General features: G+C 34.6%; 8 protein-coding genes across 14 annotated transcripts; 5 read left to right on the top strand and 3 right to left on the bottom strand.

The window, feature by feature from the left end:
- LOC18602572 (probable aldo-keto reductase 2) lies at window positions 4,072–21,773 on the bottom strand. Of its 4 annotated transcripts, none has more exons than XM_007034043.2 (5): window positions 21,031–21,773; window positions 20,749–20,921; window positions 20,551–20,653; window positions 19,833–19,843; window positions 4,084–4,682 (listed from the first exon to the last, which is right to left on the bottom strand). In XM_007034043.2, exons 1-5 carry the CDS (start codon window positions 21,448–21,450, stop codon window positions 4,355–4,357), a joined length of 1,035 nt encoding a protein of 344 aa, XP_007034105.2. In that variant the 5' UTR covers window positions 21,451–21,773; the 3' UTR covers window positions 4,084–4,354. The 4 variants fall into 4 exon arrangements, with proteins under 4 accessions (XP_007034108.2, XP_007034105.2, XP_007034107.2 ...); XM_007034045.2 differs by lacking the exons at window positions 19,833–19,843; window positions 20,551–20,653; window positions 20,749–20,921; window positions 21,031–21,773 and adding exons at window positions 7,932–7,942; window positions 8,675–8,777; window positions 8,863–9,035; window positions 9,148–9,814; XM_007034046.2 differs by lacking the exons at window positions 19,833–19,843; window positions 20,551–20,653; window positions 20,749–20,921; window positions 21,031–21,773 and adding exons at window positions 5,907–6,009; window positions 6,088–6,260; window positions 6,381–7,064 and having other exon boundaries at window positions 4,072–4,693.
- On the bottom strand, window positions 30,531–32,997 carry LOC18602567 (probable aldo-keto reductase 2). Its single transcript, XM_018119240.1, has 4 exons — window positions 32,382–32,997; window positions 32,100–32,272; window positions 31,904–32,006; window positions 30,531–31,178 (listed from the first exon to the last, which is right to left on the bottom strand). Exons 1-4 carry the CDS (start codon window positions 32,799–32,801, stop codon window positions 30,840–30,842), a joined length of 1,035 nt encoding a protein of 344 aa, XP_017974729.1. The 5' UTR covers window positions 32,802–32,997; the 3' UTR covers window positions 30,531–30,839.
- LOC18602566 (auxin-induced protein PCNT115) lies at window positions 33,289–35,812 on the bottom strand. Its single transcript, XM_018119244.1, has 4 exons — window positions 35,282–35,812; window positions 35,017–35,189; window positions 34,842–34,944; window positions 33,289–33,837 (listed from the first exon to the last, which is right to left on the bottom strand). The coding sequence occupies exons 1-4, from the start codon at window positions 35,699–35,701 to the stop codon at window positions 33,499–33,501; spliced, it is 1,035 nt and encodes a 344-aa protein (XP_017974733.1). The 5' UTR covers window positions 35,702–35,812; the 3' UTR covers window positions 33,289–33,498.
- On the top strand, window positions 40,996–41,740 carry LOC18602565. Its single transcript, XM_018119242.1, has one exon. The coding sequence runs from the start codon at window positions 40,996–40,998 to the stop codon at window positions 41,698–41,700; it is 705 nt and encodes a 234-aa protein (XP_017974731.1). The 3' UTR covers window positions 41,701–41,740.
- Window positions 42,428–46,724, top strand: LOC18602564. Its single transcript, XM_007034038.2, has 3 exons — window positions 42,428–43,053; window positions 43,835–44,582; window positions 46,438–46,724. Exons 1-2 carry the CDS (start codon window positions 42,998–43,000, stop codon window positions 44,412–44,414), a joined length of 636 nt encoding a protein of 211 aa, XP_007034100.1. The 5' UTR covers window positions 42,428–42,997; the 3' UTR covers window positions 44,415–44,582; window positions 46,438–46,724.
- Window positions 47,007–48,920, top strand: LOC18602563 (protein ROOT PRIMORDIUM DEFECTIVE 1). Its single transcript, XM_007034037.2, has one exon. It carries the CDS (start codon window positions 47,389–47,391, stop codon window positions 48,853–48,855), a length of 1,467 nt encoding a protein of 488 aa, XP_007034099.2. The 5' UTR covers window positions 47,007–47,388; the 3' UTR covers window positions 48,856–48,920.
- LOC18602562 (fanconi-associated nuclease 1 homolog) lies at window positions 49,614–59,291 on the top strand. 4 transcript variants are annotated; one of them, XM_007034035.2, is made up of 15 exons: window positions 49,614–49,943; window positions 50,042–50,195; window positions 50,471–50,976; window positions 51,090–51,194; window positions 52,074–52,338; window positions 52,424–52,486; window positions 53,533–53,607; window positions 53,700–53,818; window positions 55,177–55,247; window positions 55,346–55,433; window positions 55,527–55,667; window positions 55,744–55,970; window positions 56,566–56,839; window positions 56,958–57,191; window positions 57,654–58,567. In XM_007034035.2, the coding sequence occupies exons 1-15, from the start codon at window positions 49,851–49,853 to the stop codon at window positions 57,675–57,677; spliced, it is 2,439 nt and encodes an 812-aa protein (XP_007034097.2). In that variant the 5' UTR covers window positions 49,614–49,850; the 3' UTR covers window positions 57,678–58,567. The 4 variants fall into 4 exon arrangements, with proteins under 4 accessions (XP_007034097.2, XP_007034096.2, XP_007034094.2 ...); XM_007034034.2 differs by lacking the exon at window positions 57,654–58,567 and adding an exon at window positions 58,668–59,291 and having other exon boundaries at window positions 49,615–49,943; XM_007034032.2 differs by lacking the exon at window positions 57,654–58,567 and adding an exon at window positions 58,574–59,291 and having other exon boundaries at window positions 49,618–49,943.
- LOC18602561 (uncharacterized WD repeat-containing protein C2A9.03) lies at window positions 60,290–67,067 on the top strand. The gene is made up of 10 exons (XM_007034030.2): window positions 60,290–60,511; window positions 61,010–61,143; window positions 61,253–61,420; window positions 61,515–61,601; window positions 63,471–63,605; window positions 63,740–63,850; window positions 65,158–65,249; window positions 65,335–65,440; window positions 65,732–65,818; window positions 66,440–67,067. The coding sequence occupies exons 2-10, from the start codon at window positions 61,027–61,029 to the stop codon at window positions 66,851–66,853; spliced, it is 1,317 nt and encodes a 438-aa protein (XP_007034092.2). The 5' UTR covers window positions 60,290–60,511; window positions 61,010–61,026; the 3' UTR covers window positions 66,854–67,067.

The following is a 70,400-nucleotide window of genomic DNA, read 5'->3' as shown; positions in this document are numbered from 1 at the left end:
CAGGATGCTTTAAGGAGTAGTTAAAGACTCTAATGGCATGTTTGGTCAAGAGAATGGCTTAGTCATTCCCTCTCTATTCTTCAAAAAATTTTCCTTTCATTTGGTTTGTTTTTTTACTTAGAATGGTTATTCTTCAAAACTTTACAAAATCTTGGAATGGCTATTACATCTCTCCATGACATTAGCTATTCCATACCCATGAGAATAGAGTCCAAAAAAAATTTTGGATTGAAATGTCTTTACTTTCAAAAATTACAATCCTATACCTACAAAATTAATATTTTAAGTTTAAAAATAAAAAATTATTAATATTTTAATCATTATAATTTTTTTTTTTGGTAAATAAGAGCTGGATGACCCAATTTTGTGCCTCAAAGTAGAAGGATCATACATATCATTCTAAACAAGGAACACAATTCTTTAGGAGGATTTATCAATCTTGTGACGCCTAGAGGACAACTTTGGGCCAAATTGGCCAAGAAATTTGCACATTGATTCCCCTCACGACAAATATGTCTAACCTCTGTAACCCACCCCTTTTGAATCAAGGAAATACAATCTTGAATTAATAGGCCATAAGGATGAGAAGATCCAACCCCTCCAGTAAGAAACTGAACAACAACTAACACATCAACTTCCAAGCCCAATGGACTAATTTGTAAACTCCTTACTAATAGTAGACCCTCCCGAATGACCCAGAATTCAGCTGTCAAACTATCAGTACTTCCAATATGGAGAATAAAGCCTCTCACCCATTCACCATTGGAGTTACGGATCAACCCGTTGCAGAAGCATGTTTTAAGCCAGCTTTATAAGCTCCATCTGTATTTAATAAAAAGCTGCCCAAAGCAGGCGGCCGCCACTTAATCCACTTCGGTGTCTTGTATGGTGCTTGCTTAGAACCCAAAACTTCCATAATTTCTTTAGATGCCATTCGAGCCTTTCTCCAAACAGTTTCTGGGCATTCTGCAAAACTGTCAAAAACCTATCTATTCCGACTTTCCCAAATTTCCCACAATGTCACCACAAATTGGGACCACTATGTACAATCATCCATAAATTTAATCTGCAACATACAATTAAGCCGCAACCAACTCTCCAAATCATAATTGAAAAAGTTATGCAAATCACCTATTGGTTACAGCCAGTAGTCCCACATTTTCCTCGCAAAGGAACAATCCCGGAACAAGTGTAGAGCAAATTCATCTGCCAATTGGCACCAATCACAAAAAGCTGAATCAACCATTCCTTTCTTCATATGCAACACATTATAATGTTTAAATTATTAAATTAAAATATGAATTAAAAAATAGAAAATATAAGTAGAGAAAAAAAATAAAAAATAAAAAATGATACTAATACTTTAATAATAAATTATTAAATTATTAGAATTCTAAAGTTTTAAAGTTTTAATGAAAATAAAAATTAAATGATTAAAAAAGAAAATTTTGCTTAATTTTGTTGGCACAAAGAGTATTTTTGTTTTTGATGAAAATAAATCTTATTATAATATAATAAAGAGTTTAAAAAATTAATTAAAATATTAATATTTTAATCATAATAATATTTAAATTATAAATAAAATATTAATATTTAAAATTATTAATAAAATATTAATATTTAAAATTATTAATAAATAATTATATATTATAATAAAAAGTATTATTATCTTTTTATCATTTATTCTTTTATTATTGTAAAATTATTTTTATCAATCAAACATTGTAATAAGTTATAATAGCAATTCTCATCTTATCTTATTATGTCAATTAAACTATATAATAACATTTTCAATATATTCTTATCGTATTCTATTTTCACAAAATTTCTATTTGATTCTATTTCGTGAAGCAAACGTAATATAAAAAATTTATTGTGTGATATTCTTTGGAAAGGATTTTAACTTTGTCGAAATTATGGTAATTAAGCATGCTTTGCACTTTTTTTTTCCTTGTCCCTTTTGCAACTACAAAGAAACTTCTCATCTAATATGACTCCAAGGTAGCCCTCTCCTGGGTCCTCCAAGGATGTCACTTTCCAGTATACCATTAGAGAAGGGAATTCATTTGCTGATTGTCTAGCAAAATATAGTGTGGATAAATACACTATGTTCTTTGCATGGTGGTAGCCTACTTCTTGACCAGCTTCTGGTTTTCTGCATGACACTGTCTGGATAGGATTATGTTATGGCTGCTGCACACTTGACTGTTAAAATGTTGAGGTTTTATTTAGGGGTATTTTTAAAAATAATATTTATAAATAAGATGTTTTTAAAAATAACTCTTTTTATAATTTTAACTATTTTTAATCAAGTTAGATAAAATAACCTTTAATAAAATTACATGTCATGGTTAGGTTATTACACGTCGTATATAAAAACATGTGACACGTCATGGTTAAGTTGTTAGATACCATGTACAAAAATATGTGATACATCATGTTAAGTTGTTATACGCCATGGTTAGATTGTTACACGTCATGTACAAAAACATGTGATATGTCATGGCTAGATTGTTACACGTTATGTACAAAAACATGTAAAACAATATGGTTAAGTTGTTATACGCCATTGTTAGGTTGTTACACGCCATGTACAAAAACATGTGACACGCCATGGTTAGGTTGTTGTACGTCATGTACAAAAATATGTGGCACGCCACGTTGAAAAAAAATTGTTGTTCAAAACACAAATTTCTTATCTAAAACACCTATTTTAACTAAAAAAAAATTTTGCTTTGAAAACTTACATTTATAAATTTCAAAATTTTGAATATATTGGTGTCTAGGTCCCGAATTGATCTAACTAAAAGCTATTTCAAACATCTATTATCATTTTTACCATTTTAGTTTTACCCAAAATACCTAAAAATCAAATTCCCCAAATAACCATCCACCCAAGCACATCAAAACCATCACTTGGTGTCTTGAAAGCGTAAGAAAGAGAAATATGAAAATATGAGAGAGAGAAATTAGAGCATAGCAAACGAATGCCGAAGAGAGAAATCGATAAAATTAAAGAGATGAGATGGTTAGAGAGAAAAATCAGAAGCACAAATGAAGAGAAATTATGATGAATGGTTTAATTTATTTGAAATAGTTTTAAAGATATTTTTATCAAATTATAATTAAATATGACTAAAAGCAAGAAAGGTTATTCTTCATAATCTCATACCCTATTTATGGCTTTCCCACTGTCCATGCTCCATAGTCCTTCCATTCCTAATGAATCAATGTATCTGCTTTTGTTAGAACTTCTCTTTGGAGAGGTTAAGGTTGTGAATGGTGTCAAGGCCAACACATAGGGATGTCAACGGGTACTCTATTATAGGGTACCCGTTGATATTCGATCTGGTTACACTGAGTTAAGGTGCCCAATAAATGGATTTGAAACAAGTTCGGGTAGTGATTTTACTACCCGAATCGGATTCGGGTAGGGTGAGGGTATCACACTTTGGATACCCGTTACCCGTTTACAATACCTTGTATTTATTTATTTTTTATTATTTAAATAGTTGAATAAAATTGTTGCGTTAGGACTTGAACCCAGGCAGGAAAGCACTCACCGTCTCCACCATTTGAACAAGCAATTTTCTTTGTTATATATTGTCAAAATAATATATTTAAAATATAGTTAGTTAAATAACTAATGTGATGATATGAATATATATAAATAAAAAATTATTAGATTATTAATTATGTTTAAATAATATGAATATCATATCATATCATATTACAAAGGAATATAATTTTATTTTTATTTTTATTAATTTAATTAATAGTTACTTTTATGAAATACGTAAATAAATATTATTGTATATGTATACAAATTCGAGTAATTGGATATTTATGAAAAAAAATTTAATAATTTTTTAATTTAATCGAGTTTTTAAACGAGTTAGGGTAATTATAAAGTAGTAAAAATGTAATAGGGTTAAAGTTAAGGTAGTAATTTTTAAAATTATTCAAATAATTAATAGAGTTAGGATAATTAATTTTGTATAGAGTTAAGGTTCGGATATCTCAAAATTATAGGATACCCGACCCGTTGACATCCCTACCAACACATTGCCAAAACATAAAAGCTAGAGAAAAGGGCTTTAGAATAAAAGCACATCAACATGTGCTCGTCCCACAAATTTTTGTTTAATTACCTTGGAACGGACAATCTCAACCATGACAAACTTAGACTACCCAGTTTGCAATCCATCACCGGAAGACCTATTGATACTTCTGACACAACATTTATTCTCTCAGCACCAAGTAGAGACTTATTGTGATTTTAAAACACATCCCCAAGGTGTTACATTAAGTCCGTAACTCATTATGAAGATTGCATCGATATGATAGCATGCCCTCATTCAGGTTTCCATGAAGACAAGGGAGGAGTTTGAGATTCAGGGTAGGTAGCGGCAGTTCCACCATATCTGTCTCCCTTCACGGCATCTGCTGAAGCAATGGATTCTAGCTCAAACATCTCTTCAGGTGTTAATTTCAAGGACAAAGCTCCTATGTTCTGATTGAAGTTTTTCATTTTAGTGGTTCCAGGAATGGGACAGACATCATTCCCTTGATGATGGACCCAGGCCAACGCAAGCTGTGATGGGGTGCACCCCTTCTTTGCTGCTATCTCATTAACTCGCTCATAGAGGCGTTTGTTATGCTCCAGATTTTCAGGTTGGAACCTTGGTAGAAACTGTGACAATTGAAAATTCATTCAATTGATTGTGTCATAAAACATAAAGAGTAATCAGCACCAAACCAGTATTTTCTGTAAATAATAAAGATTCATGATTCAAGAAATTTCAGCTAGTGTTTGCCAACTCATGCCATCATTAGTTCTCAAAATGGACCTCATTTTGCTTAATTGCCCAACTACAGAGAGGATCTTTTATCCTCAAATATAATTTAAATATAGGCTAAATGCCTATTTGAAACAGATTTCACAGGGGTATAATTTTTAAAACAAACAATCACCATGCAGTTCCCTAAGTGCATTCCTGTACTCCAGAGTCCAGTCATTAACTTCAGTTGTTGAAATTAGGAGGACTGAAGCTCATTACCTAATTTATAAATCAACTGGGAAATCTGATAGAAAACTTCCAATCACATGTAGCAGATGTCTCTTCTATGACACAGATATCAGTCGAAGTAAACAGATATCCTCTACAAACTTGCCTTAAGTTTGTCTTATTTTAAAGATGCATTAGAAGATTGTTAACTGTTGCGATAGTAAAAACTTCACCTTAGTAATGGTTATTAACTAATGGATCACAAGAGAGGCCTGCATAACTCAAGGGGAGGAGCCAAATAGAGGCAAACTAGAATATAAACGTATGGTTAGCCCTCTGTTATTAAGAAGAACGTAGGCATTTTGAAAAATATATTCTTAATGGGATTTGAAGCTTAACACGCCTGCATAATACTTCACTAGATAGTTACCCTATATACATAAGACTTCACTACATAATGGTAATGGAATATGACAGAAAAGAGGAAAAAGTTATGGACATACTAAAATTTCAGTCCTTAACTGGTACACCCTGACCGAAGTACACAGTTGGACTGATGAAGAATGTACCACTTACTTAATAGACCCAATTCACATGAGATATCACTAAATTAGAAAGAAAAAGCTCGCTAGCATTAAGGCACTTGGAGACTAAAATTGGGAGGTCTTCTTCACAAAGTAGACCAACCAAGATGGAAATGTTGCAGAACAAATTAAGCTTCAAGAAAATTTAGCTGACAGATATAAAAACTCGGGTCATGTCTATCGATGTGGATGTTCTTTGATTCACATACCATACTTGATAAAATCTATCATACCATAAAATTTGATATGGCTAAAAGTAACAGGTAATTATTTCTTATGAACAATTATCCAATTGTGAAAAATAGCTACAAACCTTCCTGTAGTCATCATCAGAAAGAGTTTCTACCAGTTTAGGCCCTGATGATAAGAATCCTCTCCCCAGAGGACTGTAGGCAACAATCCCAATCCCAAGGTCCCTGCGAGATGAAAAGGAATGAGACACTAGAATTTACAATTTCAAATGATTTAAATTATTACTCTTATCCATGGCTAACCTGCATGTAGGAACTATTTCTTCCTCAACATCTCTAGCCCACAAGGACCATTCTAACTGCACAGCAGTTATTGGATGAACAGCATGTGCCCGCCTAATAGTCGAAGCAGAAGCCTCAGATAACCCTATGTATTTTACTTTACCTTCTTCAACTAGTTTCTTAAGTTCTCCCATCTGGGCAAAAAATTAAAAAAACACAAGGAACTATTCATAAAAAGACCAAGATGCCTCATTCCTTAACTAGGTCATAACAAAGAAAAAAAGCAGGGGACAAAATTCAAAACAAAAACAAACCGTGACTTCAATGGGAACCCTGGTGTCGATCCGATGCTGATAATAAAGATCAACACAATCCACACCAAGACGCTTCAAGCTACCTTCACAGGCCGCCCTCACGTACGCGGGGTCACCACGGATTTGCCTTGCGCCTTGAGAATAGTTTATACCAAACTTGGTAGCCAATTCAACTCTGTCTCTGAAACCATGTTTCAGTGCCTTGCCAAGGAGGATTTCATTGGTATGGGGACCGTAATTATCAGACGTATCAAGAAAGGTTACCCCAGAGTTGAAAGCATGGTGGATGAGAGCAATCATGTCAGATTCAGGCTTCGGAGGACCATAGAAAGCTGACATGCTCATGCAGCCAAGGCCCTGAGCAGACACTTCCAGGCCTTGAGAACCCAACTTGATCCTCCCAACTTTTGCAGTCGCCATGTGTCACTGGTGAGAATGAATAGCTAAGCTAGCTGAAGCGGTTGCACAGTGGCAGGAGGTGTGTTGTTGATGAAGTTGCGGTTCAGTGTCAACTGTTAGAGTAGTACTTAATAGTAGGTGGTGACATTAAGAGCAGGAAAACGTTGGAACCGATAGTTCCATGTGGATTCTGCAACAATGTTTTTCATTTTTTTTTATTTATATTGATTTGTGTTCTTTTAGAAACTATGCGGATTATAAAATGGGGGGAATTTGGGGAAAAGGGGTAATGAATCTCCAATATATTATACTTTGCTGCCTCCATAAAAAAGTATGGATTTGTTTGGTGACTGTTTTTATGACAAAGCAAAATTATATGATATATACTTTTCCCAAAAAAAGATATAAGGCAAGACCAATATAAAGATTAAAAATAAACCAATAATTAAAATATAATATAAAAAACATCTATAATCTTAATTTTTTATTATTTTAAATATATTTTTTCTTTTTTCTTTCAAAAAATAAGATGTACAACAAATGTAATAACCAAACAATAATATATTGCATTAAAATGATTGACAAACTTATAGGAGAATGGCTAAAAAGCAAGCACAATAATATTATATATATATATATATACATATAATATAAAATGTATTGAAACATTTGCTTAATTACCTTAGAATAGACAATCTCAACCATGACAAACTTAGATAGCTACCACATACCAAGTTTGCAATCTATGATTATAATTCTAACGGAACATTTATTCTCGAAATACAAAGTAGAAACACTCGTCAATCAATATGGTAGCATAAGCCTCATTCAGGTTTCCATGAAGACAAGGGAGGAGTCTCAGAGTCATGGTAAGTAGAGATACCTTCACCATATCTATCTCCCTTCACGGTATCTACTGAAGCAATGGATTCTAGCTCAGCCATCTCTTCAGCTGTTAATTTCACGGACAAAGCTCCAATGTTCTGATTGAAGTTTTCGATTTTGGTGGTTCCGGGAATGGGACAGACATCATTCCCTTGGTGATGGACCCAAGCCAACGCAAGCTGTGATGGGGTGCACCCCTTCTTCACTGCTATCTCGTTAACTCGCTCATACAGGCGTTTGTTATGCGCCAGATTTTCAGGTTGGAACCTTGGTTGTGACTGTCACAATTCAATATTCATTTCAAATGATTGTGTCATAAAAGATAAAGACAATCAGCCACAGACCATCAATTTCTGTAAGTAATACAAGTTCGTCGATTCAAAACATTTAATCAATGGATCACATGACACACTTGCATAACCCAAGGGAAAGGGGCATTTTAGAGGCAAACTACGACATAAAGGTATAGTTAGCCCTCTGTTATTATGAAGAAGCTAAAGAAGGTTACTACCCAACATGTTTTTGCATTTTGAAAATAAGTTTTGAAAGAGAAGGGGAACAGGTTATGAACATACTCAAATTTGGATTCTTAACTAGTCTACCCTTACCCAAGTGCACAGTTGGAGAATATACACTTAGACAGTACACACCGACATGTAAATAAACCCAATTCACATGAAAGTCCCACTAAATTAGAAAGAACAAGATTGCTGGCCTTGAGGCACCCAAGACTAAAATCGGGAGGTCTTTACGAAGTTGGCTAACAAAAAGGGGAATGTTGCAGTACAACTTACACACTTAAAAAAATCTGGCTGTCAGATATAAAAGAATTCTTGTTACGTCTGTAGACTTCTAAACTTTCTTGTGCAAGTATTGATGTGGATTTTCTCTGATTCACATATCATGATCAAAAAAATCTATCATACCATAAAATTTTGATATGCCAAAAAGTAACAAATAATTAGTACTTGTTATGAACGTATATCCAATTGTGAAGAATAGCTACAAACCTTTCTGAAGTCATCATTGGACAAAGTTTCCACAATTTTAGGCCCTGATGAAAAGAATCCTCTCCCCAGAGGACTGTAAGCAACAATCCCAATTCCAAGTTCTCTAAGAAATTAAAAGGAATCACATTAGAATAAGGTTTCTAAATCACTAATTTTTAAAAAATTTGTCAGTCTTGTGGATAAGTAACCTGCAAGTAGGAATGATGTGGGCCTCAACATCTCTAGACCACAAAGACCACTCCAACTGCACAGCAGTTATTGGGTGAACAGCATGCGCCCTCCTAATTGTCGAAGCAGAAGCCTCAGATAGACCTATGTACTTTACTTTACCTTCTTCAACTAGCTTCTTAAGTTCACCCATCTGAGTAAAAAAAGAAAAGCAACAATCAATAAAACGATGAAGAATTCTCATTTCTTAACTAGATCATGACAAAGTAAAAAGCAGGGGACCGAAAGCCCAAACAAAAACAAACCGTGAATTCAATGGGAACTCTGGTATCAATCCGATGCTGATAGTAAAGATCAACACAAACCACACCAAGACGCTTCAAGCTACCTTCACAGGCCGCCCTCACGTAAGCAGGGTCACCACGGATTTCGTTCTTGCCTTCACTGTAGTCTAAACCAAACTTAGTTGCCAATTCAACTTTGTCTCTGAAACCATCTTTCAAGGCCTTGCCAAGGAGAATTTCATTGGTGTGGGGACCATAAACATCAGAGGTGTCAAGAAGGGTAACCCCAGAGTTGATTGCATGGTGGATGAGAGCGATCATGTCAGCTTCAGGCTTCGGAGGGCCATAGAAAGCTGACATCCCCATGCAGCCCAGGCCTTGAGCTGACACTTCCAGGCCTTGAGATCCCAACTTGATCCTCCCAACTCTTGCAGTTGCCATGTTTTACTGGTGAGAGTGAATAGCTAGCTAAAGTTGCTGCAGACAGCGGTCAGTGTTGTGTCGAGGAAGTCGCGGTTCAGTGTTATCTGTTGAAGTAGTCAGCGGAAAGGGCAAGGAATCCACAACAGTATACTTTGCTCCCTGATTAAGAATATGGATTTGTTTGGTTATTGTTTTTATGACAATGGAAAAGGAAATGATAAAAGGCAGATCAATAATGATCAATAGTTTTGTTCATACATTCGTTTCAAGTGGTCCTTGTGGTGTGTCGCCTTTTGTGCAGAGATTTTTTTGTAATTGTATAGTTCCTTTCTCACACCAGTTTCTATGCCATCAAAATCTTGGGCTGACAAGGCTAAAGACTTACAATGGCATCAAGTGGGTGATGGGTGGATATAATTTTGCGTTTTAAAAAAGAAAATAATAATCAATAATGCATTTAAAAAAATGATTAAAAATAAACAAATAATTAAAATATAATATCCATTTTGATATAATTATTTGGTTAAAAGATTTATTCAACGTTTGTAATTTTTTAATTTTATTCAATTTAATCTTTATACTCAAAATCGAAATAATTTAGGATTTTAATTTTGAAAATTACATCAATTTAGTCTATTTTTCTAATAACATCTAATTTTACCGTTAAATGATGATATCAGTGCTGACATAATTACTGATGTCAGCGTTAATGTGTCACATTTTGATGACATGACGTTAAAATAATGACGTCGCATGTCACGTGGTATTATATTATGACGTGGTAGTGTTGACGTGGTACTGATATGTTGACATGTTAATATCACGTGGTAGATTAAAAAAATTTTTTAAAAAATTTTACTAAGTCATAGAGATTAAATTGAATAAAAATATATAGCATAAGGACTAAATTGAATAAAATTGAGATGTGGATGGACTAAATTAATAAATATAAATCTTTAAGTAGATTATTGATATATTTATTAATAAGCCAAATATTTAAGTGTAAAAGATTTATGGTATTAAAAAAATATATAAATATTTTCTTACTTGATTATTTGATTCTCAAATATATAAATTTATTTATCTTTTTTACAAAAATTAAGTTTGAATTCTCCTTCCATAAAAAAAATTTGAAAAAATTTTATACTTGAAGTCAAATTTAGATAAATAACTTGTACTACGTTAAAATAAAATAATATAAAATGACTAAATAAATTCTTTTTTCTTCTATTTGTAATAGCATAAAAATTTGAATTTTATTTAACTTAGTTTTTAGCTTGAGCTAAAGTCAAATTAGCAAAATATGTTGATTTAGTTTTTTCTTTTAAAAAAATGAAGAACGCAGATATGAAATTAACAATGATGATAAAAATAATTTCTCATTCTGATTTGCTTAATTTGGACATGACAAACCTCTTATTACAACCATAGAATCTAAGTTCTATCTGTTCAATTATTTATTTATTCATTTATTATGTTTTTATTTTGTAAATATTTCAAGTTATATTTTTTAAGTTAAAATTTCATATATTAAAGACTGCATTTATAATTGATAAAGTTAATATAACTGTAAATATTTGTATAATTTTATTTTATTAATAAATTTTTTGTAGATCTAAATTAATAATATAAATTTAAATTTAACAGAATTTGATTATGGTATTTGAATTTAAATAAAATCGTTTTATAAAAAATTTTGAGAAAATTTAAATAAAAGGTAAATTGGGTAAGAGTTGAATAATGTGTATTTGTAAATTGTGAAAGTAGTAACTAAATTAACATATTTTGCTAATTTGAGTAAATTTAAATAAAAGGTAAATTGGGTAAAAGTTGAATAATTTTAAAAAAAATGTGTATTTGTAAATTATGAAAGTTGTAACTAAATCAACATATTTAGTCATTTTATATTATTTATTTTAACTTAANTTTTTTTAGAAGGAGAATTCAAACTTAATTTTTGTAAAAAAAATAAATTAATTTACATATTTTAGAATCAAATAATCAAGTAAATATATATATATATATATATATATATTAACACCATAATCTTTTACACTTAAATATTTAGCTTATTAACAAGCATATCAATAATCTATTTAAATATTCTTTTAATTTAGTCCTTCAATATCTCAATTTTATTTAATTTAATCCTTATATTATATATTTTTGTTCAATTGAGTCCTTATGAAATGGTAAAAAATTTTTTTAATCTAACACATCATCATGCCATGTCATCATCTCAATGCCACGTTATCAATATGTGACACGTTGGTGCTGATGTCATCTTTTAACGGTAAAATTGGAAGCTGTTAGGAAAACAAATTAAATTAACACAATTCTCAAAATCAATAGATTAAATTATTTCGATTTTGAGTATAAAGATTAAATTAAATAAAATTAAAAAATATAAAGACTTGATAGATCTTTTGACTATAATTATTTTGTTTAAAAGTAAAATCATGTATGCAACCCCCATTTCCACGTGTCTCATAAACTTTTGCTTACTGACCTTGGAGCGGACGACGTCAACATGACAAACGTAGATACCTACAATCAAGTTTGCGATCTATCACTACAAGACCTAGGGTACTTGTAAATATAACACTTTATTTTCTGAATATAAAGCAGAGTACTCATCAAAACTTTAAAGCACATGATGCTGCTCATTGTGAAAATTGTATCAATGTGGTGAATGGAAGGCCGTCAATCCTCACGCAGGTTTCCGTAAAGACAAGGGAGGAGTTTCAGATTTGCGGTAGGTAGCAGTGGTTCTAATATATCTGCCTCCCTTCGCGGCATCTGTTGAAGCAATGGATTCTAGCTCTATCTCTTCACGTATAAATTGTAAGGCCAAAGCTGCAATATTCCGATTAAAGTTTTCAATTTCTGTGGTTCTAGGAATGGGACGGACATCATTCCCTTGGTGATGGACACAGGCCAATACAAGCTGCGATGGGTTGGCATTCCTTTCTTGCTGCTCTCTTACTAACTTGCTCATAGAGGCGTTTGTTATGCTTGAGATTTTCAGGTTGGAACTTTGGGTAGTTACTGTGACAAATGAAAATTAATTCCAACGATTGTTTCGTCAAACAAAAAGACAATCAGCAGCAAGGCATTCTTTTCTGCAAATGGAACTAATTAATTTGGAATTCACGTTGTGAAATTTATGAATTAAGTCATAATTTTCCTCATCCAAGAAATGTGGAAAAAAAAAAAAAAAAAGGCCATCCATGCAAGTAGTTTCGGTCTGCTAGAGATGACTGGAGCTAAAGCGGGAGGGGGCGTGCTTTCCATCACTGTTTATCTGAAGATTGGTCGAGAGACAGCCCCCTCTATATATCTTGAAAGCTTTCTAATCCGATTCAGATTCAAGGTCTACCACCAACTTTCGAGTAAAATTGGTTGAAAGTCCTTCCAAAGATTGCCACATCACTTCATAAATTTCATCACATTAAGGTAAAGTGTTCCACTTGAGTGATGTAAATTGTGATGCTCTTTTTGTCCCTTTCAAAATTTCTTTTAGTAATGATTTTAAATGGAGACAAAATGTTCCCTAGGTGTTTTTTTCAAAGGACAATCCTATCTCATTACCTAACTTTTTATCATAATTCACTTTAAATCTAATAGTATTAAAAATACACTTAGTTTCAAAATTTTAAACATCACTAATGAATTTTATAAAATTATTAAAATATCCAAAAAATTAAAAAGTCAAAAATATTAAAAAAAAAATCACCTTCAACTTTCAAACTCTCTCCTTCTTATTGGATGAGCCGATTCTGCATTTTTTTTTTGGTTACAAGAGAAACCATCTAGATGCCAGATGAAGTATTAAACTCCAGTGGCTTTGGATTGTCACTTTAATTTTACAAACTTAATTAAATTGTTGTGTTGTGTTTTGGAGCAATCGTTTTGTTTGTTTAGAATGGTGGATAAGACTCTGCTTTTCTTTACATATTTCTACCTAAAGGATTTTTCCACCTATTTGTTCGTTAACTTCAAAGCCTCGGGTAATCAGGCAAAACATTTGGCAACACTTGGATTAAGCACCTACCCACCACCGCCAAGCTTAGTTGCTCCACCAAACCAAATTCGTCCCCTCAATCCTGTTGATTATTGAGGAAGAGACGAAGAATCTGAAAAAAATCTAGAGAAAGTTTTGTCGATTATTGAGAAAGAGACGAAGAATCTGAAAAAAAATCTAGAAAAAGTTAAGAGATGGATAAAGCTCTAATTGTATTGTCTTTTTTTTCAACTTCACATTGTCAGTACAACAGATTTTTTATAGTCAAGTCTTCATGTAAAATCAAAAATATAATAATAACCTTAAACAGTTAGAATATTTACAAATATACCATTGCACATGTCAAAATATAATATCTAACACCCCCCCTCAAGAGAAGCATGGATATTATCTATGCTCATCTTGCCTAACAGATAGGTGAATTGTGCAAGTGGTAGCGCCTTAGTAAAAATGTCTACCAATTGATCCTTAGTAAAAATGTCTGCCAATTGATCCTTAGTAAAAACATGCTAAGGACAAATAACTCCTTCAAGAACTTTATCTCGAATAAAATGACAGTGCAGTTCAGTATGCTTAGTCCTCTCATGAAATATAGGATTTTTACAAATGTGAATAGCAAACTGGTTATCAAAAAATAATGAACTAAAGCAATATGAGAAAAACCAAAATATTTGAGTAGAGACAAAAGCCATATAGCTTCACAACAAGCAGCAGCCATAGCACGATATTCAGCCTCTATTGAACTACAAGCAACAACTGATTGCTTTTTAAATTTCCAATTAAAGAGAGATTTACTAAGAAAAACTCCAAAACCAGTAACAGAACGTCTGGAATCTAAGCATCTAGCCCAATCATTATCAATAAAAACCTTTAGTTGAACATCAGAATCAGAAGCTAGTAAAATACTTTATCCCGGTGCCTTTTTAAGATACTTAAGTACCCAATAAGCTGCCTATAAATGAGTGGTGAGGTTGCATCAAATTGTTTTTGTGATTTTGATTTTAATGATAATTCTGGTAGAAGGATGAGCACCCAGCTGAGTCTTGAGATATTAGATGCCAATGGAAGCAAAGTCCTTGTACAAATTTAATCAGACACCCAATTCCATCGGAAAAGATCGATGAATAGTAAATAGAAAGATCAAATAGATATAAAACTTATGACATGTCATTAGAAAATTAAAACATTAACTAATTAATTGTGGAACTTATATGTCTAATATCAACATTAAATTGTTCAAATTGCATAAAAGAGACTAAATGCCAAATGGATCAAGCACTACTTTCTGCGCTTGGTAGATGCAGTCTTGTACCCACACTTACAACGCTTGTCCCAAGGTGCACGCCAAGTCTTCCCACAACGCCCACTGCTTTTACTTCCGACCCTCACCACCTCCGTAAATAGAGGTGTAGGGGAGGGTGGTTTTATAGCAACTCTTATTTTTTAAAATTTTAAAATTTTATCTTTATAATACTTTTATAACCTATTTTTAGTTTTTTAGAATTTTAGAATTTTATTTCTATAATAATTTTATATTTTTTTCTTTTATTTTATAATTTTTATAACATATCATTATGTCATTTAAATTTATATTTATCTTGCATCTTATGATAAAGTTATTGGAGATAACAAATGACTTTTCAAAAGCTTTACAACTCAAATCTCAAGACATATTAAATGTAATTCGTTTAGTATTGTTATTAAAAAACGTCTCTAACAATTGGGAGAAATGAATGAAACCTTTGTTTGTGTCAGTAAAGAAGTTTTGTGAGAATACGAAATTAAGATTTTTGACATGGAGTTAGATATAAAGGTAAAAGCCGTCTTTAAAAGGATCATAGCACAATTGAACACCATTATTGAGTTGAGTTGTTTTTTTCTGCTATTAACTCACTCTTGTAAGAATTAGATTTTAGATTTATAAGAATATGGTGGAGTTGCTCACTCTTGACATATCCTTGGACTCTTATAATGATTTCAAATTGTTTGATGTTGAAAGTATTTGTAACTTTGTAATTAAATATTATCTTGGTAACTTTACTGAATATGATAATATGTGTTTGAGCTATCAATTGGATCTATTCAAGTTTGACATTCTTCATAATCAAGCTTTGAAAAATGTATTTATACTTTTTGAATTGTGTCAAATGTTAAAGAATACGAGAATATCAAAAGTTTAATTTCTTATTGACAGATTGATGTAGACTCTTCTAGTTTTCAATATAACATCAAAGTGTATAATATTAATTATAAAACTTGTTAAGAACGAGACTCGTAATAAAATTTTAAATGATTTTATTAAAAATTCGAATAATTCAAGATTTTGATATTAATTCAATAATGCCTTCAACTCTATGAAAATATTGTCAAGCTCAATTAAAAATATCCAATTTTAACATGCAATAGTTATAAAAAAATATCTTTATTTTGTACTTAACATGTAATTGGAGTTATTTATATAATTTTTATATGAATTTTTTCCATCTAAATTATTTTATGTTTTTGTTAAACACTAAACTATGGGTGTGACTATTTTATGGACATTGTCTTTACCCCTCAAACACGAATCCTAATTCTGTCACTGATAACGAGGATAGTAGATTCATCTCCATTCCCCTAAAACACCTTGATAATTCCTTTATTTGCCTAGAGCCTTAACCTTGATAATGGAAATTATGTTGCAGTTGCACTAATTGAGATGCCCTTCATGGCTTCCTTCCAAAAACTTTGATGGTTTATAGAAGCTACCACACATATCTGACCATTTCTTTAGATTTATATACATGATTTGTCCCAATTGTACCTACCCAAAATACTAATACCACCACTACCTAAAAATGAGATTAATCACTGAGAGATGTGGGAGAACTATGGACCTAAATAATAATTAGAGAAAAAAACTATACAAGAACAAAGTGATTTTTTGGACTAATCTAGAATCATACTACCAATAACTATACCCAAATAGATTGAACAAATGAACTTCCTTAAAGCGCAGGTACAAATGACTCTAAACAATATTGTAAATTAGATAAGGCGGTATCATCCACAAAACCTCCCAAAATAATGTAATTCAGATAGGTTCTCAAAATTTGAATTGCATATAATTTTTATCTTTATAATTTAAAAAGTAAATTACTACTAATTCCCATATTTTTACTGTTAAACAGGAACGTCCTTTTGTCAATATTTTCATCAAGTGTTGGCATGATAATTAATGTGGATAAAAATTAAATTATGTGATTTTTCTTTTTCATTCTCTCCTTTGTTCTCTCTCTCCCTTCAGCTAGGGGCCAGCCGATGACAGTAAAGGGTCTGCTCTAGCCTTATTGATGCCTTGATGACGATTGGAGCCAAATTAACCCATGTTACCTATTCGACGGGGGAAAGAGATCGAGCTTGGGGCAAATCTGGGCCTCTACCGTTGCCGGCTGCCGCTGACCAACGAGAAAGAGAGGGAGAAAAAGAGAGACGAAAGAAAACAGTAAAAAAAATAAAAAACAAAAGAAAGAAAAACTCTACTTTTTTATAGATATATTTTATAAAATTATAATTTAAAACAAATATTTTTTATTGCACCCTTTTTCAATGTAATATGACTTATGAAATTAAAAAAATATATATATAAAAAAAAAAACTGCTTTGGCTGAGCAATTAGGTACTTGTGTCACGTGACAAGAGTGTGGTCCCAGGGTGAAGAAGAAAATGGTGCCGCCACCGTGTCTAAACTCAGACATGTACAACTTGACCTCTTTTTTTTTTATTATCCAAGCACTAATGAGAGGCCAGTCAATGCTGGCGTTCTAGATTGCAATCGTACAGTGACTTTCTACACATCCCGGAGTCGCCATGGGTGGTAGCTATCGGGTCTTAATGCAATCACTTTCGGGTACAAAATAAAGTATTCCACGATAATCTACGATGATTATTTGACTAAGTCGTTCAACTAAAAATTGCATAATTTTTTATTAGTTTAAGATCAACTTATGTTTAAATATTTAAAGGTGGATCCATCAAAGCGATCAACTCAATCCCTTTTTCAATTAATCTCGTATTTTATATATTAATTATAGAGATACCAGCTTTCCTAATCCATGGGGGATGGTGAGTGGTGACTTCATTGCATTGCTGTCCCACAAATTAAAAATAGAGAAAATGCGATGCTTGTAGATTAAATCTAATTATTACCGTTACCAAAGACCAAAAGAAGGAGACAAATTAATCGAGATTAATCTATTTGTTTAAATGAGTGGGAAGAATTTAATAGGTGAGAAAGAAGCGAAATGAGTGATAGTCACCAAAGCAAATGCCAACTTCTTGTCGGCCAGGGAAACTCTTTTTGAACTCTTGTGGACAGGGTTCATGAACCAGTGTAGCTAGCTCAGTAGAAAATGGGGTCTGCCCATGGGTGCTTTAGCTAATGAATCCATTCAAACAAAAAGATTTTGCACACGTATAACTGAACTAGATAGATTATGACATTAATAATTTAATAATTTTTTGATATTCATCACAATGGTTTATTCTATTGACTACAGTAAATATTGTTTAATCCCCTCTTCAAGTTTTATCTTAAAGCGCAGCTGCTACAGTAAAGAATACATAGTTGGCTCATTTTTTTTTTACTTTATCTTAATCCTATACTCTGGATTATGCAAAACGATAATCAGGGTGAGTATATTAATGCAATTCATAAGCCTAAAAGCTTATGCAAAGAGTAATGAATTAATCCAATGCATACATTCCCTTAAGAAGGGGTTGATCCGCTTGGTGGTTTAATAGCTAGTTGGTAGTAATATTTGGCCAAATTATTATATTCTTCATTGCGGTGAGCAAGTACATGAATCTAGTGATCATCCACCTTCAATTAGTGGGAAGTATAACAAAAACTAAAAAAGAGAGAGCTGCTCATCATGCATGTTGCTTCATCATTTCACACATAAAAATAATAAAAATAACAATAATAATAATTACAATGTTTTAACTTTTTGGAGCTTTGCTTTTAGTTATGTACTTTAGTAGCTTTAGATCGAATATATTAGATTTTCCCAATAAGTTTGAAAACAATTAACTAAACACATATTTACTTAAAAGTAAATTAGTGGTTTGCGAGACTCCATATTAAGCAGAAAACAAATAATTAAGGTGGTAATGGGATTCCTTTTATCTTGTTAATTTCGTTTTTGTTTGTCCATTTCCCAGCAAAATCCATCGGTGGTTCCAAAGCCTTAAGTTACTCATCAAAGGTCGTCTAAAATCTAAGGAAAATTAGGATTAATTAATTGAAAACCTATTGCTTATGGTGTGGGGACGACGGGATCTAGATTGGTCCCATGGATGGGTCACCCACAAAGTAAATGGGCTATTGGTGCAGGTAAAACCATACATAAATAAATAAAATAAATAATAATGTTTAGTGACAAAGGAAGCAACTAATTATTTGATCATTTTGGAATGCACAGTGAGCAATTACCTAGACGTCTTCGTTTCATCCTTTTCTATGCTCATATTTTCTTTAAGTTTTTGTCCAATGAAACCAAATATTAATTTGTTGGGGGGAGAGATTCCTCGTATTATAAAAGAGAAGGAAGCATAGTTGAGATCAAAACATTTCAGAAAGACAGAAACACTTTCTTTTTCTTAACATGATCAAGTCAGGAACATACAATCAAGTTTGCCAGCAATCATCAGAAGACCAAGGATACTTCTGATATAACACCTTATTTACTGACAAACTTTTGCTTAATTACCTTGGAACAGACAATCTGAACATGACACATTTAGATAGCTACAATGTATCACTACAAGACCCGTTGTACTTCTGACAGAATATGTATTCTCGGAATACAAAGTAGAGAGACTCGTGATTTTAAAACACAATGCAAAGTGTTACCTCATCATGAAGATTGTATCAATATGGTAGTCTAAGCCTCATTCAGGTTTCCATGAAGACAAGGGGGGAGTCTCAGAGTCATGGTAGGTAACGAGAACGCCACCGTATCTGTCTCCCTTCACGGTATCTACTGAAGCAATGGATTCTAGCTCAGCCATCTCTTCTGCTGTTAATTTTACGGACAAAGCTCCAACGTTCTGATTGAAGTTTTCAATTTTGGTGGTTCCAGGAATGGGACAGACATCATTCCCTTGGTGATGGACCCAAGCCAATGCAAGCTGTGATGGGGTGCACCCCTTCTTCGCTGCTATCTCATTCACTCGCTCATACAGGCGTTGGTTATGCTCCAGATTTTCAGGTTGGAACCTTGGCAGTGACTGTCACAATTGAATATTCATTTTAAATAATTGTGTCATAAAAGATAAGGATAATCAGCCACGGACCATCATTTTCTGTCAATAATGCAGATAAGTTGATTCAAAACATTTAATCAATGGATCACAGAACACACTTGCATAACTCAAGGGAAAGGGCCTATTAGAGGCAAACTAGGACACAAAGGTATAGTTAGCCCTCTGTTATTATGAAGAAGCTAAAGAAGATTACTACCCAACATGTTTTTGCATTTTGAAAATAAGTTTTCTTGAAAGAGAAGGGGAACAGGTTATGAACATACTCAAATTTCGATTCTTAACTAGTCTACCTTTACCCAAGTCCACAGTTGGAGAATATACACACCAACATGTAAATAAACCCAATTCACATGTAAGTCCCACCAACTTAGAAAGAAAAAGATTGCTAGCATTGAAGCACTTGTAGACTAAATCGGGAGGTCCTCATACGGATTAGGCTAACAAAGAGGAAATGTTTCAGTACAACTTGAGCATTAAAAATATTTAGCCGTCAGATAAAAAGAAAAAAATTCTTGTCATTTCTGTAAACTACTAAACCTTCTTATCCAAGTATTGATCACATTTCATGATTAAGAAAATCTATCATACCATAACATTTGATATGCCTAAAAGAAACAGATGATTAGTATTTCTTATGAAAAATAATACAATTGTGAAAAATAGCTACAAACCTTTCTGAAGTCATCATTGGACAAAGTTTCCACAATTTTAGGCCCTGATGAAAGGAATCCTCTCCCCAGAGGACTGTAAGCAACAATCCCAATTTCAAGTTCTCTAAGAAATTAAAAGGAATCACGCTAGAATAAGATTTCTGAATCACTAATTTTTTTGTAAAAAAAAATAAATTGTTAGTCTTATGGATAAGTAACCTGCAAGTAGGAATGATGTCGGCCTCAACATCTCTAGACCACAAAGACCACTCCAACTGCACAGCAGTTATTGGGTGAACAGCATGTGCCCTCCTAATGGTCGAAGCAGAAGCCTCAGATAAACCTATGTACTTTATTTTACCTTCTTCAACTAGCTTCTTGAGTTCTCCCATCTGGGAAAATAGAAAAGGGCAACAATCAATAAAAAGATCAAGAATTCTCATTTTAACTAGATCATGACAAAGAAAAAAGCAGGGGACGGAAAACAAAACAAAAACAAACCGTGACTTCAATGGGAAGCCGGGTATCAATCCGATGCTGATAATAAAGATCGATACAATCCACACCAAGACGCTTCAAGCTACCTTCACAGGCCGCCCTCACGTAAGCAGGGTCACCACGGATTTCCCTCTTGCCTTCAGTATAGTCAATACCAAACTTAGTAGCCAATTCAACTTTGTCTCTAAAACCATCTTTCAAGGCCTTGCCAATGAGGATTTCATTGGTGTGGGGACCATAAACATCAGAGGTATCAAGAAGGGTAACCCCAGAGCTGATAGCGTGGTGGATGAGAGCGATCATGTCTGCTTCAGGCTTTGGAGGACCATAGAAAGCTGACATCCCCATGCAGCCCAGGCCTTGAGCTGACACTTCCAGGCCTTGAGAACCCAACTTGATCCTCCCAACTTTTGCAGTTGCCATGTTTTACCGGCGAGAGTGAATAGCTAGCTGAAGTTGCGGCTGACAGCGGAGTTCCAGTCAGTGTTGTGTCGAGGAAGTCGCGGTTCTGTGTTAACGGTTAAGCAGTAGGTGTACAGTTGAGGGGAGGCTTAAAAAAACAGGAAAAGTTGAAACCGATGACATAAGGGCCGATGTCATAGTGGCTCAAAAGGACTAAGAGCCTATGGTACATTTGACTGTGGAGCAATTTTTTTTTCTTAATTTACTATATATTGTTTTGAATTCTTTTCAAACAGTACCAAAGAGTTGGGAAGAATTATTTTACAAGTTAGCGGACGGATTATAAAATGAGGGATCTGGAAAGAGGATAATGCATCCAGAATATTATACTTTTTGCCCTTATTAAATATGTGGATTTGTTTGATTATTATTTTGATGACATTGGAAAAGAAAATAATTCTCAAAAATAATGTAATTCAGATAGGTTCTCAAAATTTGAATTGCATATCATATTTATCTTTATAATTTAAAAAGTAAATTACTCATTCCCATATTTTTACTGTTAAACAGAAACGTCCTTTTGTCAATATTTTCATCAGGTGTTGGCATGATAATTAATGTGAATAAAAATTAAATTATGTGATTTTTTTTTCATTTTCTCCTTTGTTCTCTCTGTCCCATCAGCTAGGGGCCAGCAGATGACAGTAAAGGGTCTGATCTAGCCTTATTGATGCCTTGATGACGATTGGAGCCAAATTAACCCGTGTCACCTATCCGGCGGGGGAAAGAGATCGAGCTTGGGGCAAATCTGGGCCTCTACCGTTGCCGGCTGCCGCTGACCAACGAGAAATAGAGTTAGAAGAAGAGAGACGAAAGAAAACAATAAAAAACAAAATAAAAAACAAAAGAAAGAAAAGCTATTAGGTACTTGTGTCACGTGACAAGAGTAATGAAGATAACAATTGCAATTTCCTTTATCCTTAATCCTTTCCTTCTTTATCCTTTCCCATATCTCCTTAATTCTCTCCTTTATCTTCTCAAATTGATATGTACATATCTTCTCAAATTCTTTTAGCCGATAGGTTAGCCAATCCCTTTAGAAATGCTCAGCCAACTCTGGTATCTCAATTCAACTCTTGTATAAATACATGTATTAATAAATAAATATAGATATAGTGAAGAGTTAATTTACTCTTTATGGTATCAAAGCAGGGTACATAAAATTTTTTTAAGTCATGGCAGAGAATGAAGCAAATCAAGTTAATGTGACCTTGGTATCATCTGCAAACGCATCACACAACATTGCAATTGATACTAAGTCCCCATACTTTTTGCATTCATCAGATCATCTTGGCTTAACTTTTGTCACACACCCTCTTAACGAGAATGGTGAAAATTATTTTACCTGGAGGCGCAGCTTTCTAAATGCATTACGATCAAAGAACAAAGCAGGATTCGTAGATGGGACCATAGTCAAACCGGATGTCAATTCCCAAGATTACGACTCATGGGTCCAATGCAATGCTATTGTGCTTTTCTGGTTAATAAATGCACTTGCAAAGGAGATCCAAAGCAGCGCGGCTCATGCGGACACAACTCATGAGGTTTGGGCAGATCTGCAGGAAAGATTCACACAAAGAATGGCTCCACGTATGTACGAGTTGAGACGTGCGATTGCACTATTGCAACAAGAAAAGTCATCAATTTCATCTTATTACGGTAAGCTTAAAACTGTTTGGGGTGAATTACAAGCTTTTAATCCTATTCCTGTATGTACATGTGGTTGCACGTGTGGAGCAGCGAAGAAAATGGAAGATATGCAAGAACAAGAGAAAGTATTTGATTTTCTCATGGGATTAGATGACACCTTCAGCACCGTGAGGTCTCAGATACTTAGCGTTGACCCATTGCCTAGTTTGAGGAAAACATACTCCATAGCAGCGCAGGAGGAAAAACAAAGACAAGTAGCTGTAAATCGAGTCCCAACTGTTGAAGGTGCTGCATTTTTGGCAGGACAGGTGACCAGAGATCAAGCAATGACGTCAAGGCATGCTGTTGCAAATAACAAGAGAAGCCAGAATCGGCGTTTTGAGGAGAAAACATAACTAGTGCATTGCACTCATTGCGCTCATTGCGGAAAGCCCAAGCATACAAAAGAGCAATGTTTTGAAATTATTGGTTACCTAGAAAATTGGAATCGTCGGCCATCAGATCGGAGTCGAAGCAGAGGAGGAAGACGCGTGGATCAGAGTAACAACAGTTCGGCTATTGCAGCCACAATTGGAGACACCAATTCCTCGATCTCAACTTCGGGAATAAAGGCACAACAATAGCAAATTCTTCAAGTGCTTGCTGCGTTGGGTGTGGGCAATACACCAAACCTTCAATCGACATCATAGGTAGCCAATACCACCAATTAGAATGCGGGTAAGAAAGAGAGACACAATGATCCATGGGTCATAGACAATGGAGCCACAGACCACATTACAAAGGATTTGGGCCTTTTCACAAATGTCAAGCACAAGCCTAATTTTCCTCCAATCCAAATACCCAATGAAGAAATGGTCCCCGTACAAGCTTTAGGCCATGTTAAATTGAATAAACAATTGGTCTTGGATCAAGTCTTTGGCATTCCAAATTTTAATTTTAATTTGTTATCTGTTAGCAAATTAACCAAGGATTTGAATTGTGTGCTCACGTTCTAACCTACATTTTGTGTTATACAGGACTTATCTTCGAGGAGGCCGATTGGAGTGGGTAGGGTGCGTGATGGACTCTACTACTTGGAACCAATAAGAGAGGGCAAGGCACTAATGGCAAGTAATATGAGGCATGCAGATATGTGGCATCGGAGACTGGGGCATTTGCCAATGAATCGCTTATCTTTTATTGGGGATTTATCTATTAATGTTAAGGAAAATAAATTTTGTGATGCTTGTTGCAGAGCACGACAACATCGTTTGCCATTTTTTGCCAGTACTTATGAATCTAGTCGAATTTTTGAACTTATTCATTGTGACATTTGGGGAGATTATAAAACTCCATCATTATTTGGGGCTGTTTACTTTCTAACCATTGTTAATGATTACAGTCGGGCCACCTGGGTATATTTGATGAAGCATAAGTCAAAAACACGTGATTACTTACTGCATTTTTACCAATGGCTACGAACTCAATTTAATACACAGGTGAAAATTGTGCGTTCCGACAATAGGATGGAATTCAAACACAGTGATTTACTTACCTACTACAATGAGAATGGAATTGAGCGCCAAAACAAGCTGCACAAACACACCACAACAAAATGGGAGAGTAGAAAGAAAGCACAGACACTTGTTAAAAGTTGCACGAGTGCTACGCTTCCAAGCATATCTACCCATAAAATTTTGGGGTGAATGTGTCCTAACAGCTGCATACTTAATCAACAGAATGCCACTATCAGTTTTGAAGAACAAAACCCCATACGAAATCTTGTTTGGAAGATCACCAACCTACCAACATCTCAGAACTTTTGGATGCTTGTGTTATGGACTCATCACCAACAAGTCACGTGATAAATTTGCACCTTGCTCCAAACCAGGTATTTTCTTGGGTTATCCCCATGGACAAAAAGGGTATCGAATATTCGATATTGAAGATAAGAAAATCTATACTTCACGTGATGTGCAATTTTTTAAGAATATTTTCCCTAGTGCATTGACCAAAGGAAGCAATGAAATTGATGGGTCTCCAACAACACACATACTGGCATCTTGGACTTCAACAAATCCTAATATCCAAGTTCACACTTCTGATGAATCATTCATGTGTTCTTATCTGAACCCATTTGATAAATTAGCGCAAGGATCGAGTATGATCGAGTCACACGGAGACAGTGGGGGCCATCTTGAAACTGAGCCATGCGAGTCATATGATACAGCTAGATCTGGCGAATTAAATGATACAGGCACGTTAGACGAGATTGGACAACATCATTCATTAAGCAATGAAGAGTGTACCATTGATGCAAATGGGTCACTTAGGCAGCAAATAGAGCAACCAAGTACTGCTCCTGGTACTACTGTTATAGTAGATACTTCAGTAATGACAAGAAAAAGAGCTCGTCAGATTCCTAGAAAACTAACAGATTATGATTTTGCCTTGCCTCCCTCTCTCACATCGTCCTTTTCAACGTACACTCCCACACCCAAGGCCAACTCTACGGTATATCCTCTTTCACAATTCATCTTTTATTCTTAATTTTTACGTGATCACAATGCTTTTTTGGCGGCCATCCTTTCAACCGATGAGCCAACTAATTTTCATTAGGCAATAAAACATACTCATTGGCGGGATGCTATGGCAAAAGAAATCTCAACCTTAGAAGAAAATAAAACATGGGTTTTGAGTAAGTTACCACTTGGGAAGCCAGCAATCAATTCTAAATGGGTGTACAAAATTAAGTACAACCCAGATGGAAGTGTGGAACGATATAAGGCTCGTCTAGTTGCTAAAGGTTATACTCAGATAGAAGGGGTAGACTTTCATGAAACTTTCGCACCGGTGGCTAAACTAGTGACTGTCAGATGCTTGCTTGCGGTAGCTTCAGTACAGAATTGGGAATTACATCAACTGGATGTCAACAATGCATTTCTCCATGGAGACCTAAACGAGGAAGTTTATATGAAGGTTCCACAAGGATTCACTCGAAAGAGGGAGCAACGTGTTTGTAAGTTGCAGAAATCTTTATATGGACTTAAACAAGCCTCGAGAAATTGGTATTAAAAATTCACTACAGCCTTGTTAGCCATTGGTTTTTGTCAATCTGGTGCAGATCATTCGCTTTTCTTGTTTCATCGAGGGCCAGCTTTCATTGTTGTTCTGATATATGTAGATGATGTGATAATCACAGGGAACGATTTAGACCGTATTGTCAAACTAAAGCGTTATTTGGACAAGAAGTTTCGCATCAAAGATCTTGGAAAATTGAAATATTTTCTTGGCATAGAAGTTGCTCGTTCTCCTTCTGGCATAGTTTTAAGCCAGCACAAGTACGTATTGGATATTTTGTCCAAATGTGATTTAATGGGCAGCAAGCCTTCATCCTTTCCAATAGACCAACAACACAAGCTTGCATCTAACACTGAGCCTCTTTGTTCTAACCCTGAGCTTTATCGACGACTTGTTGGACGCCTGCTTTATCTCACTATCACAAGGCCAGATATTAGTTATGTTGTGCACTTATTTAGTCAATTTATGCATAATCCTCGGCAACTACACTTAAATGCAGTTTTTTGTGTGCTTCGATATCTCAAGAATGCTCCAGGTCAAGGACTCTTGTTACCTTCCAATAATTCATTGTCTCTTCGGGCATATTGTGACGCAGATTGGGCAAGATGCCCTACCACCCGTCGATCTACTACTGACTACATTATATTTCTTGGGTCATCACCAATCTCATGGCGATCCAAGAAACAGACAGTTGTTTCACGCTCATCTACAGAAGCAGAGTATAGAGCAATGGCCACTATTTCTAATGAAATCATTTGGTTAATACAATTACTACGAGACCTACAAGTGCCTTGTTCTAATCTAGTTCCACTTTTTTGTGATAATCAAGCTGCCATCCACATAGCTGCAAATCCAGTTTTTCATGAACGTACGAAACACATAGAAATTGATTGTCATTTTGTTCGCCAGCATATTCAATCTCAAACTTTGATTCCTCAACTTATCACTTCAAAATTTCAGCTAGCAGATATTTTTACTAAGGCACTTGGGCGTGACCATTTTCATGAGTTACTTAGCAAGTTGGGTACTTCAACTCTTCACACTCCAACTTGAGGGGGAGTAATGAAGATAACAATTGCAATTTCCTTTATCCTTAATCCTCTCCTTCTTTATCCTTTCCCATATCTCCTTAATTCTCTCCTTTATCTTCTCAAATTGATATGTACATATCTTCTCCAATTCTTTTAGCCGATAGGTTAGCCAATCCCTTTAAAAATGCTCAGCCAACTCTTGTATCTCAATTCAACTCTTGTATAAATACATGTATTAACAAATAAATGCAGATATAGTGAAGAGTTAATTTACTCTTTAAAGAGTGTGGTCACAGGGTGAAGAAGAAAATGGTGCCGCCACCGTATCTAAACTCAGACATGTATAATTTGATCTCTTTTTTTTTTATTATCCAAGCACTAACGAGAGGCCAGTCAATGCTGGCTTTCTAGATTGCAATCATACAGTGACTTTCTACACATCCCGGAGCCGCCATGGGTCAGGCATGTGGTAGCTATCGGGTCTTAATGCAATCATTTTCGGGAACAAAATAAATTATTCCACGATAATCTACGATGATTATTTGACTAATTCGTTTAACTAAAAATTGCATAATTTTATATTAGTTTAAGATCAACTTATGTTTAAATATTTAAAGGTGGATCTATCAAAGCGATCAACTCAATCCCTTTTTCAATTAATCTCGTATTTTATATGTTAATTAGAGAGATACGAGCTTTCCTAATCCATGGGGGATGGTGAGTGGTGACTTCATTGCATTGCTGTCCCACAAATTAAAAATAGAGAAAATGCGATGCTTATATGTTAAATATAATTATTACCGTTACCAAAGACCAAAAGAAGGAGACAAATTAATCGAGATTAATCTTTTTGTTTAAATGAGTGGGAAGAATTTAATAGGAGAGAAAGTAGCGAAATGAGCGATAGTCACCAAAGCCAATGCCAACTTGTTGTCGGCCATGGGACTGGCCAGGGAAAATCTGTTTGAACTCTTGTGGACAAGGTTCATGAACCAGTGTAGCTAGCTCAGTAGAAAATGGGGTCTGCCCATGGGTGCTTTAGCTAATGAATCCATTCAAACAAAAAGATTTTGTAGACGTATAACTGAACTAGCTAGATTATGACATTAATAATTTAATATTTTTTTTATATTCATGACAATGGTTTATTCTATTGACTGCAGTGAATATTGTTTAATCCCCTCTTCAAGTTTTATCTTAAGGCGCAGCCGCTACACTAAAGAATATATAGTTGGCTCAATTTTTTTTTAATTTTATCTTAATCCTATACTCTGGATTATGCAAAACAATAATCAGAGTGACTATATTAATGTCAATTTAGAAGCCTAAAAGCTTATGCAAAGAGTAATGAATTAATCCAATGCATACATTCCCTTAAGAAGGGGTTGATCAGCTTGGTGGTTTAATAGCTAGTTGGTAGTAATATTTGGCCAAATTATGATATTCTTCATTGCGGTGAGCAAGTGCATGATCTATTTATCATCCACCTTTTAATTAGTGGGAAGTATAATAAAAACTTTAAAAGAGAGAGCTGTTCATCATGCATGTCGCTTCATCATTTCACACATAATAATAATAATAATAATTACAATGTTTTAACTTTTTGCAACTTTACTTTTAGTTGCGTACTTTGGTAGCTTTAGATCGAATATATTAGATTTTCCAAATAAGTTTGAAAACAATTAACTAAACACATGTTTACTTAAAAGTTAATTAGTGGTTTGTGAGAGTCCATGGTAAGCAGAAAACAAATAATTAAGGTAGTAATGGGATTCCTTTTATCTTGGCAATTTCGTTTTTGTTTGGCCATTTCCCAGCAAAATCCATCGGTGGTTCCAAAGTCTTAAGTTCCTCGTCCAAGGTCTAAAATCTAAGGAAAATTAGGATTAATTAATTGAAAACCTATTGCTTAGGGTGTGGGGACAACAGGATCTAGATTGGTCCCATGGATACATAAATAAATAAATAATAATGTTTAGTGACCAAGGAGGCAACTAATTATTTGATCATTTTGGAATGCACAGCGAGTAATTACCTGGCCGTCTTCGTTTTATCCTTTTCTATGCTCATATTTTCTATAAGTCTCTGTCCAGTGAAACCAAATATTAATTTGTTGGGGGAGAGATTCCTCGTATTATCAAAGAGAAGGAAGCATGTTTGAGATCAAAATGTTTGAGAAAAACAGAAACACTTTGTTTTTCTTAACATGATCGAGTCAAAAACATATACGGAAGTGTATTAGTCGATTTCAGGAAAAATCAAAATCGATGAAATTGATGAAAAATTTCAATAGACCGAAACTGATCTATTACAATGAAAAACCGATCAATTGAAGTCAACCTCAATTTCAATTGGTTGAAATTTTAAGTAGACCTAGACTTAAATAGTCCAAAGTTAGTAAAAGTTGAAAATTTTGTGTTGGGCTTAGATTTAAAAGTGTGTGAAATCTATATTTTTAATTAAAATCAAACCCATGTAACCATGTTTAAATAATTAGTCTAACCCATGAAATTTATTTTTAACCATATAAGTAAACACTATATAATTTTTTAATAAAAATAATAAACATCGCATTATTATTTATAAGAATGTAAAATCAATAATTTATTTTTTTTAAAAATAATAAACATTATATATTAAATTGATTAACAAAAATATTAAATAAAATAAAAAATTTTCATAAATTATACCTAATATAATTTAGTAATTTATGTAATGTAATTAATCTAAATTCAAGAAATACACTATAAATTAATCCCTCTAGGGTTTGAGGAGCGAGTTTCTGATAAGGGCTTGATGTTGAAGGATTGGGCACCTCAACTACGGATATTGGCTCACTCCTCTGTTGGGGGTTCTTAACTCACTATGGTTGGAGTTCAATTATCGAGGCACTTAAGTTTGGTCGGCCTTTGATCTTGTTTTTCGGGGCAAGCTCGAATCAGGGGTTGAACGTTAGGTTGTTGAGTGGCAAGAAGGTTTCCTCGGTTTTTTTATCGGTTCGGTTCGGTTGGGGAGAGTGCCCTCAGTGCTGAACCGCGATGGTCCCAAGACCGTCAGTCACAACCGACACCAGCAACCACCATCGAATAACTGAGCCGGCGGTTGCTATTGTAATCAGTTCTGATCGGTTGCTCGGTTGTAACCGACAGATGCTCTGTCCTAGAAACGCACAATCAAGTTGCCAGCCATCATCAGAAGACCAAGGATAGTTCTGATATAACACCTTATTTTCTGACAAACTTTTGCTTAATTACCTTGGAACAGACAATCTGAACATGACACACTTAGATAGCTACAATCTATCACCACAAGACCCGTTGTACTTCTGACAGAATATTTATTCTCGGAATACATAGTAGAGAGACTCGTGATTTTAAAACACAATCCAAGGTGTTGCCTCATCATAAAAATTGTATTTTGCTTAATTACTTAGGAACAGACAATCTTAACATGACACACTTCGACAGCTACAATCTATTACCACAAAACCCGTTGTACTTGTGACAGAACACTTACTCTCATAATACAAAGTGGAGAGACTTATGATTTTAAAACACAATACAAGGTGTTACCTCACATGAAGATTGTATCAATATGGTAGTATAAGCCTCATTCAGGTTTCCATGAAGACAAGGGAGGAGTCTCAGAGTCATTGTAAGTAGAGATACCTTCACCATATCTATCTCCCTTCACGGCATCTGCTGAAGCAATGGATTCTAGCTCAGCCATCTCTTCAGCTGTTAATTTTACGGACAAAGCTCCAATGTTCTGATTGAAGTTTTCGATTTTCGTGGTTCCGGGAATGGGACAGACATCATTCCCTTGGTGATGGACCCAAGCCAATGCAAGCTGTGATGGGGTGCACCCCTTCTTCGCTGCTATCTCATTAACTTGCTCATACAGGCGTTTGTTATGCTCCAGATTTTCAGGTTGGAACCTTGGTTGTGACTGTCACAATTCGATATTCATTTCAAATGATTGTGTCATAAAAGATAAAGACAATCAGCCACAGACCATCAATTTCTGTAAGTCATACAAGTTTGTCGATTCAAAACATTTAATCAATGGATCACAAGACACACTTGCATAACTTAAGGGAAAGGTGCTTATTAAAGGCAAACTAGCTAGGACATAAAGGTAAAGTTAGCTGTCAGCCCTCTGTTATTAAGAAGAAGCTAATGAAGATTTACTACCCAACATGTTTTTACATTTTGAAATTAAGTTTTCTTGAAAGAGAAGGGGAACAGGTTATGAACATACTCAAATTTGGATTCTTAACTAGTCTACCCTTACCCAAGTGCACAGTTGGAGAATATACACTTAGACAGTACACACCAACATGTAAATAAACCCAATTCACATGTAAGTCCCACCAACTTAGAAAGAAAAAGATTACTAGCATTGAAGCACTTATAAATCGGGGCTTCTTCATACGGATTAGGCTAACAAAGAGGAGATGTTTCGGTACAACTTGAGCATTAAAAATATTTAGCCGTCAGATATAAAAAATTCTTGTCATTTCTGTAAACTACTAAACTTTTTTATGCAAGTATTGATCACATTTCATGATTAAGAAAATCTATCATACCATATAACATTTGATATGCCTAAAAGTAACAGATGATTAGTATTTCTTATGAAAAAAAATGCAATTGTGAAAAATAGCTACAAACCTTTCTGAAGTCATCATTGGACAAAGTTTCCACAATTTTAGGCCCTGACGAAAAGAATCCTCTCCCCAGAGGACTGTAAGCAACAACCCCAATTCCGAGTTCTCTAAGAAATTAAAAGGAATCACACTAGAATAAGATTTCTAAATCACTAATTTAAAAAAAAAAAAAAGAATTGTTAGTCTTATGGATAAGTAACCTGCAAGTAGGGATGATGTCGGCCTCAACATCTCTAGACCACAAAGACCACTCCAACTGCACAGCAGTTATTGGGTGAACAGCATGTGCCCTCCTAATGGTCGAAGCAGAAGCCTCAGATAAACCTATGTACTTTATTTTACCTTCTTCAACTAGCTTCTTAAGTTCTCCCATCTGGGTAAATAGAAAAGGGCAACAATCAATAAAAAGATCAAGAATTCTCATTTTAACAAGATCATGACAAAGAAAAAAGCAGGGGACGGAAAACAAAACACAAACAAACCGTGACTTCAATGGGAACCCTGGTATCAATCCGATGCTGATAATAAAGATCGATACAATCCACACCAAGACGCTTCAAGCTACCTTCACAGGCAGCCCTCACGTAAGCAGGGTCACCACGGATTTCCCTCTTGCCTTCAGTATAGTCTACACCAAACTTAGTAGCCAATTCAACTTTGTCTCTAAAACCAGCTTTCAAGGCCTTGCCAATGAGGATTTCATTGGTGTGGGGACCATAAACATCAGAGGTATCAAGAAGGGTAACCCCAGTGCTGATAGCGTGGTGGATGAGAGCGATCATGTCTGCTTCAGGCTTTGGAGGACCATAGAAAGCTGACATCCCCATGCAGCCAAGGCCTTGAGCTGACACTTCCAGGCCTTGAGAACCCAACTTGATCCTCCCAACTTTTGCAGTTGCCATGTTTTACCGGCGAGAGTGAATAGCTAGCTGAAGTTGCGGCTGACAGCGGAGTTCCAGTCAGTGTTGTGTCGAGGAAGTCGCGGTTCTGTGTTAACGGTTAAGTAGTAGGTGTAAAGTTGAGGGGAGGCTTAAAAAAACAGGAAAAGTTGAAACCGATGACATAAGGGCCGATGTCATAGTGGCTCAAAAGGTCTAAGAGACTATGGTACATTTGACCGTGGAGCCATTTTTTTTTCTTAATTTACTATATATTGTTTTGAATTCTTTTCAAATAGTACCAAAGAGTTGGGAAGAATTATTTTACCAGTTAGCCGACGGATTATAAAATGAGGGATCTGGAAAGAGGATAATGCATCCAGAATATTATACTTTTCGCCCTTATTAAATATGTGGATTTGTTTGATTATTATTTTGATGACATTGGAAAAGGAAATGGTAAATAAAGTCCCCATTTTTACATCAGACTTTCTTTTACGTGGACAATCTCAACATGACAAACTTAGATACCTACAGTCAAGTTTGCCATCAATCACCACAGGACCTATGATTCTTCCAATATAACACTTTATTTTCCAAACATAAAGTAGAAAACTCACCAAAATTTTAAAGCACATCACTCTGGCATTACATTAGCTAAGTCGATAACTCATGATGAAAATTGTACCAAAGTGGTGAGTGAGTGGAAGGGCCTGAATCCTCATACAGGCTGTCCAGAAGACAAGGGAGGAGTTTCAGATTCATGGTAGGTAGCGAAAGTTCCAATATATCTGTCTCCCTTCACGGCATCTGCTGAAGCAATGGATTCTAGCTCAGCCATCTCTTCAGGTGTTAGTTTCAAGGCAACAGCTGCAATGTTCTGTTTGAAGTTTTCGATTTTGGTGGTTCCAGGAATGGGACAGACATCATTCCCTTGGTGATGGATCCAGGCCAATGCAAGCTGTGATGGGGTGCATTCCTTTCTTGCTGCTATCTTATTAACTTGCTCATAGAGGCGTTCATTATGCTTGAGATTTTCAGGTTGGAACCTTGGTAGATACTGTCATAAATGAATATCCATTACAATGATTGTGTCATCAAACAAAAAGACAATCAGCAGCAGGGCATTAGTTTCTGCAAATGGTACAATTTTGGAATTCAAGTTGTTTTTAGCTAATTTAATTTCAAGATTTAGTTCTCAGCTCATGCCATAGTTAGTTGTCAAAATAGACCTCACTTTATTTAATTGCCCAACAACAGAAAAGATCTTGTATTTTATCTTCAAATGATGCTGTTTAATTTCAATACAAGACTAAATGCACTTTTCAAACTGATTTCAATGCAATCCTAAGTCTTAAACAAGTAGCTATCCAGTCATTAACTTTACTTTTTTGAAATTAGGACTATTGCTCATTACCTAATTTAAACATCACTTGGTAATTAAGTTCGAAAAAGCTAGACACAAAATTCCCAAATACATGTTGCAGTTGTACCGTCATTGATGACACATGCCACATCTCAGATGAAGTAGATACACAAGCTTCAATAAGTTTTTATTTGAAAATTGAAAGATGCTTTAGACAGTCGTAAAACTATTGCCATAGTAGAAACTTCACCTTCACGATATTGATAAATTGACCACAAGAGAGAACTTAGATAACTAAAGGGGAGGACTGTGCTACAGGCAAATTAGGACATTAAGGTGGTTAACTGTGTGCCAGTAAGAAGTTCAATGAAGATTACCGCCCAATATGTTTTCCATATTTCTGAGAAGAATATCCTTTGTGGGATCATGAAGCTTGACATTCAGGCAGAAGATCTCTATTTCAGAATAGGCTAACAAAGATGAAAATCTAGCAGAGCAACGTAGCTGTCGAATCTAAAACATCTAATGTTTCTTTATGCCTGTATTGATGTAGATTTTCTCTAGAAATTGATCAACATTTTTGTCACCAACAAAAAAAAAAATTATAGAACAAGTTTCATACTATAAATTTTGATATGCCTAAAAGTAACAGATAGTTATTTCTAGTGCACAATTGCTACTGTAAAATAACTACAAACCTTTCTGAAGTCATCATTTGACAAAGTTTCCACCATTTTAGGCCCTGATGACAAGAATCCTCTTCCCAGAGGACTGTAAGCAACAATCCCAATCCCAAGTTCCCTAAAAAATTAAAAGGGATGAGATGACACTACATTAGGATTGGAAATCACTAATTATTCAAAAATAACTAACCTGCAAGTAGGAACTATTTCTTCCTCAACGTCCCTGGACCACAATGACCACTCCAACTGCACTGCAGTTATTGGATGAACAGCATGTGCCCTTCTAATGGTTGAAGCAGAAGCCTCAGATAAACCAATGTACTTTACTTTACCTTCTTCAACTAGTTTCTTAAGTTCTCCTATCTGGGTGTCAATCAATACCAAAATCAAGAACTCTCATTTTTCTTTAAAAGAAAAGCAACTAGAGACGGAGCAAAACAAAAGACAAAACAAACCGTGACTTCGATAGGCACCCTGGTGTCAATACGATGCTGATAATAAAGATCAATACAATCCACACCAAGACGCTTCAAGCTACCCTCACAAGCCGCTCTCACAGAAGCAGGGTCACCACGGATTTCCCTTTGGCCTTCAGTTAAGTGAATACCAAATTTAGTAGCCAACTCAACTCTGTTTCTGACACCAGCTTTCAAGGCCTTGCCAAGAAGGATTTCATTAGTATGGGGACCATAAACATCAGAGGTGTCAAGAAGGGTAACCCCAGAGTTGATAGCATGATGGATGAGAGCAACCATGTCAGCTTCAGGCTTTGGAGGACCGTAAATTGCTGACATCCCCATGCAGCCAAGACCTTGAGCTGATACTTCCAGGCCTTGAGAACCCAGCTTGATCCTCCCAACTTTTGTTGCTGCCATTGTTTTTCTATCGAAATTTGGCTGCCGAATAGCGGTTAATTAGAGTGAATAGCCGAAGCTGCGGGAACAGTTCCAGGAAGTGTAGAGTTAGCAACATGGGGTAAATTTATACCAGTATCACTGAAAGGTAAGGAAGGTGACGTAAATAACAGGGAAACTATGAAACCGACGGAATTGCCGATGCTATCATGTCTCAGAAACCGAAAGACGTTAGTAACTATGTTTTATGGAAACTTTTCATTTCTTTGTTGTTGTTGTTTGAATCCTTTTGCCGGTGAAGTAGACAAATAGTACGACATAGGTAGGAAATAGTAACTGCAAGCACTGAAAAAGTTATTGCAAAGTACGGAGAATCGAGGGAGCAGAAAATGGACTCAACTTCTAAGCCCTCTGCACCTTTGAAGGACATTCATAAATGAATTCTATAGAAGGAATCATAAGTGATGTCTCATAAACATACGATCGGGTTTCATTAATGGAAAAAGTGGCAAATTTAATATGCTAGTGTTAATATGAATTTCTCTTGAGTTTTACACATCAAGATATGTTAAGTTGAAGGGATTAATTATTGTGACTTGTGAAGCAAATTTGAAGCAGATGAATGTCATCTGATTTTGTTACTTGCAGATAATAATTTCGGCAATTATATTCTTATTAGATAGAAAACAAATGCAACGACTTGGAATCAATTATGTGAATGGTCAAAATGCTAAGGCCATTGTCTTCCAAATCAATGCAAGTTTAGCAGGTTAAACATTAATCATTGGGTATTGTTTTTTATTTCGTTTTGTCAATATTATTTTGTGAGTAAAGATCCATTTAATTCGATTACAACAACGGTGTCTCACTAATTAACTTTCTTTTAAAGTTTTTATGCGTTTAAAAGTATTTAATTCAATAGTTGATGTATATATTTGTCTATTTTGATAATAAGTGATTTTAGATTAAAGTCATATTGCAACTTTTCATTAAAAATAAAATTCGGATTCATGACTATTATGAGATGTGCACTTCTTGATTCAATTTGTTTTTGGAGATTGAGTAATTTGTTTATTTGGATTTTCAATAAAAAATGAAAGAAAAAGTAAAAGAACAAAAAAAAAAATAGTGATGCAACCTATCATCATACATGTATAATTTAATTAATGCCCATTGGAATCACATCATTACACTTAGTTCATAATTTGCTTTGTACCAAATTTTATGAGTGTGATGGCGAAAAAAATAAGTTACTATAAATAGTTCCTTGCATATCCAGACTAGGTAAGGATTGAGTAAATTATTGCTATTGTCCCAACTTGTCTGAGGTGCTTCGTGGTGGTGGAACATGCTTTATCATTTGTCTGTGTTTAGAGCTGGCTTTGTGGCTGTTAGGTGGCTGTGTTCCGAGTCCAGCACTGTGCGCTAGTGCTTTACCGTAGTGAGAGGGGCTTGCAAATGATTTCAGCTTACTGGGTCCATTTCCCTGATGTTTTGAATTGCTGTTAAGTGTTAGAACACACCTGCAGGTTGTAATCTGCCATAACAAGTCTCCTGCTAATGTTCTCTGCTACAGACTTGCACCAGCACTTTGTATCTCTGCCGGACTGGACACATAACATCTTGCTTTTTTCTTGAGAAAAAAAAAATAAAGTAAGGAGCTTGTGGGAAGATTGTAAGATTGTTTAAATACAAAGTATTTGTCACGACCCGGAACCTCTCTCGGGTCCATGACAACCGCCGCAAAGTCTCTGTAAACTTTCATTACCCGGTATATCCACACCGAAACCTCGCAAGGCTCTTGCATTAGTTTTTCACTTCCCTTGTGAGCAATAGTTACTAAATATCGAGTTTTAAGATAATATAAACTATTTTAGATCAAAAACAATCACAATAAAATTTTCGTCACACAGGGTATTTTGGTCATTTTTATCAGAAAATTTCGAAACCTGATAAAGATACAACGTATGGTAGAAAAATATCCACTGCCGATTAAAAATAAATTTTTGTAATCTAAATCATTCATTTAGAGTGAAAAGTTGGTTAATTAAACTAAATAAATATTTGATAATATATTTCATTTTCTTATAAAACAATTTTTATAGAACTATACATAAATAATTTTTGTAGTGTGAGAATAAAATAAATTCATATATACTACAATTTACAAAGTTATAATGTACAATAATAATTACAATAACAAGTGGCCTCTAAGTACACCAAGTATTGATGATAGTAACCTACTGTCTATGAGATAGAGGGGTCAACTGGAATCCTCGACAAAATCGGATATCTACAAGCTACCACAGGCCTGAAATGTTTGGAAAGGAGGTGAGTGAGATTTTGCAATCTCAATGAGTAAACAGACATTATCATAAATATCTAAAGGGGAGTAAAATTGAGGCAAGTTTAAACAACAAATCACAAACGATTTCATAAGGTTTTCAATTTCTTTCTTAAACCATAAAACATTTATAATTTACCAAAACAGTTGTCAAGGCTTATAACCTTTATTAAAAACATGGCTCAAGCCAAAATCTAGTCATCGGGGATACCTTGGCCGAGGCATCTAATCGAGTCTGCCAAGGTTGTTAAGATATTTACATGTTAAACACATTCTAGTTTTGAAAACAAGTCGTTCCTTGGCGTTGACCGAATTACACATTCACGTGGGGGTTTGACGTGAATTGAACTCTAACACTACCCCGTGAGTTACCCTCCTCGCCTCTACAACCGGAGTAACTATGAAACCGGGTTTACCGTGCCCCTATAATAGGCAGTCCACGAAAACCCGTCACTACAGTGACTAAACCCACCAATTTTAATATAATTTCGACAGTATAACGCGACTTTTATTTATTTATCCAGTTTGCATAGTAAAAGATAGCTTACATTCTATTCCCAATGCAATTATAAAATATAGCCACATATACTCATATATCATATGCCATTCATAAGAAAATATATTTTTCAAGACAATTGGTAGCCTTCAATTACTCAATTTCATAATCAACACAATATATTTTTATTTGTCACATTTATTTCTAAAACATCAAAAATCCCGTTTTAATCTCGTTTTCATTTCATAAAATACATAAAGAGCATTTAAAAATAAACTCTAGATAATTTACAATAATAATAGGTTTACTCACCTTTTGTACAAATTAATTGATTTTTAAGTGCCCCGATCACTGTTCGTCGGGTACGACTTCCTTACCTTTACCGGAAGGTTCTCCTCCTAAACATATTGCAAAATTTATCCAATTCATCACATTGATGCTAAATCACTATATAATTGACTTAAATCCTATACTAATGCATGGTATGAAATGCAATAGCCTAAAACGACTTAAACGCATTATTAACCTATTTTTGACACTTTACTCGATAAATTGCTAACGAGCTCCATTTTAGCTCTAAATCGTCCCATTCTCTCTCCAACATTTCTAACCATTAAATATCAGCCAATAACCTTCTAAAATCACCAAAATCAGTTTACTTTCCTCCTTGAAAAATTCGGCCAAAAATGGGACATTAACTCGGTAAATTTTTTACTTTGTTTTTCTATCACATTTAACCATTTTTCATCATTTTCTCTTCATTTCTTTTAGAATAAAAATCAGTTCATCATCATTGTACATCAATGCATATTCAGCCAAGGGTGGCTATTGTGAAAATTTCATGTTTTTTTGCCCAATTTAATTTCTATACACATTTAACTAACTAAAACTACCAATTTAACTAAAAATCAAAACCTAAAAATTTCAAGTTCCTCCCCTATGAATTTCGGCCAGCCCTTGATGTCACTTTTAGATCTTTCTCCTCAAGCATGCTAAATGGAAACAAAGGCATAGGAAAGGTAGAAATCAAGCTAAAGTCCAAAAATCTTACCGTTAGACACGTAAACGAGCGAAAAACGCGAATTCCCTTTTAAATTTTCTTGTTTCTCTTTGGTTTTTCTTTTTTTCTTCCTTTCCTCTCTATTTTCTCTCTTGTTCTCCCTTATGGCCGACCATCACTTAAAATGGGGTTTAAATGGCCCGACTTTTCATTACAATAATATTAAATCATTAAAAAGTGTCATGTGTCACTTTCCCATTAGCCCATTTTTAAAATTTCGTCTTTTAAACTTCAAATTTTCACCACTTAACATACCATAGTTGTTCATACCAAAAATAAATAAATCCTACGATTTTGACAAGTTTTTGGTGATGAAAATTACGGTTTTTACCCCAGGACAACAAAATTACCTTTTTACCCCTATGTTCCGAAAATTGCCGAAATTGAAAATTTTCACTTCCTATCATTAAATTATACTCCAAAAAGTTAATCTGGGTCAAAAATTTCACTCCATGATCAAATTATTATCTTAGATAGCAAAATGACGATTTTACCTCTGAACATCAAAATTTTAAAATTTTCTCCAAATGAATCCTTGAACTCCGAACAATCATTTTTAGTCATTTTTGGACTATAAAATATTAAATTTCATTCTACGATTCCTATTTGAACTAGTTCGAGGTTAAATCAACTCAAGTATACTGTTAGGTACAATACCGGGTTTCGTCTATTCTTAAGAACTTTCCTAGCGTAATAACATGCTACTCAGTGTATGTATGTCATGACATGTGTTTATAGGATCGGGTTTTACAGTATTAATGTGTGAAAAGGACATAATTAATTAACCTCACCTAAATAACTTATACAAACATGTCTGCACTGCATAACCAGAAACAATACATCAAGTCTATATTCTATATGTTTTATGGGCTTGAGGTCATGTAAAAGAATCACAAAGTTTTTGGTAAAATCTGAATTATCTTTAACATCTTTAATCTGAAAGTCAAAATGAAAGGAAAAATGGAAATTTCAATAAAAATTATTAATGAGGTGTAAAGAAAAGAGTTTCGGTTGCATATAAATTCAAACAGGCATGCAATGTTGAGAAATTGGATTGGTTGGTAGTGTGAGCATCCAAAGCTTGGAAAGTGAAGCTTTATGATACTTGACGCATCTTTTACCGATCATTGGCTGCCATTTGGGCTTTGAATTTTGATGGAGTCATGAGGTGGTGATGTTGGAGGCTATGTACATTTTGCCACACTGGGATTTGCTTGAAGCTTTATCTTCAATGATGAAATACATAACAGTTAAGTGACTATCAACGTGACCCTGAAGCATGCAATTCTTCAAAGCTTACTTGCGTTTCATGTGCCTTTGATGCAAGCATATACCGTCATTGTTCTTCTTCTTCCGCCAAATTATATAATTAACTTGTTTTATGATGTAGCCCCCAAACACTTAAGTTCCAACAAATGAACCCAACTAATTGCACACATGGCCCCTCTCCTCAATCAGTCTCCATTGAATCTGTTGAGATATCAATCCAAAATCTCATCAAAAGCTGGTACAAAAGGCAGAGATGGCAACACTTTTTCAACCCAAGATTAGAACTAGTAGTGTCATCAAGCAGAGCACCCTGGAGAACTCACTTGGCTAAATTCCTAGAATCAACCCAACTTCGCATCGTTGCAATATCATTGCTTCTTCTAGACCTAGTCCTCACCATTCTTGAGCTATCCTCCACTATACTTTCCTGTTCACCCAAGAACAGTAGTATTAACATAGATAAAGCTTGGTACCATTGGGTAGGAATTTCCATCCTGGCGCTGCTTTCTGCCAAGACAGTGGCTCTTGCTGTGGGGCTTGGCAGTGCCTTCTTGAGACGGCCAGGCTATCTTGTCGATGGCATAGTTGTTGTCGGGGCATTGCTTTTGGAGGCATTATTGGAGAGGAAAGGAGGAGGTTTGCTTGCGATTGTGAGTTTGTGGCGTGTTGTGAGGGTGGTAGAAAGTGCCATGGAGTTGAGTGATGAGGCCATTGAAGCACAGATTGAAGGGATCGTTTGCCAGTTCGAGGCACTCCGAGAGGAGAATACGAGGCTTTTGGAGACCATTGCCCAAAAGGATCAGATAATAGAGACTCTAGAGAAAGAACTGGATGAATATAGGCAGGCATGATTGCGATCAGAGTCCAATGTCCTGAACAAAAGTATATATCTATATTTATATATATATATATATGTACACACACTTCAGTTATTTTTCCATTAAAAACACTCTATTTATTGATTTTAATTTATTTTTTAAATAATTAACTCGTTTTATAATTTTTCTACAATTATTTTTCCTTTGTTAGAATTTGTCTTGGAATAGCAATCTCAATTATCATATATATACCAAAGTGGCTTGGGGTGCTTAGCCTATTATTTAGTTGTCATTTTTATACCATGATCACTTTTTATCTACTCAAAAATTATTATAAAAAAGAATTAATAATAAAAAAATCATAGCATCATATTTTAAGTGAAAAATAAGCAGATTAAATTATATATAAAGTATAAACATCAAAGAGTAATTATATATATATATATATAATATGAAATGAGAGAAATTGACATAATTCCATTATGTAAAGGCATTTTATAGGTCAAAAATTTATATTTATAAGAATGATTTATTTAATAATTTTTGCAAAGTGAGAGAAAACGAAAATTATTTTGATCAATATATAATAATTTATATTAAAAACCCAAAATTTTTATATCAAAATCTTTATTTGATATTCTATTCTCAATGCTATAACAAATAATTTTACATTACTATAAATTTTGTATTTAAAAATTTTACTAATAATACTTGAAAATTTTCTTAATTTTCTCAATTAATGTTAGAATTTTTAAGGAAGTGCCTCTCCAGCTTCAACTTCCCTGTTCCCTATCTATGTCTTGGCGAATCGCCATATTGTTCTTGAGCAAATTTGATACTAAGAAATCACTGCTGTATCTTTCTCTCTAAGCAAATCTTACTCCTGGATTTCACCATGAATAATTCTTCCCCGATTTTACATTAAAACCCTCCTTTGATAAAAAGGTGTTGCTGCAGCTCATCATCTTCTCCTTCTGCTAAAGCCTGCTGTTTTCATTCCTACTCCATCTTCTTTCTATTTATACTTTGCCATCCATTTCCCTTCTAATCATCATTTTCAACGTCTTCTTTCTCAACCCCATTTTTCCAAATTTCCCTTTTTTTTTCATCCACTGCTTCCATTTTCGTTTTCTTAACCCTCTTAGGTCTTCAACTATTGGCATAAAGCTCATAATTTTATGTACTTTTCAGCCGTGTTTATCTTCAAGACGACTTCTGGGACTATAATTTAAACTGGGTTCGCTCCTGTTTTGATCCTCGTTGAGTTATCCAAACTGTGTTTGTTGTTGTTTCTCAACGTACGGTTTGTCAGCACTTTCTTTGGAGCAAAATGGGCTGTGATAGCTATGTCAATGGTGAAGCAGTTACTAACCCATTTTCCATAAGGTGATTTCCCATTTTTACCATGCCTTAATATGATTTTATATCTTTGCTTTATATCGTTATTGCATGGTAGTTAATTACAGATGTAGCTTTGGAATTTTTGCCTTGCATTTCCTTTGAACTTCAGCTTACTACATGTACATTATATCTTGGTTATGTAGCTTTATCTATTCTTCCATTTTATGCATATGGATAGTGTTTTTCCAAATTAGCAGTATTAAAGCTTCACCTAGTTTTGTTTCTGTCTTGTCCGTTTCATTTTTCTTTAGACTATTCTTGAAAATTACTGTCATTCTTTTGTTTTGTTCTTAAAGATAACAATTGGGGTTTATGTAGCAGCATATCCAGTAAATGAAATCGGCAAGCTTTCTGCACTTTGTTATAAAAGAGTGGTTTTGCACCAGACGTTAATTTTCAAGGCAAATGTTGTTTTAAAAGAAATGAAATATTTGATTAGGTTACCCATCTTGACAAAAAATATTTAACTTTTCTCAGCTGCTGATGAACTCTGTTCTATAATTCCTCAATTCCAGAAGTGGGGTTTTATGTTTTGAACCGTGTATTGTTCTAAGTTTTGCATATGATTTTTAGGATTATGTACTTTAGCTCTTGTATTATTCCTCACTGTTGTATAATGATGTTTTTTCCTTCAGCGGCAGTGCATGATAACAAATTTTAATTTAGAATTTTAAGTTAATATTTCAATGATATAAAATGCTGATTTCTTTTCTTTCTATAGAAAAGAAATTAGCATCTCAATTCTATTTAACATTTTGTTTTACAGACAGTTTGTTGGGGCTACTAGGAGGAAAGATGTCTTTCTTTGTTGGCCATTTCAGCAGAAGCACTTGCATATCTGTCTAAAGTATGGTATTAGCAACGTGTTGCCACCCTTTGAACCATGTAATCCAGCTATTCGAACAACAGAAGAAACTGTAGGTTTGATGTGCTCTCAACAGAATAAAGAGAATGTTTCCTTTGAAAATAAAGTGAGAGATATCATTGTGCAGGAGCAATTGATCAAAGATGAGTGTAATTCTTTCTATGATGAGGTGTTATTGAAGGCCCCCTGCCATGACTTCCTTAAATCTCATCTGGATGATAGTAGTAAGCATAAAGATGAAAGCAACATAAGTTTTGATTACACTTCCAATGTCATAGCTCCACTAAATCGGCAATCAAGTTCCATAGAAGGTTCTGATCTCAATGTTCATCCAAGAACCAATACACTTTCTTCCAAGAGGTTGAGACATAAGCAAAGAAAATATAAGTGGAGACAAAAGAAACGGTCAATGTTGGATATTTTAGCGAAAGCGAAGCCTTGTACTTTGGAGGATCTCTATAAATTGGATGCAGCTCAATAAACCTCGCTAATGATAGGGATGAAAGAAGCAGACTGATGGCACATGTTGAGGACGATGATGAAGCCAATAATGACAATTTTCTAGCAAAGAGATTAGGGTACTAAAGATTAAGTTGGTGGATGCATATCCAAGTCATGAACATTAATTAAAGTGATTACAAAATTCAAGGTACATTTTCTACTTTATTTTCCTGCTATAATTTAGGCTAATTGTGAATATGCTAGTTGTATTCTGAGAGCTTTCTAAAGTAATCAACCCTGAAATCATTTCTATAAATCTAGGTTATATTGAAAAGAAAATTGCTTTGTATTCCTGATTGAAGTAATTATTCTTCTCATGTCCGGGGGTCACTCGAGTGATCTTGTTCCTTTGAGATAGTAAGAGGGGAAACGGTAAAAAGAGGAGGATGGATAGGTAGTGTTGATAAGCATAGCAGTACACTCAGAGTAGGCATTGCATTTTGGCAAGATATTGACCCTAAGGTCCTTGCATATTCACCATCTGTATTAGATTTCAACATCTCATTATTTCTTGCAATTTTCCACTTTGTTTCTTTTATATTTTGGTTGCATGCTTTCTTTTATATTTTGAACTTCCCATGTAATCCAAAAATATCATATTTTACATCTTCATGATCTGGCCTTGTTTTGTTTAATCATTGTCCTAATATGATCCGATACCAATTTCTATAGCCCTATTCAAAAGGGGAAACCAAAAAGATCAGATCACATGTTCTGGTTCTCTGATACAGATGAAGTGCCCTTTTTCAATATGCATTCATCATCGTGATAGATATATGTTATGTGAGCATACACTAAATTGGCATTATGCAGAAAAATCTACTAATAATGTATGAATTCATGAGATTGCCAAATCTACTCCCAATTATACTTAACAATATAGACACTAGGTGAATTCATTTACAAACACAAAAGACTGACAGCTTTCACCAAAAATAAATCATGGTCTGACTGCTTATTTCTTCATATCAGCTATTATATTGGTAAAAAAAGGTGTTTTAAAAACATATATGTCACACTTTTTCAGGAAACATGTTATGTGTCCTCATCTCTATACTTTTGTTAATTAAATATGTAAATTTACTTTTCATGTTTTTTCCTTCTAGTAAGTGGTGCAGTTTATATCTGCAAATATCCTCCGCTAAGAAACAGTTAAAAGTTTTAAAATGTTACTTAGTCCCCTTCAATTTTTCCTTCTGAACCCATAATAGATACCTGTAACACTAGAAATGAAGAATGCCAAAGTATTGTTATGTTACTTACGCAAATTTGCCCATTCCCATGTTTAACAGCTGATGAAGAAACAAAGGGTCCCTGGGATTATTGGTTATTCTTAGTGGATTTAGAAACTTCTATCTGCTTGCTGCACTTTCTTTACTTGTTAGTGAATAGCATGATCTGCTAAATTTTTAGTACCTGATTTGTAATGATTGTTGTTGAATCATGGTCTTATTTAGCATAGCAGGAGTGATATTGGAAATTTTAGTCAAGGGGTAACATAGATGTTAGAACTAGTTTGAATAAAGCTGCTATGAAAAATGAAGGAGCACTGTCTATTTATTTTTATCTTCTAATTCCATTTACTTCTTCTCATCTCCGGAAGATGGGAATGAAAAATGAAAGAACATAAGATATTCAGCAATAATTTGATAGGTGAATATAATATTCTTTTCGTAAGACTGGACTGGTCAGGTGATGCAATTAGAACTAACAATCAAGTTTTTAACTGGTATTCATTATTTTTTTTAAGAAAAAATAATCAAGTCATTTCTTATTTTCTGTGCTCAGACCTTTTTTCTCAACAGTTAACCATGATTTTATGCATGCTCACTACTAATCAGCAGCATGCTAGGAAAGTGGCCACAGAACCTTGTGATAATTTTGCCATCACAGAATAGCTGCGTATGAGATAAGAATGTTATACACAAAAGAATTTAGATTTCTGCAACTGCTGTAGTTTTCAGGTTGAATAAAGACATGCATTCTTTTTGTTTTTTCTGCAGGCTCCAGGCAGCAGGCAATCTGAGTCGAATTTGAGGTTAGTTGATGACCCTTCTAAATTCTCTCAGAACAAAGTCATGTCTTGGCTCCTGGGATCAGAATGCATGGATGGGCAGCTTCAAGCTTTTTGCAGTACTTCAAAAGGAAATGTTGAGTGGTGTAAGCTCATAAGAACTGCAGCAGATGTCACAGACACAAGGGAATCTGTAAATCTTTAATCAAATAGTTTTGGAGTAATAGCAGTTTTTGTAGTTTGCTAGGCAATATGTAATCCATGTATACCTTTCAATTCCTCCTTATATATATAAAAAGTATAAATTACTTTTACATTTTTAAAATTTCACTTTAATTCATTTTGAATCTATTAGTATCGAAAATAAATACTTCCTTTCAAAATAATATATATCGCAAAACACATAAATTATATTATTATTTCACCATTTGAAATTTTATTTATTTAATGACATTTATGAATTTTATATTCATTTTATCTTTCTTACATAAGAAAAACAGTAGGTTCTTAAACTAGGGCCTAATTCATAAACAAGAAATAAATAAATGAGGAGGGCAGGGCCCCAAGCCCAACGGCCGAAAAAGAAGAGTCAAAACAAGGGAAGACAGTCAATGGGTGGACAAAGTAGCTTTCCTACTTCCTACTTTGCACTTTCATTTGCTTGTCTTCTCACTTGCCCGTGTTTTCCGCTTAGATATATTCGGTTTGTCTGAGCTAAACCATTCTCATGTCATTCGTTTCTGATTTTTGCTTACATTTTTTTTTGCCCGAGCATTGATTTCCTATACCCTCTGATGGAATATTCCTGGTTCAGCTATCCTGTCCGAGCCAACCACGGTGCTCTCAACATGTTTGATTTTATGCCTGAACGAATTTCAGTTATTCTTCCATAGCTTTGACTTCAGCTTACTAGCATCCTGATCATATTACACGACCGACCATGTTGCTCTCTGTCTCCTGCCAGAAAGACAGTTTGCTAAGCGCCAACTTCCTAACATCGGCAAGCCCATCTTGCTTTCCCCTTAGAAAAGCTAGAAAGAACTATCAAACCATTTGTAATAAACCCCGAAATTTCTCTATTTCAGTTTCGTGTTCTTCCATCAAAATCGTTCGTAGTCCTTCACTAGACAAACATGTAGTAAAACAAAACAAAATCCGTTTTATCCAAAAGCTGAAAACTCTGTTGCTTTCCAAACCAAAACACTTCATTCCGATCCATATTCTCTCCAAATGCCGCTCTTACCTTTCCATCCACAAGCCTCGTTCCATCCTCTCCATGATCCATCGTTACCCCACGATTTTCGAGCTCTTTACTATCCCCATGCCGCCTACTCCTCTTAATGCTACTAAATCAGGATACCAACTCTGTGTTCGTTTAACCCCGGCTGCTCAATCTCTTGCTTTGCAAGAATTGAACCTTAAGTCAGCTATGTCGGGTTTCTTGGCAAACAAGTTACAAAAACTCCTCATGCTTTCCTCCCATCGACGTATTCTTTTGTCTAAGCTTGTTCACCTTGGTCCGCATCTTGGTTTATCTCCGAATTTCAGGTCCCGTCTTTGTAATGATCATCCAGATAAGTTTAAGATTGTAGATACCTCGTATGGTAGGGCGCTTGAGCTCGTGAGTTGGGACCCTGAGTTGGCTGTTCCGTTAAAGTTTCCTCAAGTGAACCGCGGGTTGATTGTAGATAGGCCTTTGAAGTTTAAGCAGCTCAGACTTCGGAGAGGGTTGAATTTAAAGAGACGTCATCGGGAGTTTTTGATGAAGTTTAATGAATTGCCTGATGTTTGTCCTTATAATACATCTGCAGAAGACTTTGCGAAGCCATCCATTGAGGCTGAGAAGAGAGCTTGTGGGGTGGTGAGAGAGGTGTTAGGGATGATGGTTGAGAAGAGGACATTAATAGACCACTTGACACATTTCAGGAAAGAGTTTGGGCTACCAAATAAGTTGAGGGCAATGATTGTGAGGCACCCGGAGTTGTTCTATGTGAGTTTGAAAGGGTTGAGGGATTCTGTGTTCTTAGTGGAAGGGTTTGATGACAAAGGTGTACTTTTAGAAAAAGATGAAAGCATGGTGATAAGAGATCAACTCATGGCATTAGTTGCAGAAGGAAAGAGGATGAGACGTGAAAGGAGGAAGGCTAGCATTAACACCAACATTGTTGGTGACTATGACAACAATGAAAATGATGAAGATGCTTATTACGATGATGGTTATGATGATGGTTTTGAGAATTTGTTTGACTCTGAAGATTCAGACCTGGATTATGATTCTGATGATGACAATAATGAAAGTAATGAGTTGTCTTTTAATGGGGGAAATGGGGAGTTTTGGACTGCTGACGTTTCCCTTGCTTCCTATAAGAATTCTGGTGATGAGGGTGGAGATTCAGAACCTTGGTAATAATGAATGATTGTGTAAAACGTACATATTAGAATTTAAAGTATAAATTACATTTTTCGTGTTTATGTTTACATGATATTTTGTGGTTTCTTTTTTTTTCAATTAAAACATTCTGGATATATTTTTTTTCTAATAAATATTATATGAATAATTTCTATTCTTACAAGAAGTTAGACTTTTAATTTTATCTTTTAAAATTACAAAAAAAATCTTTAAATATGAATAGATAGACTAAGTATTTTGATAATTTTATTAAACAAATATGAAAAATTGAAACCATAAGAGATATAAGTAAAATTTGTCTTTAAAAAAATATAAGCTTACAGATTTATCATTATTATTTGTGAAACCGAAGAAGTTACTTGTAAATAATGTCTTAATTTTGACTTCAAAGATTAAATTAATGTAGTTATACCTTGGTTGTTGTCTATGCCATGCAACCTTTTATCTTATAGTTTGTTCAATTTTTATGTCACTACATTTGTATTTAAGTTAATCTTGAAAGGAATATTCTAATGATTAGAATTATTTGCAATTTCAATTAATTGACTATATAAATAAAGATAATAATTAGATTGTTGATCCATATGATGATTGACTATATAATTAAGATAATAACATTATGGCTTTTATTTTTGTGAGCAATTATTAGATTGTTGATGAGTAAGATACTTTTGCATCTCATTATATTAATAAATTAACACCAAAAATATAATAATATTGGCGGTGTAGATGTAACAGTAACATATCTCATCCCAGCGCATCAAGTTTCATCGTACGGCAGAGAAGCATTTTGGCATGAGCCAGCAACACAACATCATCAACTTGCGCCACATTGAAACAGCCCCCGACTTGGCGGGAGAAGGAGGATATAATACTCAATTCTCAGCACCAAGCTTACGAGGGAAGGTAGGGCTTGAAAATGGAGATGTCGAACTTGTAAATGGCAGATTTTAAAATGTGTAGGACAAAATAATCCCAAGTATTCTACAGAAATGCTAACGGGAAGAGAAAGTTTGAGCAGATTAATTGGCAAACGGCGCCGTTTTCTCCCCAGTCTTCAATCCGTTCTCTCTTCGCCAATCCAGGTAAACCACCCCCCTCCTCTCTTTCCATTTATTTGCTTCTTTATCTCATAGAAACTTAAGAAAACAAGTTTTTTGTCCCCTTTGATTGACTTTTTTAGGGCTCTTTGAATCTCTCATCTGATAAAAATGGGAGCTTGGCTGAGACCCAATGTTCCAAAGGCAAGGTTGAAATGTCCAGTTCTGATTGGGTAACCTGCCCTGTGTGTGGGAACAAAGTTCCTGGTGAAGATTGCATTCTCAATTCTCATCTAGGTATATTTTCTTTTTTATGCTTAGACAAAAACACAAACAATATGTTTGACAATAGATTACTAACTCATGATTATATTTTTATATTATAGAATGACATTAAAGTGTTCTCTGTCCTTGTCATTGCATCTTAGACTGTAATTGTACTTTGGTTGCAAAATGTACTCTGTTTCATGTGAATCTTATTGATCAGATAACATATGGGTTGCTAAGAAGATATTACTTTCTTTTATTTTCTTTCATTTTAGATCTTTTAATATGTGAATTAATGGATTCAGATGGATGTCTTTCTAGAAGAACTAAGCGGAAGTTGACACAGCTGACACTTCTTCAGTTAAACTTTGGTTGTTCTCAATCAAATGTTCAAGTTTCTTCCAGTGAATCAGAAAAGTTGCTGACTAGTGACCTTTATAAGAGTCCTTGTGACTCTGAGGAGAAGGCCACCTGTGGATTCTCTAAAGTCAGTCCAAGTGAAGGAAAAAGCCATGATCAGTGGAGACGATTTCTACAGACGGAGAGTGTTAAACAAATTGACATGGCTGGTTCAACAGAAAATCCAATCAGTGATGGAAGAGCAAAAATTATGGTTGATGTGCCTGCATTGTCTGCAGATAATGAGGAGCCTAGACATCTTATGGATGAAACTGTAGATGACATATCTGGGGTGCCTATTGATACTTTTATAGTTGGCCGTAAGTTTAGTGATGTAAAGTACTTAAATCTTGGGGCGAGCATATCTCTTCTGAGGGACCCTGATAATATTAACGATTCTAATGCTATCAAGGTCCACTTGCTTTCGGCTTTGCTTTTGCATAACTTTTTTTTTTCACCCTTTTGAGAAAAAAAAAACCTACTGATTCCAAATTTAATCCTAATTGGTTTTTATTTTTAAATCAGGTTCTTTCCGCAAGTTCTGCATGCTGTAAAGTGCTTGGTTACCTCCCTCGAGAGCTAGCTCAGTATTTATCTCCTCTAATTGAGAAGTACTGCTTGACCTTTGAGGTGATGTAGCCGGAAAGAAACATGTTCACCTTTTTCTTTTTTGTTTGGTTGTTATTATGTATGTATGTTCATATATCTTCAGTATTCTATGAACTATAAAAAGAATAAGCAAAGAACTTAAGTAAATTGCTCCTTTAATGGGAACCGAAGGAAATAATGCAAACAAACAAACATGCGTAGAAAGCCTCAACCTACCAATGGGCAAAGGAAGTCCAGGGGAAAATGAGAGGACTGTGCCATAGAAGTTTATTGGCATCATTGAAGAACAATAGAGAAACTAATAAAAAGAGTGATAAGGAATAAAACAAACTCTGTCACTCATTTATTTTGATTCCTCTTGGACCTAAGTGCTAAATCTGTCACACCAGAGAAATATTCCTCTCGGGGCCTAAGTTCTCAATCAACTAGGTTGACTCCTTTTTGTTTTTGAGAGAAAGAATCCTAGATTAATGTCTACAAAGTCATCATCATCCCTACTCCCATCCCTATATTGGTATCTGTTACTGCATTGTTCTCTAAAAGTTCCACATATGTTATCAACATTTTATCCTCACAGGCTTCTAAATATAGGAAAGAAAATACTTCCATGACATGCTTCTAAAGTATCAAATATATGTGTTGCTTATTTTAAAACATTTTGATTAAGTAACATTGAGTAGGCTGTGTATACCTAGCTAAAAGAAAAGTGCTATATATTTGATATATGCAGTATATAATTAACTTAACAAAAATGTTTAACTGTACATTATCAGACTTGCTCTATTTTCCCTCTGTCTCTTGAGAAATTTTCACTTAACTTGTCACACTCTTAGATCTGGTAAAATTATGGAAACTGACAAGATTCCAGTTATCCTCATCTTACATTAGAGCTTCTTGCAGGGATGTGTGATTGCTGTTACTAGAAGTTCTCTTCATGCTGTTCCAATTCAGATTGTGTGTCAGAACATGATATTAAATGGTGAAAAAGGATGCGATAATTTTGAGGTGTTCAAACATTTGTGGCAAAAAGTTCTTCAAGTAGTTGAATTTGCAAAGAATCGCCCACCTAATACAACAAAATATCAGGAAAACTTTTGTCTGTTACTACAGGAGGTTCTAAGAAGTAGCCCTCACCTTTTCACAGATGATGAAAAGAAATTCATTGGTACTGATTCAAATTCTTGGTTTATCATTTCTTCCTGTCATCTAAAGTTCTACTTGATTTTAATGTCTATATCATCTGTTGACAGAATCATTCACTTCATTATCAGAGGATAGTCGGAGGCTTTTTGTTCGGCTTTATACGCGGAAAGGTTTTTCATTTACAAGATTAAGTTTCTATAATATCTTCCCCTTACAACCCCCCAAATTCAAATTTTGATTTATCCTTGTATGTATGGCTACATTCTTCATTATTGGTCCCTATACATTGGCTCTACTAGCTGCTAAACCTTGAACTTAGATCAATGTAAGCTGTTAGGCACTGGATCTTCATCACTTGTTTATCATTATGTGTTGCTCAATTATAAATTGGATATGCTGCTTGCATTACTTTGAACATTGATCTACTCAAGATTTTATGCATTGGATTATTATAACTCACTTGTTCACTTTGTGCTAACTAAGTTTTAAGGAGTTCATTTTAATGTGAATAGATGATGTATAATGGCTAAAATCGTTGAACATTACTGGGGTTCTTTTCCATATTGAGTTGATTTCTGCTTATTTAGCAGCTATTTGCCATCAGAAATGCCTGGTGTGTGCACTTAACTTGACTAGGCCCTAGTCCCAAGTTAGTTGGTGGGTTCTCCCTACAATTATCCAACATAAAGATGGTTAGAATTGGAGTCCTCATAACTACATTTATCTGTGATATTTTGATATAGTTCTATCTCACTTCATTCCTTCTTTTTATTCTCCTTCTGCATCTATGAGGAGGAGCATTTTGTAATAAAAATGTGACCAGCATAAACTATAGTCACATCTTGCTAACATAAACCTGGAAAATAGGAAATCTGCAAAGTTTTATGACTGACCTTGTGGTTTCCTTAGTTGCTGAAATGCAAAATTGCATTCTATCATGTTCACCTAATACATGCTTGGTCTATGGCATATACATACAAAATGCATGCACACATTTACTCCAAACTCAACACGTTCAAACAGAAATATAGACTAATGCTTCCATAAAGATAAATTCTTTTGGTATGGATTTTGTACTTATGTATGATACTCATAATTAATGAGTCTTTGACATTGTGCTACAGGAAGTGGTTAATCTACTAATTTGTCTTGTCCAATATTTTCTCATTTGTTTCCAAGGCCAGTAAGTTTCATTATCATTCTGATTTCAATTCAGGACCATGGTTTCGACTGTCGACCATTATGTACCCCGAAGTATGTAATTGTCAACAAGCTGTCAAGGAGCTATCTGGTAATTTATTGCAAATATATTAGTTATAACTTCTTTACCAAATTTTGATAATTGTAGTCCTTGACTAATTTATAATTTGTGTGACATTGCAGCAAATGGCTATATATGTCTCTTTGAAGATATAACTGAACTACCTGAGGATGACATGAAGAACCTTTTGAGTCTGCTCACTGTTTCTGAGCTTCGTGACATTTTATGTACGCTTAAAAAGGTTTGACATTTTATGTCATCTTCTTTTTGTTCTTTGTGGCAGTGTGGCATTTCTATACTCTTTAAAAGCATTTATAGTGATCATTGGCATGGTGTTATCATGCTTGGAATGTAATTATGATATTTGTCAGTGTCATTTGATTTAGGCCAAGATATTTGGGAGTATGGTTATCTTAACATTTCACTAGAAATTTTTTTCCCTCTTTTTGGGTTATCATGTGTAGATGTTGTTGATAGCAATATTTGCATTTTTTTTTATATATTTTGATAAAGCAAATAAGAAAGGTGAGCCATGCAATTGTTTCATGGGAAAGGAAGAAAGAAAAAACTGGTGTTCCCTACCACAAGCTATATAATTATTATTGATTCTTTCCTTTTCTTTTACTGCATAGAATCTATAAGAACATGATGCCACTAAATTTCTAATGCTAAAAGCGCTTATTGGATCATGAGCAATCAAATACTGTCTTCTCTTTAAATAATTTATTTTCACTTTGATAATACTCTTCACTGGAACTTTTGTATCTGGTCGTGTTTGTTTTTGTACATATGAAGCAACAGTTTTACATAGCTAAAGTACGAATAGTGAATGGTCCAGCCGTATCTGTATGATATTGAAATTTGAACATGTTAAGGTCTTCTGTGCATATAAATCAATTAAACTGTGTAATCTAATGCAGACAATTGGGCTTTTCTTACATAAGTTATTATGATCACATTGTATTTTATAACTGTTTAGGTTTTCTTTGATATAATGTGGCACCAAAACACATGCCTTTATCCCATCTTATTTCTATTCGTTCTTGAGGGTGTCATTTTACCATTAATCATCACTTAAAAGCATGATCTGAGGTCAACACCTGTAGTTAAAGCACTTTTAAGTTAGAATGTACTACAGGTAGTAAATGGAGCATTTTGGTTGGGTCTTTCTAATTTTGGTTGATTCCATAGTTTATGCTCCTAAAGTGATGGATTGGCCTTCGATGACTACACATTAAGAGATCTACTGTGTGGACAGATACGGGTCAAACATTTTATTTATGTTTAGTACAGTAACAATACATAGACATGTGATTTTGCATAAGTGAATAAACACATTTAGATCAAATATTCATACTAGAATACAAGTTTTTAATAGTCTGGGCATGGTTGGCTTATATTATATATTTTAATCATCCAATTAATTTGGTTGTTGATGCTCCTCATATTTGGTAGTTGTAAGCAGTCATTTGTTGTACTGAAATTCTTAGTAACAGTCTAATGGGCCTGTAGTTTAGCTGCTATTTTATAGTTGTGACATGAAGTATGTGTTTCTTACTTGTTCCTTTGATGATCCTCTGCATTCTGTCGAGGTTTCAGAAATGTAATCGTGGTTCAAGAAAGCAAAATCTTATTGCGTCTCTTCTTTCTTGCTATAAAGGTGGATCATGGTAATATGATTTCATGACAAAAATTCATCAATTTTATGTATTTTGCAAGTCCAACTGTTTGTGTTAATTCTGATTTCCTATCCTTGGTTAATTTGCAGCCCTGTTCTACCACACTTGATTTTGGAGAGAACTGACATTTGTACTAGGATATCTTCAGAAGCTGAATCCCTTTTTTGGCGTGCTGAGGTCTGTGTACTCCCATTCTGCCCTTCAATATTGCAGTGATATTTCATATGGTTTATAACTATTAAATGTAATAAATTTTGTTTTTTGCCGCAGAGGCTTTTCTTCCTAAATGGAGAACAGGATCTGTCAGCATTCCTACTGGTGGATCTGGGGATTGTCAAGTATCCTACTTACAACTGCATAATTTCTGAACAGATTTTCTCAAGTAAAAGTGACTTGCTTGCTTATGAAGAGGTTTTGGTTTCTCTCTTTGTGAAAATGCAGCCAAAGTTTTGTTGCCTTTACCACATGTAATCGTTTTGTGTTGCAGGCGATTGGAGTGGCTCAAATAATGGATCAATCTCTTGATGAAAACAACTTTGAATTGGTCTTAAGATGCATCATGATAGCTGAGTCCCGTATATCCAGCTCTTCTGAGAAATTGATTGAAACCTCTACTCCTGAATTAATGTCTACATTTCTATCATGCTTCTCAGCCTCATGGGTGTATTCCAAAGTGATCTTGTTAGGAATTTCCTTCCTTGAGCGTGAGCAGAGGTATGGATTATGAACCTATGATCACATGCTTCTTTTGGTAATATTCCCCTTATATCTTTTCCAATTGTCTTACATATATTGAGAGGACATTAAGGAGCTAATTGTCTTTAAAACTCTTATATCTTTCTAGGTTTTGCCATTGTGTTTCATTGCATGTGTATGTGTACGACCATCAATTATTTTATAAAAAGTCTTTCTTATTTCAAAATAATAGTAGTAGTAGCAGTCATACTAGTGGTGGTTTTGCTTGGTTAGTAGCAGTAGCAATAGTAGTAGGGGCAGTAGTAGTAGCAATAGTAATAGTGGTAGCAGTGGCAGGAGTAGTTCCAGCAAAAGCAGAAGTGGCAATAGTGGCATGCTGGTGGTATTGGTATACAAAAAGAATAATATGACCGTCAATGATACAATGATGAAAACATTAACGTACAATGAGGAAAACTCACAAGTGAACCTTAACATATCATTGAGCATGGTGCTCCTTACACTCAATAACCTGATCTGTGTGTAAAGAGTAATGATCTTGATGCATAAGAAAACATCCACATCTAAGGAAATTTTTTGTTTTTGAGAATTTTATAATGTTAACTTGGCTCAGGTACAATGATGCAATACATTTACTAAGGCGATTGCTCAATTGCTTTACCTGTGATAGAAGAAGAGGATATTGGACTGTAAGATTGTCCATTGATTTGGAGCATATGGGCTGCCCCAATGAGAGTCTTTCAGTTGCTGAAACTGGATTATTAGATCCTTGGATTCGTGCTGGTTCAAGAATGGCACTACAAAGGCGAGTTCTTCGCTTGGGAAAACCACCAAGGCGCTGGAAAACTCCAAGCTTTCCTGAGTCAATTAAGAGGAACATAACAGAGGTATTTCTTAATTTTATCCTTTTGTGGGTTTCAGGTCTTGAAATGCTCCTTAAACTTTGAAGTTGAAGTTACTAAGTTTATTTAACTAATATTAGATTTCTGATTCTGGCAAATACAGGTTCATATTCAAGGTAGACCATTGAATTGTGAAGCTGGTAGAAAAAGCAGGTTCTATGGGGAAGATGGGGAGCAATGTGGAGTAGAACAGCTCGCTCTGCAGTATTATGCCACAGAAGGAGGTGGATGGCAGGGTGTCCATACAGAGAGTGGTATCTGGTTGACTATTTTTGGGCTTCTCATGTGGAATGTGTTATTTTCTGATGTACCAAATGTTTTCCGCACTAGATTTCAGGTATGATGCTCAAAATCTGTCATCAAACTCTCATGTTATTTTGGATTGCTTTTGCAAACTGGTGGTGCTTTGTAATTCTTTACATGCAAGTATGTGATTTCTTTATGCTTACATGTTAATTTGAATTGCAATGAACATTTATGAGTTGGGATCTTTGCAAATGTAAGTGCAACTGCCATTACAGGATACCGTTCTAGCACAGGTCCTGTCTTTATTAACTGAAACCTAACTTGGTAACTTGAAGCAAACTGTATACTGTTATTATAGTTAGGATGTAAGAGGTGGTGTATAGACATAGGAAGGAGAGTAAGTTTGAACCAAAGGGGCAAATTTTATCAGCTCTTTTACCTTTGTAAATAATGTTCCTTCTATCCTTAGAATATAATTAAGTTATTGTATGTCATTGTGCCTTAATTTTCCAAATTAGTTTACCATAGTGAATTGGTGTTGGAGCTGTGACAGCTTAACCCTATGTTTGCAAGCTAAGAGGGGTAGGAAAGAAGAGGAGAATGGAGACAATGAGAAGAAATAGGGCACCGTTCCCCTGCTTGGATTACATAAAAAGAAGAGTGAAAGGAAACGAAGGAGTACAATAGAAACCTTGTTTGTTTAAGGAGCAGAAAAGGAAGGAAATAATAATTTATTATGTACATTATGATTAAGTCATTGTCAGCCACAAATCTCTCCCCTGTGTTTAGAGCTTTTCTTAAATTAGGAAATGCACTCTTCTTCCTTTACCTTCCTCTCCCTTCCCCTCCCTTTCCTTCAATCCAAACAAAACCTATGTAATGCCAAGGATGATGTTAGAGTTGTGGGATATTTTGGAAGGCTGGGTGTAAATTATTATTACTAGAAAATGAAACAGATAGCTTTTATAGGCTGTTTCAATTAAACAATGTTGGAACAAATAAAATGTTCTTACTTTAAAGTTGTCAGCTTAACAACATATGAGGTATTAACTATCAAGTTTGGTGTTGTTTATGTTCCTATGATACATGAAGTGAGCATGTCACTCTGTAGAATTTGCTCATGTTGCTGGGATCATATTGTGATTACATGTTCAAGACACGAGGAGTGCTGGGCTCTGGTTGAAATTAGCTGTTATATATTGCAAAAATTGAGAAGGGTGGAGAGAAAGAATGCGGAAACTTGAAAATTTCTCCACCCTTGAAATGATAAATGCTGATAAAACATTCAAATATGTGTGTGTTTGGAGAAAAAAGGAAGCAAAACAAACATTTGAAAGAGGAAATAGTTTTGACTCAATAATGAATTTGAATTCTGTGAAAAATCTCCTGTTCTTTTTTCTTTGGATGAGTTATAGTTGTTAAATTTGTGTCTAAGTGGGTTCTACAAAGAAGTAAAGATATTTCCTTTCACAGACTGGTCCCCTGGATTTGGAGACTGATCATTTTTATCTAGCGAGAATGAGCCTCATAGAGTCTCACCTACAAAAAATTCATGATGGTTTGGCAGAAGAGATTCTCATCACTTCATGGGAATTGCATATGGGAACAGCTTGTAGAGGAGTTAATTGGGACCGACACTCCCTCTCTGACCTTCGAGCAGCTGTTTCATGCATTGGAGGTCCTTGTTTGGCTTCTCTCTGCAGACATCTTGCTCAGGATTACCGGAGTTGGTCCAGTGGAATGCCAGATTTGTTGCTTTGGCGCTTCCATGGAGACTACAGAGGTGAAGCCAAACTTGTTGAGGTCAAGGGTCCCAGAGATCAACTTTCTGAACAACAAAGAGCTTGGTTGCTGCTTCTAATGGATTGTGGGTTCAAAGCAGAGGTTTGTAAGGTGAGCCCTGTACTAACATCCACTTGAGGTAAATTACTATACTATGTTGTTTGTGACAAAAATCAAATCTTTCCAGGACATGAGTCCACTGTTGTAATTTCTTCAACAAATATGTGAATAAGTTACCATGGAATTCATTGTCCATTGTTGTGTAATTGTTTCACGAAACGTCAAGAAACAAATGATTCTTCATGGAGGTCTGCCCTTATGACAACAGAACTGAATAAGTTGTATATAATCATTTGGTTTCTGATGTAATAATAGTGCCCTTCACTTATTTTCAAGTGAGTGTTGGAAATGAATCTGCCCCCTCAAAAGCATCAAAGTCATTAGAAATGAAATCAAAGGGCTTGTATCAATGGCATGGAGAGCTTGCAATCGTTTGATAGAAAATTTTACCCTTTTCCCAGTAATAAACATGGTATAGCATTCACCTGTAATTATTTAGTATATATTTTTCTCAACATCCTTAATTGTAATTCTTGAATGAAACAATAGCATTCCTACCTACTAATCATTTCTCTAAAAGACACTAAAATCTAAGCCTAAGTCCCACATGAGTTTTCTTTTCTTCATACCCAATTGGACTTGGACAGAAAAATTAATAATGTCATTGTTGATTCTTCGATATTATCATATAAAAATCTATTTGGAAATAAGATGATGCAATCATGTCATAGACAAACCACTGCATGACTATTGACTAGCAAGGGGAAGAGGTGATATTATATGTTGAAATTTTAGTTGAATTAATAAAAAAAGCTTTGATTAGACCCTTCTAATTTCCAAAGTTGAGTGGACTAAAAAATTAAATTTTAATTGAGAAATTCAGAATTTCCATTTTCCAAATTTATGAGATAATTATCCTTAAAAAAAAAAAGAAAGAAAGAAAGAAAGAGAAACAAACAAAGAAATGGAGGTGTAAATGTAATGGTGAAGGGAGGGAGAAGGGGACCACATCACTGTGTATTGAGTGGTCACATTCACTCTCCGTGTAGCGTTGATTAGATCAGAAGATTAGATTAGGGTTGGAAGTAATGAGTGTATGTTATGTTTCAACCATCATAGGCCCCACAGCTATCATCCATCATCCATGCATCATCTCTTTCTTTTCATGCTCTTTCTCCCCACTGAGATAATTTATTAGACACTAATTATGTCTTTTGTTTAATAACTATTTGTGGTAAAAAAAAAAAAAAGAAGAGGAAAAAACCACAACACACAAAACCATGCAGGCTTTGCGTTTGCGTGCGATACCCATCAATTAAAGGGCGTTTTCGCCGACAATAACGTAACCCCAAAAACTCTTTTCATTATTATCTCTACTCCCTTCTCTCTTCCTCCTGCTTGCCCTCGCCTTGCGTAAGGAAAGTAAATTATAATAAAATAAAATAAAATCCACTCTCAAGTCTCATCTCATCTAAATATATCTGAATGTATTAAACAGAAAGGAATTTATCAATAAACCACTTAAAGGCTAAAGCCCCTCCCCCAACCACTAGACCAAATTTCATTCATGTAAGAATTTCTATCTCTCTCCTTTCTTTTTTTTTATTTTTTGTGTAGAAGAATAGATGTATCTGTAAATAATATGTTCCTCTTTGTTGATGGGGTTTTAAGGATTCTGGGTTTCTTTTTTTTGATTATTTCTTTCTCATGTCGGACTTTTATGTTGGATAAGATTTTTATCATGATTTACGGTTTTTGTTGAGTCGGTTTGTCTGCAAATAAGTTTCTTTTTTGAATTCCGGGAATACCCTTTTGCTCCAAATTCCATTTCCTTCTAGGGATTCAACTTGGTTTAGTTTTTGTTTGTTTTGGGATGAGTAAGAGAAAAGATACGTAACGTTTCAGTTTGTCTTTTTTGTTTGGAAATAAGTTTCTTTTTGTGAATTTTAGGAATACCCTTTTGCTTCAATTAGTAAATATCTCTTTAGGGTTCCAAAATATTTTTTAATTTTTGTCAAAAGGAAAGGATAAGAAAAGAAGGCATGTGATAATTGGATAATTTTGCAGTTGGATGCAAATATAGCATGTCCTATCCGCAAGTGGAGGATTTCTATTACATGGCTGAAGATTTCGTTGATGACATGGATGAAGATAACTACGGTCGAGGTGGTGGAGACATGGATGCTGATGAATACGACATGGTTTGTTTTTCCTTTTCTTCTTTTTTCTTTTTTAATTTTTTTTGTTCCCTTTAATTCATTTTAAATTGAATGATGGATATTCATTACTTTCTAATTATAATTTGAGCAGCTGACCAAGGTGACTGATACATCTTCTGCACAAGCGCGGAAGGGGAAAGACATTCAGGGGATTCCATGGGAAAGATTGAACATAACTAGGGAAAAATATAGATTAACGAGGCTTGAACAGTATAAAAATTATGAGAATATCCCATCCTCTGGTGAAGCTGTCGACAAGGTTTGTTCCTTCTCCTACCATCTCAAAAATGAACTAGTTTTTCTCTAGGAGGATAGTGTGTTAAACTTAATGGTAATTGGTATTTGTCGTTCAGGAATGCAAGCAGATGGAAAAGGGTGGGAACTACTATGAATTCTTCCACAACACTAGATTGGTTAAGCCCACAATCCTCCATTTTCAGGTTTGGAATTCAGAAAGTGTTTTATTTCTTTTTCTACTTTCATTTATATTTACTTTTAGATGATGTTGATTTTGGTGTCAAACAATGTTGTTGTTGAATTTATTTTTTTTTTTCTTTTAAGTAGTGAAATAGCTATAATATATATAATAAAGACTGCCTCCCTTATCACTTTACTTGGTTCAGTTTTGTGCACAGGCAATTATAAAGATACTTGATTTTCTTCTTTTGTTTCAAACACGGTATCCATTAGTGTCGTATCTCATTTATGGGGTTGATTGGTGATATTTACACTTTTGAACCTACATCTTTGTGTGTGTGTCCGTGCTTGTGCGTGTCCATGTCGTTTCATTTAGTTTGAGGTCTCTTTCTTTCTCCCTGCGACCCATGGTATTTTTGCCATTGTACACGGTAATAATTTCCCTGTAAGAACACTGGAAGACATTCCTGGATTTTTTTAGAAATTTAATATGTATTTTGATTATTGAAATTCAGTAGACAAGTAGGAACACATAAAAATTACTGTGGTAGCAGCGGACCCATACATGCATTCATTTATCCATACTTAGTTTGGTAGAAGGATTCTTGTAGCCAACAACTACTACTTTGAGATCAAAGGCTTAGTTGGGTGGGTGGGTGTGTGTGTGTGTGTGTTTATCAATCTGCACGTGCACACACATAGATGCATGTATGCATATGTCTGTTTTAAATACTGATCAAACTTCTAAGTGATGATTTTATTTAATTTTTAAGGTTTGCTTTTCTGATTAGGGATAAGTTTAAAGTTGCTAATATTGACCTAACAATGGCTTTAGTTGTTTGTATTGATTCTTAGTCTTTCAACTTGGTAAGTTGCCGAATTTATTTAGTGATCCTTATGTTAGAAATTAAGAGGCATTTTGGGTTTGTTTAATAGTATTCTGATCTTGTTCGGCAGTTGGTGCATATTTTAAGGGAGTTGAAGACTAAGTTTATATATGATGAGAATACTAAAGACCATTAGTATGTGCACTCACTTTCTATTTATCTGTGAAACTTTCCAGCAATTAACTCTTTTAGGTGGTAGTGTCCACATTCAACATTAGGTGTGATGTATAAGGCCACTGATATCAAGTTAGGATTATTGTTTTTTTTATTAATCTGCAGTTAAAATCCATTCAGTTCTAATATAATCACCAAAATCCCATCCATTTAAACAAATTTCTTGCTGTTCACATGGTTGTTCATTGGTATATTTATTAACACTCTCAAACCATATTCCCACATCATGTTCAACAACCATATTCCAACATCACGTTCAACAAAAACTCTAATACCCTTGGATTTTTGTTTAAATGATTTTGATCTGAAATGTTTTTGCTGGCTGACCTAAACAGAGTTGCTGTTGATGTTTTAGGTGGCACTAACAACCTATACCCTTCATTTGATATGTCATATTGTTTAATAGTCTTAATCTCTCAGATATCACTAAAAAGTATCTTTTAAATTGTAATATATCACATTGCTTATCCCATATCCTTTGTGAGATTCTCTTTTATTGTCGACAGAAAATGCCCAAGTTCATTTTTTTTCTAACATCTAAGTTTCAGTAATAAAATCCTGTTATTGTGTTATGATATATTTCTGATATCTCTTAGTTTGGAGATGTGTCTCTTGTGCTATATTCTGTTTCTGAAGGCTTATTAAAACATATGATTTTTGAGCAAAATACTCATTTTCTCTTTGTATTGAAATTCAGTCATAGAATCTTATTATTGTGTTATGATATATTTGTGGCATCTCTAGTTTGAAGGAGCATTTATTTGTTGTTGAAATTGTATCTAGACACTTGTTGTTTGAGCTTAAATAACCTGTTGTCGAACAAATTTGCAGCTTAGAAACTTGGTTTGGGCTACTTCAAAGCATGATGTTTACCTCATGTCCAACTATTCAGTTATGCATTGGTCATCATTGTCATGCAATCTGTCTGAGATCCTTAATTTTTCGGGGCATGTAGCACCTACCGAGGTATTACAGTTGTACTTATTAGCCTTACTGCTTTATAACTTTTCCTTTTCAGCATGATTGATTTTGAGGATAGTTAATTGTTGAAGTAATTTTAGTCTATTTATATCTGCTAACTTCTATTGCCTTATAACTAGAAACATCCGGGAAGTCTATTAGAAGGTTTTACACAAACTCAAATAAGTACGCTTGCTGTCAAGGACAATTTTATGGTTGCAGGAGGCTTCCAGGGAGAGCTTACTATTAAGGTAAGTTAATATTTGCAGCATTCTCCTATTTTTTTGCTAATATTGGTTTCTTTTGGATCTGCTGTTTATGATATAGAAATGCTAATTTTTTGATTGATGGTTGGGTTTTTTAAATTCATTGGCTATTGGGGAATATGCCCCTAGAAGTGTATGAGACCTGGTTTTAACCTAAGCCTTGTTAGAAATTCAGAGGATATTGCTTGTTCTTCAGGGATAGAATCAGAATAACCCCAGCAAGTTTTCCTCTCTAAATTAAGTAAGCTAGTGACAGTATCTGAGATGACTTTGAAACCCTTACTATTTGTGTATATGCTCAAACTAATTTGAACACCATCTAGGATTCATCTGATCTTCTATCAGTTATATGATGACTTGTTATACGTGATTAGTCCAAAATAACTTTGGAGGAACTGCATATTGTTCATAGTTAGTGTCTTAATCATCTTGCAAACCTGTGCAAGAAATGATAAACATTTGGATAGTCATTTTACTAAATTGGGAGAGAGTGTGTGCCGTCAACTATCTCTTCTGTAGGATCTTTTCGTTTGTTATGATGAGGAGAAGAGGGTGTTTGTGTTTGTACAGCATCTAGTGTGTATGTGCATGAGAATGCATGTGCATGTGTGTTTGTGTATGTGTGGGTGTGTGTGTCTAGAGAGAGAGAGAGAGAGAGAGAGAGACACGGAGGGAGTTTTTGTGTTATTGTGTTATACTGTTATTGGTTTTTGGGATTTGCTCATATTTGGCCAAGTGAGTTTAGTTCATTTTGTTACTCATTGGGCTGAGATAACTTCTTCATGTCCAGGCAATTAAACCTAGTACCAAATGCCTTCATTTTCTAAAGTATAAAGTCTTAAAGAAATTATTCATCAGTTGAAAGTTATGCTCTTGAAGGTATATCCATTAGCATATGTAATTTTACACTTGCCAAAGTAACTACAATCTGAATGATGCTGTAAGTTTTACCATGATTTGTTTAAAATGTCAACCCGCCAAGCGTACCCCTTTTGTATCATGAAATGTGTCATATCCTAAAATATTCAAGTACTGCATCCCCATCTCTGTACCCATAACATAACCTGGGATGTATTACATTTCTAGTAACCTTTTAAATGTTCTTTAATTTTAATTTTGAGTTCTGATAGAATTCAAGAAAATGAATTCTAGAAAATCCTTGATAAATGTTGGCTGGTTTCTAGAAAGAGTGACATGGATCGTCATGCAAAAAAAATACTTTTGGCATACTTGGTTTGCTTTTTCCCTTTTCTTTTGTTGATGTTGTTCAATTTTAATTATTGTTAATGCAGCATTTGGACAGAAAAGGAGTAAGCTTTTGTACACGGACAACCTTTGATGATAATGCAATTACAAACGCTATTGAGATATATGATAGCTTGAGGTAACATGATATTTGCTGATTGGCTGTTTGACTGGACACAATATATTGAATAAAATACAGATTGAAATTTGAAGCTGTTTTGCAGGGGTGGAATTAATTTTATGGCCTCCAATAACGACTGCAGCATGAGAGAATATGATACAGAGAGATACCAACTTCTGAATCATTTTCGTTTTCCCTGGCCAGTAAATGTGAGCCCTTCAGTTCTTCTTTCTTAACCTCTCATATTCTATCGTATATTCATATATTTCAGTGCTCTTTTAAAGCGGCAAAGATCTAAGTGTAGTCTTGTGGTTATTGAAGTAAATGATATTTTCACATAATGGAGATAAATGGTTTAATTGATTTGTGGAGTCTGCACATCAAAGGCAATAGAAATTGTTGCTCCATAATAAAAAAAGCAAACCTAAATTTTTTAAGTATGTATTAATGACTTACCTTAATTTTTATTTGCATGACTAAGCTTGTTTATTGTGATGCAGCATACATCAGTGAGCCCCGATCGAAGGCTTATTACTGTTGTTGGAGATCACTTGGATGGGTTGCTTGTTGATTCGCAAAATGGAAAGGTACAAAAATAATTTTCTAGATGATATTGGAACTGTGCATATGAGCCTTGGTGCAACAGTAAGGTCCTAATGAGTTATGGGTTCAAATTAGGGAAATAGCCTTCCCTGAAAGCAGGGCTGAGGTTATGTATGTGACTGTCATGCACTGTGCTCCCCCATTTTAGTATTGGAATGGCCCTTTTCTTCATTTGAATCATTTAAATTTGGAGAAGGCCGAAGACAAAATGGCGAGCCTACCATAAAGAGCAAATAAATTACTAATCTTACAGCAATAAACATACTTTGATCTTAGTGTCTGTGCATGTCTGTTTTAACCTACTTTTCTTTCTTTACAAGTGTCACGTGCCAAGTTGCCATTGGTAGTTTTTCTGACATTAGTAATAATCATTTGTTCCATTTGTGCATTTGAGAAAAAATGAAAGGTCCTGCACAAAACCAGGTGCAAGCACCATTGCATGTGCTTGTTCTTTACTACTTTCTTGGTCAAAGCTTTAACCAATGATTTGTGTGGATGGTCAGAGTATTGAATTTTAAACACTTAAAACTGTGCTATCTTTCTAATGTAGAAAAGTAAGAATTAGTGAGCTATTTCAAACTGAAACACATTTTCTGTGGTCTCAGACTGTGGCCGCGGTGGTAGGTCATCTAGACTACTCCTTTGCATCTGCATGGCATCCGGATGGACGCTTATTTGCCACAGGAAATCAGGATAAGACCTGCCGAGTGTGGGACATAAGAAACCTCTCATTGCCAGTTGTAACTCTTAAAGGAAACTTGGGTGCTGTACGGTCAATCCGCTTTTCATCTGATGGCCAATTCATGGTGGTTGCTGAACCGGCAGATTTTGTTCATGTGTATAGTACAGGGGCCGATTACCGGAAAAGACAAGAGATAGACTTTTTCGGTGAGATTTCTGGGGTATCTCTAAGTCCAGATGATGAGTCTCTGTATATAGGAATATGGGACAGGACTTATGCTAGTTTGCTGCAGTATAACAAAAGACACACTTACGGCTACTTAGATTCATACTTGTGATTATGTTAATGATTCCTCCTGAATGAGTGTGCTGCGTGCTGCTGTAGTTTTTGCACCCATTTTGTATTCTCTTTTGTTATGTAGGCTGATTTGAGTGAAGATCAAATATGACAGTAGAATAATTGTATCCTTTTGTTATAACTTTGCTAGGAGCATGTACAGGACAAATATTATCCTTGAAATGAAATGTCTTACGACAATAAGTTTATATCCATACTTCTTCTAGCTAAGGTAGCACGAGGGAGGCACGTGCTGGCCTCTGTGATGGAAAACAAGTTCAAAGCCCACTACTTGAGACTTCCAAAAGCCTTTATAACGGTTGGTACCTCTTTTGTCAAATTTAGTTCTTGTTCCACAAGTTCAAAAACAGAAGGCGATTGCTAATAAATGATTCAAGGAGTACCGCAAGAAAATTTCCTATGTGCATTAGGTGTTCTAGGTCTAGGTGGGGTATCAGTAAGGCTTATGCATGTGGCAATTTCTTTTGGATTTGGTAAAATTGGGACGAGTTGGTTGTTAAATATTGTGATGGAGATTTTGGTGAACCCAACCGATGATGGGTTTATGATAAAGATTATTGGACAACAATGATTTTCATGGTTGATTTGTCTATAAAGTTGTAGGAAGAAGAAGAAGATTCATTCAGCTTACAACCTGACAATGAAAGATGGAACTTCAAAAAGAATTAAAGACGTGGAGATGGGGTTGATAGGATGTCCACTTGGTCCGGTTGTAACGTGGGACATTACATGTAATGCTTAATAGTTTCTAATAGATGAATTAGGGTTGTAACTGAAAAGTTTAGACCCTCAATATATAATAATTAAAGAGATTCGAGATCAAAATGAGATTACACTACATTACATGAAAAGGTTTTTCAAGTTAGAACAGACAGGTGGGTACCCAATCTCACTGTATTGGCTGACTAATGTTCTTATTCTCCTGTTGCTCCCAAGGAAGGATGGGTCTTTTGTTTATTGCTTTGGTTTTGTGCATGAATTGAATTTAAATCTTAAAGAAGTAGATTTGATTTGATTAATCTCCCAAAAACCTTGCATCATTGGTTGGAACATCGAGATATCACCCGTGAGCTGATTTGATTTTTCCAAGTAAAATCCAATTAATCTTTTGATATTTTCTCATGCATGCTTGAATTGATTGATTAATAGCATCAATACCCTTTTCCTTTTTTCTATTTGGCTGGATTATAAAAGCTTAAGGAAGACAAAAATAGAGAGGATCCGTACCTCAACTTGCAAGGACTCACCTTCCTAAGGAGGCTACAATGGTCACCAGGTCAAGCCAGCTGGTCCCAAGGTACAGTTTTAATGGCATTGGACCACAGCCCATTCATCCAACAAAAAAAAAAAGCAAATTAAATGTTCTCCAAAAAGATTCAATAACAAATTAATTGAACCAAACTGTTTGTTAATGTTATATAATTGATGGGTTTTTTTTTTCCTTTGCTTTTTGGCTTCATATAATTGATGGTTGAAAAGAGGAAAAACATAATTTAACCCTTGAATGCCAAAAAGCGTATGTGAATGGGGGCTTTATCTGAATTTTCCAACAAGAGAAAAAAGTTGTCTTCTTCTTCCCAAACTTACTAATAAACTTTCCAAGTGTCACTTTTTCCCTACTAGCGGTATTATCTAAAGGATGAAAGAGACAAAGGAAAGTCCAGAAATGCAAGGCAAATGGAATTGTTGCGGAGGCGGTGAGGGGCCAAGGAGAGAAAAAGGTAGGGGAACTGGAAGGGGCCCCAGTGCCCACATCCCATGGCTAGAAAAAGGCTAACGCCGACGCAACCCGTGACCCTGGTTTGGATCTTGTGAGCACCGCGCACGTTGCGTTGGACCCCCGCACCGCTCCAATTCCCCTTTTTATTTTATTTTTGATGCTGGACTAGACTGGACTAGAAGTCAAAATTATTTACCGCTACTCTGTTTAGGGTTGCTTAATCCATTTTTAAATTAAGCCACTGGTAAGCTCCTAGTAAGTTTTTTTGAAGTATCCAAGTGAATCCGGTTTAATGTGATTAGATGTTATTAAATTGAGATAATCAAGTTTAAATTAAGCTGAAGTAGCTTCATTTGTCATTTTGCGAAATCCAGTTCTGGTTTCTTTTTCTAAAAAAAAAAAATAACAGCTCCACTGAGATCGATTTACTCGGGGGTTCTTGCAGAGTCAAGGCAATGTGTTGGAGGGAAAAAAGAGGCGGTTGCACAACGTTGAACATTCTGGTTTTGTTTGTATTTTCAAGAAATTGAGTCCGTGATTCACCATAACTTTCAAATTTAAGACAAATTTTAAACATAGTCTTAAATTTTGTTATGGAAGTTCAAATTAGTCTAAATCTAATCACGAGGAGGACAGCATCCATGTTTATAAATTACTTTACTTTTTTAAAAACATTTTAATATTTTCTGTCACTCAATATAGCAGTGTCTTCGTCACCGTCATCCATCCTGTCTCTCTCTTTTAGAGGTGTTTGACGTGAGTCAATTTTAAGTTAAATCTGTTTTAATACGATTTTGTCACAAAATTATTATTATATCTCAAAATGTTAATTTAATAAGATATATAACACTCACATTTATAAATTTTTCAAAATTTCTCAACTCGCTTGAAGTAGAATTGAAACAACCTGATTATTATTTTTTGAAGCACTTGACATGATACTTGATCCGGATCAAACTCTCTTAATTACATTCTCAATTCCATACCAATTAATGTTGAATAAGAAAAATTAAGCATTTTACCTTCATCTCAATTTTTAACAAGTTAATTATGGATTTGAACACATCAAACTCTCTTTCACTGGTTAAACAATTCTCAAATATATAAAATGTAGTATTAGTAATTTTTACATAATATATATATATATATGTTAAGAAATTTTTCCAGCTAAAAAATTTAAGAAAATTGATTAAGTCCTGTACTTTTTTTAAGGCTTCTGTTTTATTAATATATATAGACAACAATCACCGACCATGTTACTCAAGGGACAGCAAAATCATTAACGATATTTCTGCAATGATTCTAATTAACATGATTAATATGCCTCCTTATCGTTTTATTATTTATCCTTATATTATGTATATGATACCTTTTTTTTTTTTTTTGCAAAATGACGTTAAAATTGTTGCAGAAATAGTCTTTCTACAATATTATAAATTAACTTAGCAGCCAAGAATCATTTAAAAAACACATGAAAGGTATTATTTGTGCACATTATATTTATTTTAAGTAAAAATTTGTTAAAAATTGATTATGTAATTTTAATGACAAACGAAATTTAAATGTTTAATAGTTAATTAGTGATTATAAGAAAATTCAATATTAATGACAGGAATATTTTTAAAGAAAATGTGGCATTATATACTAAGCTTATATCAATAAATATACTACCATTCAAAAATATATATGTATATGATTAACTTGAAAGTAGATAGATATAATTAATTGATAATAAAATAAATCTCAGGATTAGCCTCTCCACTTAGCTTTTTATTTTTTCTTGAAAATAGAAAATTAAACTTAACTT

Source organism: Theobroma cacao, chromosome 4 (genome assembly GCF_000208745.1).
Source record: "Theobroma cacao cultivar B97-61/B2 chromosome 4, Criollo_cocoa_genome_V2, whole genome shotgun sequence".
Classification (NCBI taxonomy): Eukaryota; Viridiplantae; Streptophyta; class Magnoliopsida; order Malvales; family Malvaceae; genus Theobroma; species Theobroma cacao.
This window is presented reverse-complemented; position numbering and strand designations above follow the sequence as displayed.

Excerpts from the sequence above, each read along its gene's own strand:
- LOC18602572 (XM_007034043.2), bottom strand. The coding sequence starts at position 21,450 with ATGGCAACTGCAAAAGTTGGGAGGATCAAGTTGGGTTCTCAAGGCCTG. Across the intron at positions 20,922-21,030 it reads GGCTTCCCATTGAAGTCACG|ATGGGAGAACTCAAGAAGCT; the intron begins GTTTGTTTTTGT and ends CTATTTTCCCAG. Across the intron at positions 20,654-20,748 it reads GACATCATTCCTACTTGCAG|AGAACTTGAAATTGGGATTG; the intron begins GTTACTTATCCA and ends TTAATTTCTTAG.
- LOC18602567 (XM_018119240.1), bottom strand. The coding sequence starts at position 32,801 with ATGGCAACTGCAAAAGTTGGGAGGATCAAGTTGGGTTCTCAAGGCCTG. Across the intron at positions 32,007-32,099 it reads GACATCATCCCTACTTGCAG|AGAACTCGGAATTGGGGTTG; the intron begins GTTACTTATCCA and ends TTAATTTCTTAG. Across the intron at positions 31,179-31,903 it reads CCAATGATGACTTCAGAAAG|TCACAACCAAGGTTCCAACC; the intron begins GTTTGTAGCTAT and ends GAATTGTGACAG.
- LOC18602566 (XM_018119244.1), bottom strand. The coding sequence starts at position 35,701 with ATGGCAGCAACAAAAGTTGGGAGGATCAAGCTGGGTTCTCAAGGCCTG. Across the intron at positions 35,190-35,281 it reads GGGTGCCTATCGAAGTCACG|ATAGGAGAACTTAAGAAACT; the intron begins GTTTGTTTTGTC and ends ATTGACACCCAG. Across the intron at positions 34,945-35,016 it reads GAAATAGTTCCTACTTGCAG|GGAACTTGGGATTGGGATTG; the intron begins GTTAGTTATTTT and ends TTAATTTTTTAG.
- LOC18602565 (XM_018119242.1), top strand. The coding sequence starts at position 40,996 with ATGAACCCAACTAATTGCACACATGGCCCCTCTCCTCAATCAGTCTCC.
- LOC18602564 (XM_007034038.2), top strand. The coding sequence starts at position 42,998 with ATGGGCTGTGATAGCTATGTCAATGGTGAAGCAGTTACTAACCCATTT. Across the intron at positions 43,054-43,834 it reads ACTAACCCATTTTCCATAAG|ACAGTTTGTTGGGGCTACTA; the intron begins GTGATTTCCCAT and ends TTTGTTTTACAG.
- LOC18602563 (XM_007034037.2), top strand. The coding sequence starts at position 47,389 with ATGTTGCTCTCTGTCTCCTGCCAGAAAGACAGTTTGCTAAGCGCCAAC.
- LOC18602562 (XM_007034032.2), top strand. The coding sequence starts at position 49,851 with ATGCTAACGGGAAGAGAAAGTTTGAGCAGATTAATTGGCAAACGGCGC. Across the intron at positions 49,944-50,041 it reads TTCTCTCTTCGCCAATCCAG|GGCTCTTTGAATCTCTCATC; the intron begins GTAAACCACCCC and ends TGACTTTTTTAG. Across the intron at positions 55,434-55,526 it reads CCCTTTTTTGGCGTGCTGAG|AGGCTTTTCTTCCTAAATGG; the intron begins GTCTGTGTACTC and ends TTTTTGCCGCAG.
- LOC18602561 (XM_007034030.2), top strand. The coding sequence starts at position 61,027 with ATGTCCTATCCGCAAGTGGAGGATTTCTATTACATGGCTGAAGATTTC. Across the intron at positions 61,602-63,470 it reads CCACAATCCTCCATTTTCAG|CTTAGAAACTTGGTTTGGGC; the intron begins GTTTGGAATTCA and ends ACAAATTTGCAG. Across the intron at positions 65,441-65,731 it reads GTTTTCCCTGGCCAGTAAAT|CATACATCAGTGAGCCCCGA; the intron begins GTGAGCCCTTCA and ends ATTGTGATGCAG.